General features: G+C 35.2%; 1 protein-coding gene across 1 annotated transcript; it reads left to right on the top strand.

Annotated features, from left to right (window-relative positions):
- The first annotated feature begins 25317 nt into the window (after nucleotides 1-25317).
- LOC149777545 (uncharacterized) lies at nucleotides 25318-58195 on the top strand. Its single transcript, XM_089942147.1, has 18 exons — nucleotides 25318-25426; nucleotides 25948-25998; nucleotides 28973-29055; nucleotides 32178-32249; nucleotides 33146-33275; nucleotides 33780-33874; nucleotides 36144-36212; nucleotides 36832-36970; nucleotides 43631-43790; nucleotides 47811-47983; nucleotides 48704-48940; nucleotides 49512-49680; nucleotides 50437-50564; nucleotides 50857-51019; nucleotides 51433-51542; nucleotides 52742-52867; nucleotides 56500-56567; nucleotides 58011-58195. Exons 1-18 carry the CDS (start codon nucleotides 25393-25395, stop codon nucleotides 58152-58154), a joined length of 2151 nt encoding a protein of 716 aa, XP_089798273.1. The 5' UTR covers nucleotides 25318-25392; the 3' UTR covers nucleotides 58155-58195.
- Nucleotides 58196-68425: the final 10230 nt, after the last annotated feature.

The raw sequence follows: 68425 nt of genomic DNA, 5'->3' as shown, positions 1-68425 counted from the left end.
TGTAGATAGGGCTATCATATCGAACTTTGGCTGGCGAAGATGGCCCTAGTACCTCCATATCTGTATCTTTTTTATCGTAGTGTTCAAGATGTTGTGCTTTGCCTGTTGGGTTATTTCTGTTTCTGATTCAGTATTTGGTGCGGTGGTATCTGAATCATCTCCTATGTTCAGTTTCTGTGAGGTTTAGTGATCGGATAGATGGGAGTCGGGAACTACGCTCACCGCCAGGACCAGGACCAGGTCATCATTGGAATTTGATTCCTCGACTGTAATTAGTTATGTACTTTCCTCTTAACTATTGTAGCTTGGGTGCATCTAGGCCGATAAATCAGCCCATCACCCGTGATTATTTTGATTGGATGACGATATATCGTCCATCATTATCAATGCAGATTTGGGGGATTAATTGATCGGACTAGGGCACATCGCCTCGTTCAGTCTAGGCTGAGGCTTGCGATTCTGCTTTGTCCTTAGTTAGATTCTTCAAGGACATAATACGGTTACTTCTTTTCTCTACTAGTTTAATCTGTTTCTTCATATTCAGTGCCTTCTTCTTTTGATTGCTTTTTCTTTTTTCCTCCCTTCTTGTTTTCCTCACTTGTCTTCTTTAAATCGTAGCTATCCCATTCAAGGGAGTTGTGTAGAGAGACATCAGTCTCGTTTTCCACCACTAACCAATATTGTGAGTCGGCACTGGATCCTTGGGCACATTTTCAGGGTGTGGTTGTACAAAGTTGTCTATCTAGGTTCCCCATCCCCTATTATGTTTTCATTTTAAGGTTTCTAAGGTTCTTAATTGTTATGCGTTTGCTCCTTGTCATCCATGGGTTATGGAATATCCTGGAGCTTCTTATTAATCGCTTCGTCCATTTTATCTATTTTTGGACGCACATATACTTTGCGATTGTGGGTCTATGCAGTCCATCGGTGCGTGACCCCTTGTACCGCATCGGGTACACGGGCGATGTTGGGAACAGCCTCGGTACAAAGACTCACCAGGAAGCCCATGACATGAATGAAAGCTGGGATTTTACTTACAATCTCCTTGTTCACGACCAAACACTGATGGGATAACTAGATGTACGTCGCAGTGTATCTTCAACTTCACCCGATGCCTCGACGGGCAGAAAATATATGCTTGTATCTCGAACTTCGAGTTCTACATGTCAAAGTGCGTTTGGTTTATTTGCATCGTTAGAATAATATTGATAATCTCGCACGGATTCATCTTTGAACACATGTGCTTCTATGTCAAATGATGGATTTGAAGTATATTTGAACATGTCATCGTATTCTTTTACGAGGCAGTTCACTGACAGCTATTATATTTGCGTCTATTGTCTGGGCTTCCAGTGCTGCTTGTATGTTTGTCAACGGGAAAGGAAATGGTTGTTCCCGAGATTTATCATCAACCAATTCTCGTAATCGCTGATTTTCAGATGCATTTATGATTTTGCTACCGCCAGCAGGCATTGCCGCCGTGCTTGCTAATGTTACTGGTGAAGTTGTTTTTAAAAATAGATACTCTTAGATGCTAATCTTGTAAGTCTATCTCGGATTGATAAAAATGCATTTCCGGCAATATCACCAATTGTTCCAAGAGCTCGTACTCTAAAAATTCCGATGGCTTTCATCCCTAACTGCTTCGCGATCGGAATCGCTTTAGGATCAATTCTTTGGAATAAACCTTGAACAACATTACCAAGTTCATTGCCGTTAAAGGCGCGATAAACAGGGAACATCGAATTCATCACTCTAATCTCGGTGCTGGCACGTTGTGCATTATGTATGATCATTCTATTTTTTTCGATTCACAGTCGCACCACTGTATTAAATATCATCAATTAATTCATCGATGAGTGCCTTATAAACATGTCTGTCTATTTTTGTTTTACTTGTTTATAATAGCTGGCAAATTTCCGTACCTTCATTGATGACATTATCGGAATTATTACCAGCTCGTAAACAACCCATAATAATTTCAAGTCGATCGACATCGGCAAGTACCCACTGCCTGTTCGAGTTTCTTCGTATTCCAGAGGTGGTGATGATTGCCTCCTTCGTCGAAAAACTCCTCGTTTTTTTCTGGTGGCAATAATGAATCTTTACCCCGTGCTTTTCTGACTTCACTGATAAAATAGTTTGGTCGTCTCTTGCAATTCTTTTCGATTCTCTAAATACCATTCCTAGCCATATTTTATGGAACATTATGATGTTCTGGTAAAATATATTGTTGTCGTATTTTATATCCTGTTCCAGTAACGACAACTGTATATATCCTTCCTGGTTAAATTACCCTGGTTTTAATTTTGGTTTAAACTGTTTCTCATCGATATCATTAATTTCACGATCAACTGTGTCAAGAGCTTCATTGATCTGCATTGGCAATTGTTGTGCAGTTTTTCTTTAACTTGTGTTACATCTGTTGGAAGTTTTGTGTTTCTTGTGTTGCTGCGGTTTCAGCAGCCATCGCTTTTGTTAGGTTTGATAAGTGGATTAAATACTGCCCGAAACCAAGAGCAAGATCTTCGTTAGCTTGCTGCCTTGCTTGAAATTGTTGTTTGAGCGCCTCTCTAAGAGGTATATACCGCATTAATGTTACCAGCTAATCTCTCCTTACGTAAGGGGCCGTCCATTTAGTACGTACGAATGGAGGGGGGATGGGGTTTAACCCAAATGCATGCGCTTGCGTATGGGGGTTTGGGTTCTACTGATAATGTACGTACGCATAGGAAACGGAGGGGGGGGGGGAGGGGGTTGAAACTCGATAATAATTTGTCTGATACGTAACCTGTTCGACTGGGTTCAGTTGGCGTTTGCATTTTAGCGGACACTAGACAAACTTTAAGCTACGGAGCTTATCTCTTTGATGCAGCCAGACATTCATCTTCGGTGGACAAAATGTTTTATTAAACACGTTAATATTATTAATACTTGAACGTTTTTGCGTGGATTAAATATAGGACGTTCTATAAAACAGGATGGGGGAGAGTCAAACGTACGTACGCAGGTGTGTGTGGGTTTTTGTTTGTAAAAAGTACGCATGTATACGGGGGGGGGGGGCGGGTGTCAAGCTTTGCCAGATTTTTGCATACGTACTAAATGGATGGCCCCTAACTGCTTAGGTACTGTTTTATGCGCCATTACTGATTTATATGCAATTTAATAGTCATAAGCGATAGAACGAAAATCTCAGCAAAATTAAAGCTTACATGTATGGGAGGTGGTCATTTTTGCGTAAACTTAATCTAACTTCGCTTCGTTGCGACGGTTTAAAAATACTGAGCATACCTAACTCTTGAAATAATTTACAAAATGGAAATAGCCTAGTTCGGGATGATGCTTATGAATGGTATTCTTTGAGATGGCATCATTTCAATCAAATCCTCATGCCAAATTGTTTTGTGAAATGTTTTTCATCAGGCGCGAAAACAAATGCACATAAATATGGCCATAATTACAAGAGGTGAGTCTCAAACAAGTGTCCGATGGTTTACATCAGTTACTTCCAGGAATCATTCACAACGTTTGTATTAACAAAACAAACAAACAAACAAACAAAAACGATACGAAGATGTGAAAGAGAATTGAAAAATTACATATTCATTTCTTCACCACTGAACATCCTGAAAGGAAAGCGAGTGTCTTTAATGTTTCCAACGGGGGCAATTTTTTATTTATTCTCTTTTCGCTTGGCCGAAGTGGTGGGGAGGGGGGGAGGAGGGAGATTGGCAAATGACATAAAAGCTGCTATCTGTGGCAAAGCAGGAGCTTCACTAAAGAACAATACAGCCAGGCGCCTCCAACGTTAGCGCCGCCACTGACGCATGACCGCCTAATGCAGCTATTAAGAACTGCATAATTTGGGGAAATTAACAACCTGCATCACTGTGATCTAGCTTCACATGGGCAACTGTTGAATTGTCATGAAGTGTCTTAATTTTTCTCAGGTTTTGCAGTCTTAAATTTGATGGCATTTTTCAACGGCCAGTGACCAAATGATTGGCCAACATGCAGTTGTACGAATCAGTATGGAATAGTACGAATCGATGGAGTAGCAGCAGAGATGGTGAACCCACCTCATTTTATAAGCGTTATTTTGGTAAGCTAAGGCTTATACAAAAACGAAAAAAAATGCGCTGATAACGTGAAACCGAGGCTTCTAACTTTCCGAGAGTCTCTCTGGGGTTTAGCTTTTTTTGTTACTTTTTTCGCGTCGTCGTTTTCGAAAAAACCATATACGTGAGTTTTACTACGTTGAAGCCTTATCGAGGTCGCACCCTCTCTGTTGCTATCCAAAATTTTTATCAAGACCTATACGATAACGCGATCGTGGATCAGGTAAGTTTATTGTTATAAATCCATGCGGGGTTGACTGAGCCTGACTAAATAAATTACTAAACTTAATTATGTCCATATCTCCGCTGCACCAAGTCTGATGAATATTTCGCAGAGTACGTGTATCAACTACGTTAAATACCGCTAAAATATTGCAGTTATCTCTGATCACTTTTGGTATTTGTGTATATCGCTTTGTAACATAAATCACATCTGTGTTTTTAGCTCTTCCTCGCGAGAATATTCTAGCTGGATTTGACTGTTTGTCCAGCATCACATCATCTTATACAACTAAATTATTAATAAACCCATCGAGGGCATATACGGATGGCGCTTCACCGATATCAGTAATAAATTCAATAACATCTTCGTCGTTTTCATCCGACAACTTTGCGTTTTCATTGAAGTTTTTCAGTACATCATAGCATCGCTGGTCATCTACAGACGGAGCTACTAAATACAACTTGTCCCATTTGAGCCATCTCATTATCAAACTAAGCAGCATTTGCTTTTTACCACTTCCAGATGGCCCAATTATAATCATTCGGATAGAATTTAGTAATGCTGGATGACGCTTGACCGGTTTTCGTTTTTTGGTTGCCGAAAAATCAATTACATCCATGATGTAGAAATATAATAAATAATATGGATTTATATTGTGTGAAATATAGGACGCGTATTCCCACAAGTGGACTAACAGATATTACAACAAAAAATAACAGATCAGCAGTTACAGGTAAGTGTGAACAATGTGGTACCAAAGAATTTAACTTTATTTCTAATCCAAACAATACAAAAAAAGAGGAGGCGATGTTACCTCTCAGCAAAACTACCAGGAACACCATGGGCTAAGTATCCAGGAGAAAAACACCTTCCCGGGTATAGCTATTGCGGTCCTGATACTCGACTTGATAACCAATATCAGCCAAAACCAGGTAAATATCCAGTAAATGCTATTGATAAAGCGTGTCACGCTCATGATGTAGCTTATAAAAGTAAAAACCTACAAGATAGACATATTGCAGATGTAAAATTAATTCATGCGTTAAATTTCATAAAAATAAATCTTTTAAGAATCATTAGCTAATTGGTTGGTGAGATCTGCGATGAAAAGTAAGCTTTTATTAGGAGCTGGTAATTAGTCAACCGACTATTATCATAATGGAGTCGATTTATTATAGCCCAAGAGGATACTGGAGGGGTGGAGCAGCGATTAGTAAACTCGCTGAAGCAGCAGGTGTCAAACGTTCTACTGTTGAAAATGACTAGAACAACAGACAATATGGCTAAATTTATCTACCACCGCCTACAACAATTCAGTATGCACATTTTGATGTTAGCGTTCCTAATGAAGCTCATCAGGCTGATATTTTATTTTTACCACATGATACTATTAAAATTGGAAGACGTCGTGTAACATACAAATATGCGTTAACTGTTGTTGATGTTGCAAGTAGATATAAAGAAGCAGAGCCACTACCAACTAAAACAGCTGCTGCAGTAACTTCTGCGTTTGAATGAATTTATCGACGTGGTGGTCTACGATGGCCACAACTGTTACAGGTTGATCCTGGCAAAGAATTTCTGGGCGCAGTATCATTGTTGATGAAGCAACATAACGTCAAAATACGACGAGGACATACTGAAATTCATCGCGATCAGGCAATTGTTGAACGATTTAATCGAACACTTGCTGAGCGGTTATTTTGATATCAATACGCGAAGGAAATAATTCAAGACAAAAGATCTCGCGAGTGGGTTGCAAGATTACCAAGTGTGATAGCTGCATGAAATAATGAAATTAACGACCGCCATGAAACCTATTAATGTAATTAAAAAATCACATACCAGTACAACGACATGATTTTTCAAAACAACCGGTATTAAGTAACGTTACTGTCAGATATTTATATGAACTTGGTGAACTTGAAGGTGGTATAAAAAGAGCGACTGATCATATTTGTAGTATTGCCACACATAAAATTTCCAGCGGGATAAGATCCGCGGGTAGACCTGCAATCTACAGATTAGATTCAACTGCCCATCAACGTGGATTTACACGTGAACAATTGCAAGTAATTCCTGAAGACACATTTACCACCGCGACCACTTAACTAGCCCCCATACGTCGATTACACTCAAGACAGGTCAGCATCACATTTTCGCGTGTATGACCAAGACTGCTATCTTTTCTATCCACGGTAAATTGTCTTGGATCATTAGTTGAATATCGCCACAACAATATACAATTACAGCTCGCACAATGATTATTCTGCTGTTGTTTCAACGCTATGATAAATTCAACATCTAGGTCAAAGTTTTGGGTTTTTTTGTTACATTGTTTATAACCAGCTAAATTTGTTCATACTATATCGCTGTCAATAACATTATTGATGGTTTCTGTAGCGTCTATGACAATTCTCCGCAGCTGAGATATTTTTCTGACTCGGGACACTGAGATAAGCTCAGTTTACCCATTCGACACGATCATCGACATTCCAAACTCGCGTATCAGAGATGGTTAACCCTTGAGATGAATAAATTGTCATTGCCTATCCCAGTGTCCATGGGGATTTATCCGTACTCAGCGCATCTTCAACAACACTGACATAAAAAAACAACATTTAATGCGAAATTCTGTTTCTCAGTCTGTCCTGGTATTTCAACGTCGACATTCTGTCGTCGTGTATCGGCTGGTCTATAACACAATGGTACACGTAGACTTGAAAACTTTTCTTTATGCAACTGAAATAACCGCTGTTGAATTGTGTCACGAACTATCTTTTTACTTGCCACTATTAAATCAAATGGTCTCCACACTTGCAGAAGGTCGTTCATAGAAGTTTCTGAAATCATTGTACGCATTATTTCACAATGAATTTTATTCGGTTGTAGTCTGATTAATTGTTTAAACTCCCTTAATTCTACATCAAGAGATCTATGGTCATCAGTTATCTCCTCGTAATAATCCACAAAATTCTTTAGCCACCCGTGCGAAGATAACCAACAAACGGAGGTGGTTGACCATGATCGCCGCACAATATCACAGCTGTATTTTTTAATAGCAGCCAGTCGAGAAACACGTTTAATATATCTTCAGATACTGTGGATACTTCATCCCAAAAGATGATCATTGTAATATATTTTTCTCCCATTCAATCAGGAGTCCATGCGTCTCCCTTCCATCGAAAAAAGCTATGATAAGTACATGACTGCACTCCTCGTGTGTCTAAATAATTCGATCAATCCAGTTGTCTTACCAGAACTTTCGGCCCGTTTAGATATACCGTCTTGTGTCGGGATACTGGATCATACACAGATGCCACAGACGATAACTCTGATATCTGATTATTTTTGCAATAAATATCTTTGATTTCAACATCTGCTGATTCAGAATAATTATATAACATTTCTTGTTTTATTCCCCATTTACCCCACGATGCATCATGAACTGTAAATTGAGTCAGTAATTCTGTATATTTTTTTTTTCGATTTAGAATGAATCCGTTGCAACTTTGACTACAGTTGTAGGGAATCTATTTATCATCGATAATATATTTATAGAAAGCGAGCATTGAGGATCTTAAATTAGTAAACTGAGGTGCCTCAACATCTGTTTAACCAACAATTATACCTAATCGTTCAATTAGACAAGTAGGCGTTTTCTTGACTTACAAATATATCTCTCTTTGTTGCATCGGCGATTATAAAATCATATTCAGGATCATTTAGAATTAACAGTGAATAATGTCGTTTATGATCAATTGCCCCGCCTTAAGTAAATTTACCGATTATTCTTCTACCGAGATCCTTTGCGGTTGTACCATCATCAGGTGGTGGTAACCAAACTTCTTTCCGAGGACGGTGTGATATAATTGCTTTATATAACTTACAATCAACGATATTAATATTTTGCAATCAAGCATATATCATAATAAAACTATTGGTGCCCAAAATTGTTCTGAAAAGTGCCTGCCAAATCAAACATAACAGATCTGATGAAGACCCTTAGCAAACTCAAATGATACAATACCAGCAAATCCGGTTAGATCAAAATCATGTAGGGGTCCATTTATCGATACTCTAGTCATCTCGTGTGTGGGGTGTCCAAATCTTTTAAAATATCCAGAACACTCTCCGTAACCAAGAAAACCTCCCGGATAACACGCGACCATATCAACCGAGATAACATCTTTGTAGTCATACTTAGTATTCCACAATCCACCGTGTCCGTATTCACAGCAGCTTAGCTGTTCGTCTTCGAGAAATTCAAATCGTGTTGGCTTCCACGAATTTTTCTCTCTTGCAATTTGAGCAGCAACAGATGGAACCGTAAACAATTATTCAACAATTGTTTATTATTCTCTGTTGAACATTTCTGCGCAAGATTTTACATTCCTTCGTGGAGAGATTCTTTACGATATATTTCGCCGTTAGGTCGTACAAATTGATCATATTTTTCATCATCTGAACTTTTAAATAAGCATACTGATACAGGATCATTTTTACTTATTTCGCGAATAAAATTAAACATATCTAATTGGTAAAATCTTACAGTCCGATCTCGTGGAAATATTGTTACTGCGCTAGTTCAGGCGTGAGCATTATGATTGGAGCTCCTCCCTTTTTATAATGTTTCGAATCGTATAAAATCTCCCTTGTTATCGTTACTACTATTATTGGGAATTTTAGTGTTTTTTTCGAACTTAGCGTCATCATTTATTGTAGCTGCGGTATCCTTAACTAATTCAGCCCATTTGTTTATTTTTTCACGTCGTATATCCGTTAACCCATTACCACGCATCGGGTTTGTAAAGTGTTCGATTACTCGTTCGGCTACACAATCCAGCTTTGAAAATCTCATTGACGCAAGATCATTAATGTTAGGATTATCATTTAGCGAACAAATTCCATAAATAACCGCGGTCATAGGATACGCTCGTTCGCAATATGGTTTATCAATACCAGTCAACATTCCTGGCTTGGAACTTTTTACTCAGCACAGCGGTTTTTCCACTATGAAAAACAGGATCACGATTGCCACGGATAATCCACTTAGCGGAATCTGTTTCTGCTAGCGCAATAAACTTTATTCTGAAAAAATATATTTGATAGTTTGAGATAATCATTAATCTTTTTCGCCCGCTCATCGTTCATTGTAGCATCAAGTATAATTTTGAATGTCGACCACGTGTGAGATGCCCCATCATCACGAAATTCTTTTTTATCATTCCGCATATTATTAATCAGATTATTCGATGGATCAACCAATTCTTGCCTCCGCAAGTTAGGGGTTCTTCAGTCAGGATCGAATCTGGATTCAGGAATAAAAGTTTTCCAGGGCTGGATTGAGGATAATCTCTCATACTCCTCCATATTATATTTTAGACCAGTATTTAAATAACAAATATTATATATACAATGACTCAAATAAAGAATCAATGCAGGTGGTTGATGATAGGGTCTTCAACTCCTTGTAACAAATCTTGCGTAAATGAATTTTGCGGACAACATTTGCAAAGAGTGAGAACAAGGAGTCTTGGTCCAAAACCGTGTTTACGGTGTGGTGTTGGAGTTAGAGGGAAAATGCACTTGTGTGCGCAATGTGGTGGTAAAAGATATAGAGAACTAAAACGATATTATGTTAAAAAAATAATAACCCTGACCCTGTCAAGGACTCTACTCTTGATAAAGTTATAAGAAACCCTGAAGATTATATATCTAGACATGCAAAGACAAATTATAATTTAGACAAATATTACTATATATAAATGGAAAAAAATGAATTTGTCCAACATCCTAACATCAAGAATTATGAAGTATCTCGTAATGGTGTAGTCAGACACTGTCAGCGGAAAAAGCCAGTCGGTATTGTTGATAATACTGGTTATCTTAGATTCACTGCTGAGGGGAAGAGGTATCTTTCTCATAAATTTATATTTGAATGTTTCTTTATGGTGATCAAAGACGGTTTTGTGATCAGTCATATTGACAGACAAAACCTAAATAACTCTTTACACAACCTTCAAGCTTTTACAGAGAGAGAATTCTGCACGTGGAAATTCTGGTAGATGTAAAACTTCTGCAAGGAAGGCAGTTAAATCCCTAAATATTGAGACTGGTGAAGAAAAAATATTTCAGTCAATGACGGCGGCTGGCAGGTAGTTCGGTATTTACTCGCAAGGGGTAAAACGTGTTGCAGATAAAATGCAAAAATCAGCGTTTTCAAACAAGTATGAAAAATGAATTTCATTTTTGTTATATTCCATAGTGTTATTCTCGAAATATACAAAAATTGATCAGAACTGTCTAGTGAATACGAAGCAAAAAAGACAATCAATACTCACATAAGACAATTAAGAAAAATTATGTCAGAAACTGCCAGTGGTAATAAAAATGAAAGTTAGACTCACTCGTGGAAATGAAAGTGAAAGTATGTCAAAATATAGTCTTTTTTTCTCACTGATTTTAGTCCATTTGTCAGTAAAAAAAATATCCACAGAGTCAAGGATAAAGTCAAGGAGGAGAATTATTTTTTTTTTACTGTTTTTAATATATATCACGCGTCAGTGACATTTTGAAAGTATGTGCTGTACCCTTGACTCTGTCCCTGATAAGGGGCGACAACACTCTACGATTAAAAATCCTCGAAAATCGTAGATTTTTAAGATTAAAAATCATTACGATTTCACATATAAATTCAGACCCAGAGTGTCTTCACGAAGGTCAAGCACTTTGCCGGACTGATCATTTAGTTTGAAATTTATTCTTGACAATAGCGGATTATGACATCGTAGATAGACCGGGCTAATTGGGTCTTGCACAATCAGATATCCGGGTGAGACTTGCGATGCAAACGTATACAGAATATGTCCTTGCGGTGCCTGATTTGATATGTAGCTGTTTGTCTGATAACTTTCATCAATTGCATCACAGATAAGATTGACCGCGATCGTTGAGGTTATATTTACAATTCCCGTAGAAATATGACGTCATTCACCGTGTTGATTATTGTTGTATCGGAAAATACTTGGTGGCGGCTTTATTTTTCTCCATGAATCGAGTATTTTTGGAAAGTTTTCTTTGATTAGATCGTTAATTGATTTTTTAGTTCGTTGGTAGCAAGTGATGGTACCACAAGTGTTGGCAATTGTTGTTCGGTTATTTTATAATGATCAAGAAATATTTGTTTTTAAATCATGGACGTCCCAATCATCTTTTCTAATTTTTAATATTATATCGCGAATTCGCCAATTAATAGACTTAATATCGTCGATGATGTGATTAGAATGTTGTGTTGTTTCGATGATTTGTTATTTTACTTCATCAGAATAATATTGTGTAATATTAACAAATAAATTATTTAAATTACCAAATACGCGTGTAAGTTCAGGTTTAATTTTTTTCTGACATTTCATTGATATATTCTTCACTTATAATTACGTCAAAGCCGTCTGGGATTTGCATAACTATTGTAACTGCTTCTTCAGGATTTGGGAGATAATTACAAGGATAGTAGAAATCTACTATCTTCGTTTTCCAAAAATCTTTTCTGTACCCTGGCTCCGCTATAAATTTCAATTCATTCGTGGTAAAATCAGACATTTTTTATTGTGGCGGTCCTTGATACTCTAGAGCAACTTCAGGCCATCATAACACAGATCTAATAGCTCATTTCATACCGAATTTAACCGAGTTGCTCCGTAATTATCCGAATAACCTCCTGAGTTACTTTATACTCCAGCCAATCAAACGCTGGTGGGCACATGTACATAACAAAATTGCGTCCATTGTTGTTTAGAAATATTTCAGAAAAAAAATTAATTAAATGAATGAAATTTATATGCAAATTATCCACAGACTTTCAAAAACAAATCTGATAAACTCATATGAAACGCATTTTATTATAATGACGTTTCGGATGCACAGAAATAGTTTGAGCAATTTGCTCTTTGCCTGTCAGGATTAAATTTGTTTACTTCGACACCGTTTCCTTACTTACATGTACATGTCCGGATGTAAACAGCTCAAAGCTACTCTCTCGTATCGGTTTGAAATCCGCTCTGGCTTCCAGAAAATAAGGCAGGATGGTTGCATTATTAAATTTCGTCAATATCTGTGGCAGCATCGCTGTTGAATATGCATTGTTCAACTCGATAAACGATGTTGAAGTAGTTACAGAAGTTGATGCTGATGCTGAAGCGTCCGCCATATTTTGCCCTCCACCTATCGAGAGCCTATTACGGTCAGCTGACCACCCGCCACGTGATCAAAATTCCGAGCAAATTACGAAATTCACCAAAGTCTGCATGAAATGGGCTATTGATGATTGATATATATCAGATCAGTGACGTAATCCGGAGAATTTATCTCTATCGCGGACGATAGCGTTGGTTCGGTTACTGTTATGGTTATCTTGGATTCTTTGCCTGTAATATTTTTTTATCCTAAGTTGAAATTCATCCTTGATTAGTGGCCGAGTGGTCTAAACGCTCTCCATTTCGGATCACTGCCATTTCACCTCTGTCTGCGTGGGTTCGAGTCTCGGATTCAGCCAATGTGGGTATGTGAGAAAGCTTGCCAGTAGCTTATCGTGGGTCGGTTGTTCTTTCCGGGATTTTCCCGAGTTTTTCCTCCACCATTAATACTGGCCGCCATGTATAGCCTATCGTGTGCTGAAAAATTACGTTAAACCCTACAACAACAACAACAACATCATCCTTGATTTGTGTTCGATTTGATAATTACCTGTCGGTATTCCAACAACTACCCAGTCAGGTGACCCATCATCTTTATTTTTATTTCAAAAAGCAGCGGATTATTGGATTGTAGTCCACCAAACGACCTTGGCCTGATATTTGGCCAACTGTAGTATACTACAACTGCGCAAGGGCGATTTCTTTTACTGGAATCGCGTTTGGAAAATTAATACTGAATTCAGGGTTGGTTGAGCTTACTGATATTATTGTGGTTTTCAGCGTACTTGTATTTGCGACTATCTGCTGCAGTAGTTCTGTCATTATTTAAACCCGTATGATTTAAATCATAGTTTTCTAAATCAATTACTTCACTGTATGTCTTAAGCATTATGTCAAATTCAGAATCTGATATCGTTGTATCTTCAAGGCTTGATGATGTCAGCGACGACACTTTAGGGTACGCGTTTGTTGCCGTGTGTAATTTTACAGAGTAATCATGCAATTTTGTGCTCGTGCACGTAAATATCATTTTCGCGATAATATTAAAAACCCAGCAATTGTTGCTGATGATGAAACACATATTGTCACAGCTACTGCTGCTGTCACTGGTGTTAGCGCTGATAATACCACGCCGGTGGACGCAACGAGTGTAGATACAGAATATACAACAACATCAATGAGAACTGCACGTCTTCGATATTTTTCTAATTTCGTTGTATACTTATCAATGATGCTTTATAGCGCTGTTTGCCATTCACGTACTTGATCATATCTAAATTTTTGAACGCTTAACTCTTTTAAGACTGTTATATTTTATACAGTAACTAATTGAGTTGTTTCAGCAACAAATTCCAGACACCACCAGTAAGATGATGTGGTTAATTTTTTATCAGCTGATTCCACTATAAATGTTTCTTCATCTCCGCTATTTAACACAATAGACACAGAGTGACGCCAGGGATATGTAGTGTATATACTAAATTTTGTAGCGCTGAACACAGACCGTCTCTACATACCCGTGACTTCCGCGGTATGTTTGATAGTATTATTTTGCTGTGACCATGTTGAGAATCCCGAATACACTGTGTATGCGTTATTGGCAATCTGTTTGTGGGGGATTTTAATCAGATTAATTATGTTAACGATATCAGGAATTCCACTTATGACATCTTCTAGTGTTATTTTATTTGATATCAGAGAGTTTCACGTCAGCAGTCAACTTGTGCCAAAGAATTCATCTGCGGTTTCATTAATTTTTCTAAAATTTCTACGAAGGTTCGTGAACATATTTACATGAACATGAACGGCATACTTGGCCCGCATCGTGGATAATTTACCATCTACATTATCTACGTACTTTTTCGTCGCGGAATCTTCGTCAGATGTTGGATCTCTTGGCACGGCTATTTTATTTCCTTTCATGCTGAGTTTGCCAGTCATTGTGTCGCCGGTATTCTTCAAACGATTATTAACGCTTCTTGCAATTTCATCTCTGATGGTTGTAAATAATATATTTGAGTGCCTGATAAATGCTGGAATGTTATCCGTGATAGCACCAAGTACTATATCATTCTATTTGATATAGCTCGTTTTTAAAACACCGTATTTATCCTGAAAAATAACAACTTCATCTCGGTCAACTCCAGAGAGGTTCATAATATCAGCGAGTTCATCCTTTGTCGCGCAATTGACAGATCTATGTCGGATTGTTTTTTACTCGCAGTAGTATCACCGCGTAGTAGTATCTTCCGTAAATATCTACCATTAATGTCTTCGTTCTCGATGTAAATCAATGATTTCTCAAACTGTTAACTTGTATAATTGTGCCCAAATTTGTGAGGTGGCAACGATGATATTGATACAGCATCGAGTACAGCAAGTGCTTCACGGCGTCATATTAGTGGATCGGTTAATTTTTGTGTTCGTAGTGTTGAGTACCAAGGTTTTACTTGTAATGGCGTAACATACTTGATAGATTCCAGTGGTGGAGCTAACCCATACGAATCGAAGCAAACAATTCCACGGGGATAAATTGCGTATGCTACCCAATGAGTTCCAGGTCCAGTGCTGTTATCGAGATTAATGACACCGGTTTCAATATTGTTTGGTCGTTGTGGTAATTGATCTCGCATAAAAACACCTCTAAATGTTTTAAATTTTTAGTTGCTTAGCAGCATCAAGTAAATCAAAATTTGACATAGGTGCAAAACCGGTTTTCAAAGCAGTGCTCCTGGAAATCTCAGATCTTTTCCTCGGTGAGTTCCTGGAAGTCTTAAGCCCTGTCCCGTTGCTTTTTGTAATGCCATTCCAGTATAGGTTCGAACAGCACATAACGCGGCGCTTTTGCAACAACTGGTGCTGCAACGTCTATCAATACTGGTATTGCCGCGAGAAGTGGAAATATGCCACCTGTCTTAGCAGTATCTTTGATGGCACCAACGTAAAGTTCAAGTCGTATTCCATTTCGGGATAGTTTGGCTTTATTAAAATGTTTAAATTGACGTTCTGTCAACGATAGTTTATTTTGATCACCTGTGATCTGACTGTGCTTTAGCGTTATTGCCGTTCCTGTTTTTTTTTTACTGATGCAGTTTGTAGTTTCTTAATCTGACCAGGAGTCAGAATGACACTAACATGATGATATGATGACATTTTATGATAATGCTCGTATTTCTAAATCACATGGATTAAGGTAAGACATTAAGACTTTTCACTGGTGCATGAACGACTCGCATTTCTCCGCCACCACCTTTAAGTAACATTGCTTTATCGCTAAGTATGACAGCGACTGCTCTGTAATTAACACCACTACCTGTATTCACGCTGGCTCTGAAGTGTATATCAACGACAGATTCTCTGGATAAGTCAAGATGCTCCAGCGAAAAGTAATAGATCGGATATCGACTTTTAAAATCCAACTGTGAGATTTGTAAACCAGTAACTACGCTTTGATCGCGCCCCATAAACGTCATTAACCGATACTATACACGTACTATACGATTTCGTTCATAGTTTAGTAGTATGTTTTCTGTCGGTTCTTGTTTCCCGTTCATTCGTAAAGAAACCTCAGTAACACCAAGTCTGTCAAATATCATATGACTACGTTCTTGTGAGTTTAACAGATTATAATTCTGTAAAGCAACAACTATATGTCGTGGTGCAGAAAAACCTTTGCTGTGATGCTATATGCCACGTAAATACCCCGTTAATATCAGTTTGTATACTATCCGTGGCTCTTGTCAACCACGACAGTATTGATTTACCACCTATGCCCATAAAATATAATAGTCGCTCTTCTTCTGTGATCGTTGGGGTCATTACCGGCATCCAAAACGAACGTTTTGTCAGTATTACTTTACCAGCTTTACCAGCAGGTCTCCAGATTGTATCGTCGTCGGTAGCCTTTCTCACAAGAGCAACTGTGTGTTTAGCTCCAAAGATAACTTTTCTAACATTTCTACAAAATCCAAAGATATGTGACAGTGGAATTACACACAAAAAACTTCTACGTTCTCCCATTGCTGGGCGTGTTGCAAATCCTAGGTTGTATTCTGAATTAGCACTATGAACCACCCGCTCCACATCTGCGTCATCGGCAGCGGCAGTGTTTTTCTTTTGGTCTTCTTATATTATACTGATCGCTTTCAGGAGGTGTTAGTAGTATCTTTAACAAACATCATTGTGGGACCAGCTGATTTTGTAAATCCATCAGAGTATCTCGCTAAACCTATTATAGTTGTGGAAACGTCAACGTCCTTCTGAATTACCTCGGTGTTTTTCCCATCTATCATGTAACTGGCGCTATCAAAAAATGCCATAATGCCGTTGTTAACAAATCCAATTTTATCGCCCAACCGCATATGCAGTATCATCGTTTTATAAAAATAATTTCACCTTCTACCTCAATAAAATCCTCAGCGGGTAAAAAAGTATCATCTTGTATCATGGACATGTAATTTAATTCTTCCACGTTGATTTGGTAATCGTGCGTAAGAAGAATAAAATTGACAATCACGCACAGACTCATCTTTAAGGACTGGTGCTTCCATATCAAATGCTGTGTCGGATATACGTTTAAACATTTTTATTATAATTATTTTCGTCTACTACGAAGATTACTGCCTTCGGGAAAGTCCGCTTCCTGATATCAAACTTGAAACAATATTCTTCACGGCTTCACTGTCCCACTGATCTATTAGCATAGCCAGTTTCTGATTTGTTGCTTGATTTATTATTTTACTGGCATTTGCAGGTATGACTTAAGTGCTTTGTAATTTAACTGGTTGTGGTTTTCGTCCTATTAATCGTGCTAGTCTTTCTTTGATCGCCGAGAATACTTTACCAGCAGCGTTGACGACAGCACCATGAGTTTTTTCACGAACAACGTCAATAGCTTTCATCGATAATTGTTTTGCAACAGGTGCTCCTTTTGGAGCTAACCTTCTGAACAATCTCTGAACAATATCACCCAGTCTATCTCCGTAAAAATCGCTTGTAGGTTGGTAATCGTGCGTTTATTACTCTGACCATTACAGGTCCTCGCTGACTATTATGTATGATTATCTTATTTTACTTGCCATTTATCTAATTCTTGTGGCAATTAGTCACTCCCCCAAGGTCGTCAACGAGTTTATCGATAAGTTACCGGTAAACGCTAATATCCATGATACCACTTGTGCTTAATCGCCGACAAATATCAGCTGCTTCATTAATTATTTCCGGAGAATTGTTACCAGCTCGTTTTCCTCCTATGAGAACTTCTAGTCGTCCTACGTCGGAGAGAATATTGTTGGGACAAGTAACAAGACCACTTCCCGTTTTTGGAGGTTCTCCCCCAACAGTTTAGCAATACAATCTTCATCTTCCATTTGTTGTTCTATCTGCTGCAGCGGTGGAGGAAGTTATAATTGTGGTTGTGACGAAATCTGCTGCTGTTGAAAAAGTTGTTGTATTTCTCCTTTCCGATCTTGTCGATATTTTCTTTCTTCTTGTAAAAACGCACAATATTCTGGATGATCTGTATCAACCTTTGGTAATTTATTAGCAGCTGAAAATATTAAAGGAACCCAATCTTTTGACTTTATCTCCGGTTTGTCAAATTCGGTTTTTAAGTATTTTTTTTTCTGTTTCTATACCCAAACGCAGCAATGCTAGCTGTAACTTTCGGTTCTTTATTAGCAGATCGTTCAAGAGCATAATCAGTAAACATTTCAACAGGAGGGTTTTGTTGTTGTGGTGGCGGAGGTTGTGGTGGTGGTTTTGCCACGATATATGGTTGAGGTGTGGGTTGTGGTTTGGGTTGTGTTTTCGCTGAACGGGTTGTTGTCGAAATTGAGAACCTAGAAGATATTTTTCTATTTCATCTAAATACGCTAGATACATTACATCACTATTTGAGATTCGATCCTTTTTAAATTTTATGCGAAATATCCATTTAAACCAAATCTCCCTGCTTACGGGTTTATCATATTCGGGTTTTTAATATCTATCTCTATAATTAAAACTCGAAGCTGCAAACATACCTTGTTTGGAAATATCGTACATCTCTATTTGCTTAATAGCATTATTAGTAAATTTATCAAACAGTTTGCTCTGCTTTTCCGGTTCCTCTTCTTCATTTAATTTTACTTTAGGCGCAAGTTTCTCTTTTATTTCACTGATACCCTCAAGCATTTCTTCATTGACAGGTGGAGGTTGTGCGGCAGCTATTTCAGTTGGAAGCTCTCGTAAAATCTTTTTTATTTTCTTAGTTCTTTCTGCTATTTTTGCAGTTTGCTCAGCAGTTTGTTTTGATACTGGAGGAAGATTCTTCTTAATAGCCGTTACGACTTTTTCAGTAACTTCTCTGACAGGCTTAAATAACTGTTCTGTGCCTTCTGCTTATTCAACTTGAGATTCTTGCCGTTCTTGTAGTTTGTTCCTGAAAGAATCTCTCAAGGGGGAGAAATTTTTTAATTGCTTCTAGTCGCTCTCGAGCTAATCTAGCTGTATAAGACTCCAACGCTGGTACCGTTATTTGTTATAACAATTCTTTTAATTGATAGCAGCAGAGAGGCTGCGACCTCGATAAGGCTTCAACGTAATAAAACTCACGTATGTTTTTTTCGAAAACGAATATGCGAAAAAAAGTAACCAGAAAAAGCTAAACCCCAGAGAGACTCTCGGAAAGTTAGAAGCCTCAGTTTCACGTTATCAGCGTATTTTTTTTTTCGTTTTTGTATAAGCCTTAGTTTACCAAAATAACGCTTATAAAATGAGGTGGGTTCACCCTCTCTGCTCCTGGAGTACAAAAGAAATGAGTATTAAGAAATTCTGTAATTAAGAATAATCATAATTTGTTAATTTCCCCTAAGCTATGGAGTCTTAGACTGAATGTTATATTTCAACAGCCATAGTAACCAAATCATCTGTGAACATGCAGTGGTGAGATATAATTTTTGTAGAACTTTAATACGGGGCACATAAGAAAGGAACATTTAATAATTGTTGTATACGCAGGGGGTAGCGCTACCGAGCGGATCAAACAACTGCGCGAGTTCTACTGGAAGTTCCTTGTTTCAGCTATTTTCAAAGACACTTACTCAACAGTCCTTGTCAACTGGAAATTATCATAATGCACCAAAAACTACAAATAATTTTCATCTAGTTAATCAATTACCACACATGTCACAACTTCACAATCGCCTGGTTCCTCCTTGCTGAGACTGCATAGCGTAATATGAGCACCTCACACCGTGAAATGCAAATCACAACTAAAACACTCAGTGCAGGGAACTATTTTTTGCCGACTCTATCATTTGGTCAGCTTAAACACACTTCTGAACCAAATTTCACATATGCCCTTCCACTAAATTGCTTTCACGTCCAGCAATAAAAGGCATCTCCAAATAAAGGATGTGATGTGATGTGATTTGGATTTTTAAAGTAGCTTTAACAATTTTTCAGTCATATCGCTACATTGTCTGCAATGTGGCAGTTTATAGTGATGTCTAGCAATGGGGCACCATGCTGCAGACATGTAGCATGATGTCCCACCCAGTCACATTATCATGACACCAGGCCGACCAGTCCTAACACTAACCTCTTAATGCTGAGTGCCAAGCAAGGCAGCTGTTAGTACCATTTTTGTAAGTTTTTGTTATGACTCCGCCGGGGATCGAACCCACGACCTCCCGCGTCCGAGGCGGACGATCTAACCATTAGGCCACTAGAGCGGTTCCAAATAAAGGAACAACCCTTTCTCAATTAGGCCATGGCACACAATATTAGTCCCTGTCACGAACGCATGTTTCGTCACAGGAAAGTCACTGGTCAACTAACATAACTATGCAATTGTTTCAGTGCTATATACGAACAGAAATTATGCTTGTTAGTGATTAGCTGACTTTCAGGTCGATTTCATATAGAATGTTGCGTAGTTACGAGAATACACATGCAATAATACGCATACGGTTATGGAGAAGATCATTACAGGTTCATTTTTATTTTCAAACTTCGTTTAGTTTGTTGACATAAACAATTTATGTAGCGAGAATGCGGTTGTCTCAACAAAGCCCAACATGCCTCATGCAGGCAATTCGACAAACGATGTACCGCTTCAAGAATGCACGTGTATCTCATGCTCATCGAGAAAAGTAATTATCTCAGTTAGAAGACAAGAATTAGACACGGATAAGTCTCAGAGACCAATCCTGAATGTAGCAGTGAAATATTAAGTAGTTTTATAGGGCTAAAGATATGATAGCATGAAGGGTGAATAGTGCATCTCAGTTTGACTGAATAAACTCTAATGTTAAAGATTAAAATGGAATCTGCAGGAAATAAAGCGTAAACAAGATAAGAATAGGACGTAAACAGTCGGTGTGCTAGGTTAGGACATAAACAGTCTGTGTGCATTTCTGAATAAATAGAGATAACGACAACTATTAACCTACTTCTATTCCAGACTAGTAACGCAATTTCACCATGTTAAACTACTTTAAGTGCGTCAATTTTCGAGGACTTGTGTCATGGTTTAAGGAAATAATAATAATAATAATAATAATAATGTAATATTTAGTACAGCACCTATCTTGAGAAGCTCTAAGAGCTTTACGATATTAAAAATACATAAAACATATACAACAACAAGATTACACACACAAACACCATACAATTAAGAAAGAAAACGATGTTAGGTTTGCTTGGATGTTATGCATTAGTTGGGTTCTATTTATCATGCGAAGGTTTCTAATAGTAGCAAAAAGAGATGGAGGGTTCGGGATTGATACGGTGAGATAGCATATGACGCAGAAGTGATCTGAATCAAGTAGTGGGACATCGATGAAGACTGTAAAATATTATCATCAGGTCAATAAAAAAATGAATCTAAAATGTGACCCTGTTTATCCGTGGGTTGGCCAACTGACTGTTTGACATAAAAATGTGAATCGAATCTAGAAGTTTTGATGTGTAGGTATTTTCAGGACAGTCGAAGTGAAAATTGGAATCTCCAAGAATAACCAGGTTGCCACCAATCGGATTTCCATACTCAAGGAGGTTAGGAAACTGCAACAAAAAGAGAGATTCAGTCAGCCTGTTTTATCGACTAGGAGGAGGGAAGACAAAAATGGACGACTATTTAAATTCGCAAAATGACTCTCGTCTCAATTTTGGTGAAAATAAATAGGTGAATACAATTAGGTTTATGACAGGTATCTGCGATGTTTACTTTCCCCATTACCTCTTAGAAATTTTAAATCTTAATTGAAAACAGGAAATATAAAAATATGGTGTGCTGAAAAGAACTCCGATGCAACTTACACAGCCCTCGAATGTAACTTACACAGCCCTCGGATGCAAAGTCAACGAAAATATTGCGGGTTGGAGAAGAATTTATGTCGTAAAAAGTAGCAGATATCGAAAGTCACATTTAATTTATTCTCCTGCAAAATCTTGATGGACAGCACTTGACCGCAGTGTCGTCGCTGGACAAAACTGCGCCCCAGGCGAGAGTGGCCTTTGAAGCCCTAGACCCTCAGATAATCATCGTAATTTTTTTCTCTCCATAAATGTATTAATTTAAATGCGAATAATGACTAAAGGTAGGCATTTTAATGAAAAATCTGTACGTTTATTTAAGTAAAATAAGGAATAAAAGAACATGATCCGCAAAATGGCACCCGCCCCACCCACTCCGGGCTGGGCTTGGCGCCCCGGATTATCGCCCATATCGCTTAACAAGCAACTCATAAATACTTTTCCTCTATTTTATAATCGGACTAGCGAGTTGGTTAAATTTTAACGGCACTTTCAATACATTATTGGCTATAACATGCCAGGAAATGGAAGTTATATGCCTTTTCTAAGGACAACAGGCTAGCAGCGGACTCGAACAGGCTTGTGCGGGTATAAAATCCGTGTCCCTTGGATTCCGAGTCTGACACTCTGCCACCAGCTCCCAGTATCAGACGAAAACCAACCAACTAAATTAGATAATCTTTAAACTTTTCATTATTTGTATCCCCAATATATGTCCCACTTTTCTTTATTTGTATTCCCAATATATGTCCCACTTTTCTTTATTTGTATCCCCAATATATGTCCCACTTTTCATTATTTGTATCCCCAATATATGTCCCACTTTTCTTTTAACTTATAAATTGTGTTCCTCTATATTCTTATCAGGCAAACACTGGCTTTGTAAAGTTGTTGATGTTGTTGTTGTTGTAGGGTTTAACGCCATTTTTCAGCACACGATAGGCTATACATGGCGGCCAGTATTAATGGTGGAGGAAGAACCCGGGAAAACCCCTGAAAGAACCACAGACCCACGAGAAGCTACCAGCCGCTTTGTAAAGTAGTTAGTCTTTAAAATGTTCGTGTTCAATGGGAAATCGAATTGCACATTTTGCATGACTTCCACATATATATCAGAATATTTTTGCATGCAACATTTTGCTTGCCGAAGTACTATATTTATAAATTAACAAAAATAGACAAATATCATGCTAGATTAACACAGACATAAATAGCATGCTAGATTAACACAGACATAAATAGCATGCTAGATTAACGCAAACATAAATAGCATGCTATATTAACAGGGACATAAATGGCATGCTAGATTAACACATACATAAATAGCATTCTAGATTAAAGCAGATAAATAGCATGCTATATTAACACAGACATAAATAGCATGCTAGATTAACACAGGCAAATAGCATGCTAGATTAACACAGACATAAATAGCATGCTAGATTAACACAGGCATAAATATCATGCTAGATTAACACAGACATAAATAGCATGCTAGATTAACACATACATAAATATCATGCTAGATTAACACAGAAATAAATAGCATGCTAGATAAACATATACATAAAATAGATATAGAAAGCTTGCTAGATTAATGTATACATATATAACATATTATATAGTATAGACATCCACTGATACAGATAGTATGCTATATTAACAGAAAAATAAATAGCATGCTAGTGTTATGTATATTTAATTTATATTATGTGATTGACTTTTATCCAAGACTGAGGGATGCGGATGGATTTTCGCACATCTGACTTTTGTCCATGAATGTCAGCTGTAAACAAGATATTTTCTTGAATCTGAGTTCAAGGGATAACCTTATTTTTGAGTTAGTTGACTTTTCTATTGAAATGACTAGTTTTCCAGATGTTGTTTTAATGCATTTAATATGTTATATAGTGACAAGAAATTGTCTAAATTGTTCACTCCATGCTATCATCTTATGATAGCCTCTAAATAGTGGAGAAGGATAATGGTGGACTTTGAGATTGTTTCCATCAATGAAGTTTGTTCTAGTTCATAGAATCGTGATCTAAAAAGACACGAACTCTTCATTGTGTTTCCAGCAATTATTTTAGACATGTATATTGTTGTTTACTTTTGGCTTTTTTTTCTTTCTCCATTTCCACTGGGAGAAACCCACTAAACTATTTAATATCTAACAACTAGTTTTTTGTGAACTTTTCTTCCTCTTTATTCTTTGAGAATAGTTTATATTCAAATTCATCCATAAACTTTGGAACAGAACATCAACAACCCCAATTTTCAATCTGTCATGATAACGCTATTACTAGTGCAAATTTGTCTTTCGTTTTTCTTTACGAAATTATGTTCTAGTGTCAATAGAGCCATTCAACTCGAAATTATGTTTTTAGAACCTTAAACAATGAAATTATGTTCTCTTATCTATAAAACATTTCCAAGTGAAATTATAATTCACGTGCCTATAGAACCTTACAAAGCGAAATTATGTTAAAAGCGTATCAAAGTATAACAGCCTTAAAACGAAACGATTTAATTTCATTTGTACCTAGGAAAGTTGTCTATGTTAGATACACCAATAGTCTAGTAACTAGCAATCTGACCATCGGTATTCTACATGCGTGTGAATAAAATATTTCAAATATTTTTTTAATTCCAAGCAAATTCATAAGTAGGCATATATGGTCCAAGTCTAATAACTGTTGGCATGCACCTGTCGCGTTCATAAAACGTTAGGTTACTAAGTTTGAATCGTGAGTTTCGGGCCACGCTGCCTGAGAATTGCGCAGTTAGTTTGTTATTGTCTTTTCAACAAACATATCACCGTGAAGAAAGGTGTACATATAGATTTCTTGGAAGTACGTAGACTAAAGAAAAAGCGAGTGCATTCAAAAATCGTTCAGCTTAGCAAAGAAAACCCCACACAAACAATATTATACAAATCATCTCCGTTTATCGTCAAAGCATAGTGGTGGAGCAGATCCAGAAATATCGGTGTGTGTGTGTGTGTGTGTGTGTGTGTGTTTGCCAAAACAAGTAAGCATGTGCGTGGTACCAAAGACACCGTGTTTGTTATGTAATGTAGTATGTATACTGAAAATGTGATATACTTATATGCACGTGGAAAATACTATATGCTTATTTGGGTTGTACTAAGCAGAATTCATATAACCACAAATTGTATCTTTAATTATCCAATATGTATCTATCAAAATGCAAGATATATATATATATATATATATATATATATATATATATATATATATATATATATATATATATATATATATTCGCATTCGCATGGTCTTTCGAGACCGAGTCGCCAATGATGATGATGATGATGATGATATATATATATATATATATATATATATATATATATATATATATATATATATATCGAATACTAATCACCACCAATATTTTTCAGTGTACACCGTTATTTGCTGTGTACTGCTTCTGCAAATGTGGTTTATATAAGAGGCGTTGCAAGCATAGAACATTATTACCGTCGACCAGAGACTGTAAATATTTAATCAAGAAAGCGAGGTATTTTCGAAGCATGAGACCTGTGCATTTTGATTACTTAAAAGCTGGTAGGTATAGAAGTTATTAAAAATAATAATAAATGAATCACATATTTCTTTTCTGGAATGTTTATCTTTTTATCTCAGACTCAGTCTTATTTCATTTGTATTTATGAGAAATGTGTTGCCTTGCGAAAGCTTGACGTGATATCATTTTACACTTATCACTATTTAATATTTTGTGTTTTGGTATTCCTAAAAGATTTTAATGCGGGTATTCAATTTGAATTACATTTCGTCTAAGCTGATAGATTTAAGGGTAAATGCAAATAATTTTTTTTTCTGCAAAAATTAAAAAGTAAATGTTTCCGATTTAAAGAATTCACATTTTAAATTGTCCCCCTCACTTATAGTGAAAACATCATCTGAAAGAAATCAATACTGAAGCAAGCAAATAAATACATATATCAAGGTTTGAGTATTTTTTGTTAGGGCATTATTAAGTTCTGTTTGCTTTGTCATCCGGACAAATCTCTTAAAGAACATAGCAGAACTAACATTGTAGAAGTAACCGTATTTCTTTTACTCAGGACTACTGCTAACCCTAATCCAGACAAAGGCAACATCTACGTTTGCTGCTGGTAAGTTGAAATATGCCCAGAATGCTGCACGATTATTGATGCTGGTAAGTTGAAATATTCCCAGAATGCTGCATGATTATTGCTGCTGGCAAGTTGAAATATGCCCAGAATGCTGCATGATTATTGCTGCTGGAAAGTTGAAGAATACAATTAATAATGCACGATTATTGCGGCTGATAAGTTGAAATATGCCAAGAATGCTGTACGATTAGTTCCGAATTAAAATCAATTTAAATTCAATTTTCAATGATGTTGTTGACAACTACAAATTAGGTTCGACAGAGAATGTTTAATACTACATATTTACACATAAATAAAGATAAATGCAAAGTTCAAACAAAATCTGTTCCTATGATGTGTTGGAGATTTTTAATCATCTGTATTTAGAGTAAATATTCCACGGTTAATCAATTTATCATATCTTTGAGAATATATAAAACATCTTCCTCATTTGTTCATCATTATTTTAGGTGTACATAACCTCATACATATGAGTCATACTTGAAGTTTTCGAATATTTCTAATAAACCGAATGACATAAATGTTTGTACCCATAACGGCTTCAAAGAAATTTGGTCTAAATATAACCATCCCCAAAAATGTAATATTATCTTTTGAATTCATCTAATCTTCTCCTGTTAAATAGTTTTAATTTGAAGATGAAATCAAGCTCATTTACTAAATTTTTTAAGGGATTGGATTTAAAATGCTGGATAAAGTACTCTCTATTCATTAAACATTATCTCGAATACAAGCTTGACCAGGATCTATACTAAAGTAAAATTGATTTCTTCAAATTTGCTGCATTAAATGTTATAGAATCGGATGAACTCGCACGACTCAGTTTGTGTGTTATTAACGCGTGTGTATGTGTTTTAACAATTTTTCAGTCATATTGCTTACGATGTCTGTAGTGTGGCAGTTTATAGTGATTTCTAGCACTGGACATAATGGTTTATACATGAAGCATGATGTCCCACCCAGTCACATTATCCTGACACCAGGCTAACCAGTCTTAACACTAACCTCTTAATGCTGAGTGCGTAACATGAAAATCAGACCCTCATTACAGCATCGGCTAGTTGCACTCTCAACAGTCCCTGAGTGCTTGCTCCTAGGTCATAATTTGTGATCCTTAAAGCACACATACACAAACACACACACACACGTATATATATATATATATATATATATATATATATATATATATATATATATATATACACACACACACACATTTAACTGGTATGAAAAGAGAAATAACTGATAGCAAACAACAGAAAAAGAAAGACACTTGGCTGAACCGAAACAGGGCGGATCCTTTTATAATTTGCATTTGTCTTCTATTGTAAGAAAATCAACTTTTCCACTATGTCGATCCAGAAACTTCCAATTCCATGAATATTTCAGAAAATAAATTTTATTAACTGAAGCAAGTTCAAAAGGTACAGATTCTAATATGTTAATAGAAATTGTTCTATTTACGTCATATTCTAATGTATGAATTTTTTCTATGTTATACTAATATGCGAATATAAAATGTTTTATGTATGTTATATATTAATGTGTGAATAGAAATTATATGTGTACCATATACTAATATTCTCATCCTGTACAATTAGCAAAACCAGTCGAAGAATGATCAAAGACCGATTGTTTAACAAACAGGAAGGAATGTCTTATTTTCAGAATTGCATCAAACAGTATTATCCTTCACGAAATCATATTCTGTGCCCGATACATCGGTACCTACAATTATCCATCACCTCTAAGAAATGGACAAATTCTTATGAAGGACAACATTTATAAATAAGATCCATAAATCTACCTATTTCTCTTTTATATAAAAGACACAATCTTACCCTTAATGAACACATGCGCATGAAGGACATCGCTTAAAAATCCATATCTGTAACTGTGCATATACATTTCACCTCAGTAAAGGATATCTGTTTTAGAGACACTCGCTCATTCTCTAATAACACACTCCCTTAAGAATACATACATTTTACACATTTATGTAAATGACACTGTCCATAAGGAGCACATTCTTTTGAATTACATCTTTAATAAACCCATTTCGTTTAGTATACAGACATATTGTACCTCTATAAAAATGAAGTATGTCTGAAAGGACAGCATTTATCTCATTTGAAGGACATCATTTATAAACCCATTTCCTGAGGTATTTATTAACATTTCACTTTTTATTAAAGACACATGTACATCAAGAATTTTTCCTCAAGAAAATCATTTTGTTCAAATCATTTCTTGACGTCTACCGACCTATTTTACCTTAATATAAAGGATAATTGCACATAACGGACACGTACCTTTGAGGGACAGAATTTATAAGCCAACTTCCTTTGCTCTACGTATATATTCGACCTTTGTGTAAATATACCTTTCCATAAAAGACATATTTACTTGAAGGGCAGTATTATAAACCCATTTACACAAGACTACCTACCTATTTCGCCATTATATAACGGAAACACGTGAATAAAGGGCAAGTCTTAACTAGGGATTAATAAATTAATTTCCTCAAGTCAACCTGTTTCAAATCTATATGAAGGAAACATATCCATAAAGACACATGTCCAAGTAGGCTATCTGCTCATGAATCCATTTCTTTAAGTATATCTGTCTATTTTAGGTCTATATTAATAAATAAGTCATAAACGACGCATGACCATGAAGGATACCTGCTCATAAAAGACATGTATTCAGAAAAGACACTTGTCCATTAAGGATATATGATCAGTAAGGAACATGTATTCTTTACGGACGTGAACATTTTGTTACGTTGGGTGACCTTTATAGACAGAGTTTAATTTATTTTGAAAAGAAAAAAAAACTTCTGCAAGATTTCATTGTATTAGCTTTCTTGTTGTAGTTTCCTCCTTTTGCCCAGATATGTTTTGCTTCATGCTTCTTCTGGCCATTGTAATTGTTGATATAATTTTCTTTTTAGCTACCGGACATTATTGCCTAGCTTGTACTGACGTTGTCCAACCCAGGCACTGTTCCGATTTCATAAGATGTGAAAGTGGTCAGGTACACTTTAATCTTGCCCGTGAAATTTTGTGAAATTTACAAGCATCCATCATTTCAGGCAAAAATGACAATCATGCAAATAATTTGGTATCGCATTACGAAGAATCTCTGCTTTGCATCGTCATATTAATATATTTGAGCGAAGAAAAATTGCCATGCGTAAATGACCTGATTATGGCTTCTATAAATAATAATAATAATAATAATAGTGTTTATTTGTAATACAGGCCACTGGACCATGATTCATATCCATACATAATGCGGTACAATAAGATGTTTTAGTACGTAAAAAAGAACATCGTATCTATTGGAAGTGATATACATGAAAGTGATCAATATTGTATTTTTCGAACTGGATGAGATGCAAGTATATATTACACAGTAATCAAATAAACAAATTTAAGGGGAACCCTAGAACCTGCATGGAGCAATTTTTTTTATATTGATCTAGAATTTTATGAGGCAAGAGTAATTGATAAAACGGTTTCTTTAATCTTTAAGGCTTCTTTAGCTAATATTGCTAAATTAGTCATCAGAATTGTATTCGTATCATTTTGTTATAAAAGACCTTAATTTCTATAAAGCTGGATTTTTATATTCAAAGGTGGGTAAATATTTTCTTAGTATTTCTCAATATAGCGGACAAAGTTAAGGTTACAAATTTGACATAATCTTTCCTCATAGCAAACACTTTCATATATTTCAGTGTTACCTCTCATTGGCAAAGTTCTCCACTCTAAGCATAGTGATTATTTAACAAAAATCGCTATCTCCCAACAATTTTAGGCATCTTTGACAAGTGACTTCTACTTCCAATGACCTATAGAAAGGCAGTCTTTCCATTGACTTTAATCTCATCATGCAAGTTTTGCCTACAAATATCTTCACATCTCCGACTGAACAATCTAAGAAATGTATTTTTATCATTTACGCCCTGAGTACACCAAATACTGCCAAATCCAAGTATAAAAAGAAGCTTTGTAACATTGTTAGCCCAGCAATCATAATCGCCCGCCATCTTAACTGTAAATTGTAGCATTGTTTAGGATGTCTGTCTTTTAGTATTCTCAGCCAATATTTCAAAATACTTTTATATCTTATACACTGCATACCAATTCTTCCTAATTCATTATGTACGAATGCATTTGGAGTAGACTTAGAAGTACTAAGGCTATATTTACAAAGTGACAAATGAGCTTTTTCATTATCATTGGCATCTTAAACCACCAAACTTCAGCCCCATAGTTAAGGATGGGAGCTATCTTCGCGTCAAACAGACGAAGCAATCCAGTTACGGGTAATATACCAAATTTTGAAAGATTTTGATTCAAAATATGCACAGCCTTCAGAGCCTGCTAGGACAGAGGTTTCTGACATATATACGAAGAGTTTTTGAAGAAAACATGCATCCTGAACATTTATAATATGTTTTAATCTTAACCTATGTATGACCATTTGCCCCGTTTTGTAACTTCTGAGATAACCACCTCTGCGAAATACAACGACTCTTGTTTTTCTTTCTATATTCATTTTTAATTTCCACTTTAGACAACATGTATGCAGCCTATTGAGCATATTTTGCAACTGTTTAGCAGTGTCAGCAAAGACAAATCGTCTGGTTATAACAGTCAAAATAGTTCTAAGGTTTCTACCAACACTCCCCTGTTTCCTTCAGTTAAAGAGGGTTTTAAATCGTTCAAAATAAAGAAAAGAGTAAAGGCGATAAAAAAACAACCTTGGTGTACGTCCAAAGGACAATTAAACACATCGGTAATAAGATTATTGGACTTAAATTACACGCTATTATATCATTTCAAATTGCCCTAATGATTATTAACATTTTTCCATTAATATTTTCATTAACTATCTTTTGGTACAGTGAATGTCTCTTTATCCTATCAAAAGCTTTTTCATAGTCAATAAATACTGCATAGAATCTACCCCTACATTTTCTTAAATATTTACAAATTAATGGATGTAATATAAATATAATTTATGTTGTAGAATAACCGTTACAAATCCTGCTTGCTCTTTGCCCAGTAATTCGTTTTCCTCCACCCATTAATTTACCCTTTTGTTTAAAATCGACGTAAACAATTTGCTCAATACAGGCAGTAGACTAATGCTTCTATAATTGGAGGGTCCATTTGCATCCCCTTTCTTCAAAATTGGCATGAAGACAATCTTTGACCAATATTATGGAAAATACATAAAATTGAATAGTTTATTTAATATTATTGTTAATATTGGCGATATTATGTTACCCGTACATATAAAGAAATCGCTGGATAAAGCACATATTCCCCTAGCGTTGAAATGTTTCAATTTACTCAATGCTAGGCGTACCTCCTCTTCCGTAACTGTTCTGTCTAAAGTCTCGTGAATTAGTTGAATGTGTTCATTTTCCTGTATCTGGTCAACATAACTGGAAAAAGTAAATGATTCTGAAAAATATTCATACCAAGTTCCAGACGTGATATTGCTTTGCATACCAGTACTTAGGTTTTTTACAAGGCGACAGAAAAGTTGTATATTTTAGAGTATAACGCAGATAAAAGGCTATTTTTTTAAATTATATTTTATTCATATTGCTTTTGGCTGCTTCTTGAAAGAGATTTCTAAATATTTCTATAAAATTTATAATCTTCAAGTGATTCACGTGTGCTTTTAACCTGAACTGCATAAGATATCTCTAGGCTTTGCTTTTAGCGGTTGTGCAATCTGTGTCAAACCAAGGCTGACATTTAACAATTCTTCTTTGAGATGTCACAGCTAGGTTTTACTATCTATTGATTGTCTTCGTGGTGCTTGCTGCATCATGGTAAATATCAATAATTGCTCCCACGCATTATTTAAATTTGTTATTGTATATATTATTAAAATATTATCCATATTTTAAGATAATAGATCTTCGCAATTTTGGGTAATACTAATAATAATAATAATAATAATAATAATGCATGCTGCAGGGTCTTTTTTAAGTAACAAAGAAAACCTTTGATGTGTAGGAACTTCGGCCCTTCGAGTTCCAATACAAATTTGAACCAATAACAAGAAATCCTATCCGTACATGTAATTGGCACCTAAGTCCATTTGAAACTGACTAATTTCATTTGTTTCAGTATTGCTATGTGGAGAAGTTCACAGCCAGTAATGGAGATCAACGCTTCAATCTTGGATGTAGATCACAGCAGGTAAGATCTTGAGAAGCCCTATATTTCATTTACGGAAATGATTAATATTATAAATTTCATTTTATACTAAAAATTAAATTTATTTTGTATGTTCCATCAAAAGTATCACTAATTAAAATATTCTTTTTTTGTAATTGTTTCTAAATTACAAAAGTTAAACAAAATGATAGTTTGACTAATTCGATTCAATCTGCTAAAATCTGTAGAAAGAGCAAAAGTACACATGTGCACCTCTATGTATGTATGTATGTATGTATGTATGTATGTACTGTTTTAGAAATGGAATGAATTGTGACACGAAAATGTTTCTTATTGGACAGTCTATATAGTTTTATTTATATTTAATTCCTCAATAGTCCTTTATAGACCTTTTAGTTTGGATCGTTATACATTATCGCCAGGGAAGATATTGCGCTTCATCAAATCATCAGTGATATCAAGCCACCTCTACTACATTAATAATAATAATAATAATAATAATAATAACAATAATAATAATAATAGTAATAGTAATAATAATTTATCCAAGGTGACATAATTAGTTCATAGCTAGTTTACCTCACGGCCCTGTAATTAAAACACATATGCAACATGTATATATCTAATTAGTAAATGTCTACAATGTTAATATCTACTGCATATAACCAAAATAAACAGAACACAAATTATACGAGCATAACATACACAAAGACGTATAACGATTACCATTGAAAAATGTTATGTGGTCATAAAACCAGGATTGCTAACAGATATTTCTACAGGAGACACATTCAAAAAGCTGAAGAGTTTGGTGCTTGTTTCGTATCCTGCTGCATACTATCTAATCTTTCAAATATAACTAGTTCATTATTTATATTTATATGCCAAACAAAGTTAATGAATATTTCTCATCTTAGGCCTGTAGTACTTATATGAGAACACGAGCACTGGGACATAACGTCACTGTAAATATGGAAGACACTTCAGTCTCTTGTACTGAGTGTTGCACCTCTGATCTATGTAACTCTTTTGGATGTGGAGAACCAGGTAATAATCTCATTGTCATTTTATCTCTGTGAACAAAATTAAGAGGTATATTATCTCTATTAATAAAGGTGAGAAGTATATCTTTGTTATTAAACAATGACATTTCCACTTAATCACAGTGATATTGTTTTATATTGCAAGGAGTCTGTGTCAAGTTTACAAACCTTTATTGTACCGCACGAAAAAAGTGATTTCATAAGATTTCATCTTGGAATGTTTAGTGGCGAACGTTGTCCGATATATGAAAACAAAATTCTGAAGCTGATGTGATAGTTTCAGAGGTCCATCCGTTCACAAATTACAGCTAATTAGACATAACCTTCATCTTGCTTAACGCAAGGACATTTCTAAGTCTGGACAATGTGAATGCATGCAAAATGAAAAACAAGGAATACATTATATTTGCGAAGATAATTCCCACCAGGCATTTGTATATAAAGCCAAAATTGCTAGAATCAAAAAATGTAATTTGTAACAATTTATATTCGCCTTCTACAATTTTAGGATATCCGTTGACAACGGGTCCAGTGTGTGCTTCCTGTACAGGTGTAAGGAACCCGTCTCTGTGTAATCACCTCCGGGTATGCGAATCATCACAGGTAAGAACCGATTAAAATAAATGTCTGCAATGTTTCCTGTGTATTATTGAACCAGCTTAGCTGCATTTTCCTTGATTATATAAATAATTATTTTGTTGGGACTAATTATTTCAGTTCCTATTTGAAAGCAATCCATCTAAATTAAATGCATTCGCAGATTTAAAGTTAGTGTTGAAATATCAACACTTATTGAGTTACCATCATTAAATGATGAATAGCATAGTCTGCTATTGCCTAATAATAGTCTGCTATTGCCTAGTAATGGTCTGCTATTGCCTAATAATAGTCTGCTATTGCCTGATAATAGTGTGCTATTGCCTAATAATAGCCTGCAGTATGAACTATTAACCACTATCTTAACTAATGTCGGAAACGTGCACGCATACGGCAGATAATAAATAGACATATAGTCCACATTGCTGCTGTAATGTTAATACAACCGATTCATAGGTTAAAGAAATCACATCTTAGCAAACAAATATATCAAACAAAAGTCACTTCTTAGTGTCACTACGTTATTATTATCAAAGAAAAATGATGCATGGACTTAAGACAGTGCATCTTGTGCTTTCGAGATTCGCTCACTTTCCACTCGAGCAGAGCCATCTCGTTACCCCTTGGTTATGTGTCTCTCAAAGACTTCCGACTACACGTCCCGTGGACAACATTTGCGACATTTATAAAACACGTGACGTTGGGAAAACCTTCCATAGACGATTAACTCCAATCAGAATTCAGCTTTATCTAAACGCCATTATTAAGAATAATAAACATATCTCTGCAAAGTTTCAACTTAAAACAAATATTTGAACATGTAAAACGCTGGTTCTGCAGCATTCCAACTTTTGAAAAAACCAGAGCTGTACCCTTTGACCAGTTTCTGCTGACACAGTTATCAAACGGAGCCTCATTAAGAATCAACCATGTCCCTACCAGACACATTTAATACAGACATGTCATGGATTTCAACTCCATGCAAAATCACTTACATGATTTTAAAATTGCTATGAACTAAATGATATTTGCAAATTCATTCCATTATATACTGCAATGACATCTTCAAAATTCATACTGTTACATACTTTTCAGATAAAGTAATCATTAGAAAAAAGAGAATTGCTGATTAGTTAATTTAAAGTATTATGGTTGAAGATTTTGTCTTCGATGTGTTTACAGACAAAACGTACGTACCCTCATTGACATTTCATATAGATCCAGGGGTAAGCACTCGATTTGTAGAAATATCTACTGCTCAATTTTGTTACTTTATTTTGTTCTATTAACTGTGTTTAAGGCCAACTCCGTGTATGGTACGACCCTGCGTCCATTATTACCCGAATAGCAAGCGTCGTTTATTCAACGGTCGTTTGCCATGCGTTGTACGCCATCATTTTCTATATTCTTTTTTGCTAATCATACTTATGTACTGTTAATAACAACCATCATAATATTTAAAAAAAATCAAAACTTAAGAGAGGACACCTTGCATTACAGTTTCTCGAGGTTGGAAAAAGCGTTGGTAACCTACCATCCAATAGTGTCGTTGATATTGAAACAGGAAGACCTTTAAACTCTTTGCGTCTTTATAGAAATAATATACACACAGTTTTACAGAAATGGGAAGACACATTTTTTCAGGTTGTACCGATTAAAGACGATCTTTGCTGAAAGAATGAGGAATTTTCTTAAATATATTCTCCAAACAAATAAGACGGCGATAGCCCTGGTATTGCTGTTTCCGTTTACTAACATTCTTTTACTTACCATTAGTCTTGATAATTTCACGTAGTGTTATGTTTGCTTTCTGCCCAAATAGGTATATTTACTTTTTATATTTCTTAATTTTGAAGATTTATGTACTAAGTGATTTTAATATTGTTTTTTTATTTGTTCAATATCTTTTGATTTAGGTGTAGTTGTCTTGTTTACCTTACTGGGTTTTGAATTTAAGAGAAATCGGACTTTATTTATCTGACAAAAAACTGATATAACACGACGCTCGGGTACAGACTCTTTAGTCAAGAAAATGCAATAGTTTAATGATTATACTGGACAATTTTTGTGATAACGGTTTTAGAGAAATATATTTTGTATGTTGGTGTGTCTTTGTTTTCTAATCTACATTTCGGAAAAAACAGCAAATTATGGAAAATTTATCAGCAACAAAAACGTCCAGATTTACTGTGTCTTTTTGAACAATTTTTGCCTTTCTGCTAAGATGAAGACAGCTTTCTGATCGTTTCATCTATTTCTTATTTTACTATCAAAGGTCTGCAACGTTCACCAGTTCGTGGAATTTTCCGACACACTTTACACCAGTCAGTGCATGTCTCAATATGTAAGTAAATATATTTGGTGTATATTTATTTATTTATTTATTTATACCTATATATGTTTGAGTGTGACAGACATCCTGTGTGCTATGGCTTATTAGCATACAGAAAGAGGGATTATGTTCCTTGGAATTTCATCTATTATAGGATTAAATTAATTTTCTTCAGTTTTAGAACATTTCTCGTGTGGTCTATAGCCGGTGTAATTTTGCTGAACCCTACATGCAACCATAAGCGAGCTATTTTTAGTATATGATGACTCGAATTTAATATTCACCTCAGCTATTAAAATACGCGAATTTTTACTTTATAAAATGTTATTGTTAACCATTGTAAATTTTTATTGTTTTTTCCAAATTTACTTTGCAGTAATTCATAGTTTTCAACTTCACAGTTTCTGTTACACGATATTAAGAGATCCTACCAGTTATCATATTCCACTGAAGTCCAAAATATATTACAAGTTGCTGTTCAATACAAAGTAACTAAAATATCATCATAAATATACAGTATCATCAAGTTTCCCAAATAATAATCTTATAGTGCAAGTTATAATGCCTGTAAACAGAGATAATCAGTCATTGAGACATGTGTCACCAGAATACTTCTCACCGTAATACACAGGAATGTAGTCGTCAACTTGATCCCGGGTCATCAATAATTGGGAAAAGAGACGACAGTAATTTGAGTATGCGGCGAGTATCGCGGGCATCAGTGTGTAATAAATGTTGCCATGATAACCTCTGCAACCTTGACTGCACTGGTGAGTATTTCACTATCTCCAGTCGAAAGTAGTTTTAGCAATTATTTTTAAATATGAACGGGTGTTTCAGCAACATACTGTACGACTTTGCTGAGTCCACTATTTAGCAGAAAGAATATGAAGTCATATTTTCCCATACATACGCAGTAACCTTTCTGTTATCCTCATTTTGTTTAACTACCTAAGGCTTAACAATAGAAACAATTGCAAGGTAAAATTGCAATTGAATCTGAATGTATGTTTTATTCCCAAATAAATTTACAACCGTAGATTCATCAATACACAATAATTCATGCGCACATAGCTAGACCCAGCGACCATTTAACTTAGTCGCGCGCTCTACATCAGTTTAAGAAAGAAATGTCGTTTTTGTCTACTTAAAATTGAAATTCAGAGTCATGTTTTGAATGAATGCGCATGGATTTTGTTTCTATGTTGATCCGACCCAATTCTACTTTTCTGATTATGAGGGGCTGGGTTATTGGGTCAATTCAGTGAAATAAGGTGAATGGATTTTAACTGGAAATGTAGGATGCTCGAAATTCCAGCACAGCTGCTGTGTGTATCAAGTTTTGCAAGATATGTCCGTCGCATTTGAAGAATTAAGAATGTACGATTTGAGGCAAATCAAGATGTATACATGTAAGTATATTTATTACCATTCTTATTACCAGCTAGAGAAAACATGCTTATGCCCTGTCACTTACATCGCGCTGTTGGAAGGACGCCAGCTATAACCTGTCGAGAACGTGCGTGGGATGTAATGATTTTCAGTATTGTAAAATACTGCATGATTCTGAGATTGTAAAGTTAACGGAGACAAAAATTAACATTTAGTAAATTGAGAATATACGTACAGTGTGTACGCTGTATCAATGATATAGCATGAGAGGTATAAATTTTTCATTAAAAGGAAACGAGGTACCCTTTTGATGAAAAAATTATACAATGAGTGATATATCATCGATACAGGGTACATACTATACATATATTTTATTTATATCACATACAAATACAAATATTTGTCCTTTGAAGGGAGTTAAGATTGACTACAGGCAACTGTGTATTGACCGAGTGAATGAATGAACTCACATGGCTGCCGAGTGTGTCTGCTACAAATATAGATTTTATGTTTTGTGGCTATTCGCAATCATCTTTGCATATTGAAAAGTTGATTGTTTTCTTTTTTTGAGTTTCTATTTTAATTCACATTGATTAAATCAATATAAGAAACACTTATGATTTAAACATGAAAGATTATGTTAATGAAGAAAGTAGAGCAAAGCAAACACTGAACGCTCAGCCATTCACGTGTCGATTCATGGAAATAATAATTTTAATATTTATAATATATACTCCTTTTTTCTCTGTAAACTTTACATTGTCAATCGTTCAGTATCTTACGATACTGAACAACTTGATATTGAACGCACGTGCACGACACGTGTGAATAAATATAGTATAGTATTAGGAACTACTTTGTAAACAAACTATGTATACTCATGTAGTTTCAGTTTAAAAGACTTGTTTGTGGATGAAACAGATCATTAAACAGTTATTTAGGACAAACGGTGATAACGTTTCATTAATGGAATGGTTCAGACTATGGCCAGTGCTCTCTTGGGTATAGACAAATATCATCGAAAATAATACTGCGGGCAAGTGCAATGGCATAAATATCAGATACGTACCATTTTATAAATGAATGTAATACATTCGTGGGAAAAATGCAAATGAAGGATTTTGTAGAAAAGTAATGGCCACAGGTCCAATAAGGGAAGGTGACGAATAAAATTTATTTCCGACGGCTGAATGGATTGTCATACACCAGTTGCATTGCAATTTTGCGCACTAACTTTGTTGATATAATGTTTCAGATTTAGGCTAACAATAGACGCCATACATGATGCAGGTCATAACATTAACTGAGGATCATACAAGACCAGGCATAAACATGTCTTCTTTAGCTGGTAAAAAGAACGACAAAAATATACTTACATTTTTGCATCTTGAATTTCCTCAAAATGTTCTTTCGTAGTTCTGCAAATACGAATTACATGAGCTATGTCATGGGTTCTAAAATTTGATTACACAGTTCGAAATTGTACCGTAATTTCGACTAAATTCCAAGTGTAATAACATCCTCCTTATTGCTCTCAAAATGAAATGAACATTATATTCCATAGCGTCATTTTGCTAATTACATAAGAAAGAGTAAATATTTTCCCCACATTATGATTCCAAACATTCAATGACAGAACAGAAACATATAAGCAAATAAGTCAAGACGCATCCCTCGCTGCTTAATGAGATGTATTGCATGTAGAATTGACACAGATAAATCCAGTCCATAATCACAAATTTTAGTAGAATCAACAACAATCCCAAAATTTATTCATTCCAGACCAAACAAAAAGTTGTTGCCGTGCGCATTCATTCACAATATGACTCTAAATTTCAATTTTAAGAGACCTAAACGACAATTCCTTTGAAAGTGATGTCGAGCACGTGACTAAGTTTAACTTTCGCTGGACGGAGTTATTTGCGCAATAAAAATTGTTGTTGTTTATCAACGAATCTGTTGGTGTGTATTTATTTATTTACAGCATAAATTCAATTACTTTGTTCATTGTAGTGTATTTTTATATAATTAAGCATTCGGTAGAATAAGAAAATGAGTATATGATACAAATGTTACTGCATTTGTATGGGACAATATGAACTAGTTTTATCGGATGGATACCTCACTCCACAAGGTCGTACAAAAGCAGTAATATATATATATATATATATATATATATATATATATATATATATATATATATATATATATATATATATATGTTGACTGATATTTTAGTACTTATGAGTTCTGATCAACATTAAGTATGATACCACCAAATTAGAAACATTTTGCAGTTATAATTATTAATTTTTTTTTATCAGAACACAGGGATCGTACTTGACTCTTTTGTGACTCAAATAACACTATACTAATTGAATCCCATATGGGATTAGTATTGAAATTTGAAATTAAATGGCACGTAGCGATTTAAGGTATTATTTATCATATGTCCAATATGTACATATCCACTTTTCGTTGTATTTCGTATGGCAAACATAGACAGATCCGTCTTTTATTGTATTTCATGTGGCAAACATAGACAGATCCGTCTTTTATTGTATTTCATGTGGCAAACATGGACAGATCCGCCTTTCGTTGTACGTTAAATGGCACGCATGGGCGAGTCCGCGTTTCATTGTATCTGATTTAACCATGGGGTAGCTCATTCATACTCATGGATCAATGGCTGATCCAATGATACTGATCAATTTACACCTGGTTAAATATTACGACATTTATTAGAAAATATTCTGCTCCACATAGCAATTATTAGCCCCAACCAGGGCAACCTTTGGAACAGGGTAACCTTTGGAACATATAGCATTTCCTTCTTTCCTGCAAATTTTTTATTTTCAGAACACATTTAAAAAAAGTTACCTTTTTCATTAACGTTCCATTTAATGCAAATGTTGAATAATGTGCATGATCAAATTAAGCTGTAGAAAAACCATTTGGTTAATATTAATATCTTTAATTCACCATGCCTTTAATATCTCTCCTTAAAACATATGTTCAGCATGTTCTTAATATTCTTTGACTGGAGTAAGGATGAAATACAATTAATTTGAATATTTACCAATAATGACTAAAGTAAACTTAAGAACGTTACCTCAGATTCATAGGAATGAATTATATATATATATCTAATTTTCTTTAGTCACCATCAAGAAATATAAACCAGCATGTACAGTATTTCTATCTACAAGAGCCATACCTGGCATAAAATAATTCTGATAGATTTTTTCATAGTATTTCAAATATTTTATACTATTCAATTTTTAATGTATATTAAGAGTGGCTATTTTTTAATTATTCTTTTTCGTTTTTTTAGTGGGTTCATTAATGATCCAAAATACATGTATTCGTTGGTCTGTAAAATATGTAATTTGTTTGATAGATGAAAGATTTCTTCCCACACAAAAAAAAAATTAAAAGAAATTGCTGGAAATGTTTTTTAACCGAATCACATAAAGATAATTTAAGAGAAAGCGTTAAAACCTTTCTGTTATGTTACCAGCAATTTTTAGAAAAACTAAACCACACATTTTTTCCAGTGTAGAAAAGATATGATGGTGTGCATTCTACTGTTAGGACCTTTTTGATATATAGGCCGCTACACCGTCAAGTACAGTGTTACTTCAATAAATGCAAAAAGCCACAGATTTATTGACGAAACCCGCAAGACAAACTTTGACTCCAGCCAGATTTAATTGAGAACACTCAGAGATTTCTTTTGAAAACGCAATCGAGTCGATTTGAATCAAAACTGGTAGACAGAAGCACAACATCTAGACCTGTCATTTGAAGCAACCATTGCGAGAAATAAAACTTTTAAACCATCGTATCCATACAGCGCTTATTTATCCAGGTTTTAGGATTATATAAGCCAGGTTCGACTTTCATATGCACATACTAAACTCTGCCTGAAGCTATTCAAATAATAAATCTCTTTATTTATTGAATTGATGTACTGGGGTTTCGTTTTTTGTGTACAACGATACCCGAGGATGATTTATGCATATTGTACAATATTTTGAAACAGTGAGTTCGGTTCATCCTATGCCGCACGTGCGAAGTGCTTTCGATGGGAAAACCGATCTTCATCAAGTGCACAGACGATGTAGGGCTACATCGTCTATGTATAAATACCTCACCATATGACGAAATCTTTATATTACGGAACGTCTTGTCAGTGAGCAGTCTACTTAAGGATCAGCAAATCTTCAGCTTTAGAGGTGTGTGAATTATGTATGAATTTTTTTTATATGTATGTTATAGGTTATGACTATTGTACAACCACGTTTATTTTTGTATATTTTCTATGTAACTTCGGCTTGCTTAGTATAATGCAAAAAATTTCTATTCTTTTATGTGACTTAACAAGAGATATATATTAGCAATAAAACTGCATTTTATTAAGAAACGTTTAGTAGCATAGAATTCTTATCGGACATGGGTAGGTTCACTTCTGAACCTGTTTATTGCTTTGTAATGTTGTGCCGATAATGTAATTTGTATAGCTTACAGTATATAACGTCATTACGTGTTATCGTATATGTCCGTGTCATTCTTAGCACACGGTGTTAGATTTATTTTCAGCTGATCAAAGCTGACCATGGTGATCAGAGCTGACCGTGGCAGCTATCTAGCTGATCCACGGTGATCAGAGCTGACCATGGCAGATGTGAAGCTGATCTATAGTTATCAGAGCTGACCGTGGCAGCTGTGGAGCTGAACATGGTGGTCGTGGTTGACGGGTTACCAGCTGTAGAGCTGACCAAAGAAGTTGACCATGACGGCTGTTGTGCTGGCCATAGCGACTGTGGAGCTGACGATGGAGCTGATTGAACAGTGTTTTGCTGGTTGAGTGGCAGGTGATCGGGCGTTGCTGACTGATTGGTGGGTGCTAACTGCTTGATTGGCCAAGGAATTGAATGGTGGTCGGTGACTGCCTTTAATGCTGACTGCTTTGATCAGTGTGACTGGTAGCCAAGTATGCTAGTGACGAGTGTTTTGTACTATCTTTAGCCATGGGCTAATTTTGGGGTTTGTTAAATCCAGTGTTTTTGGACTGTAAAGAGATTTTGTACGATATCTGTCCCATCGTTTCATCATTTTACTATGTGAGTAAAGTACCTAATTTTTTCACTATTTTAGTGAATATATCATTTCACTATATGAGTAAAGTACATAATTGTTATTACTATTTGAGTAAAATATACTTTTCGTCGTGTGAAATTAGTGTGAATCATTAACCTTTGTCCTTGTACTGCCTAAGGTCATTTACTTGCATTCATACTTATGCTACATTATTAGGTTTGTGCGGGTTGTGTTAATTTGTCCGATATTTGGATCTTAAACACGCACGTATTAATCGTAATTATTTTTCCATTCAAGTCACTCATCAATGAACATTGTATATTTGTCACCATCAAAAGTGTTCTATCATAAATTCCAATCCGACCCGGTTATTTTGTTACAGCAGGAAAGTGTTTACATACATTTTCTTTTTGTTACGATTAAATCTGATCAAAGTGTCATTATAAATACATTTTATGCAAAATAGTTGAACCGAATCTGTGCAAACGAAGTATGCTAACGAAAATGTTTTGGATAAAAATTAAATCTGGATTAGAAGACCTAAACAAAGTTCTACTATACTTAAAGTTGAGGCTATTTATGAAAACAAAGCCAGTTGATTTTATGCAATATTCCTACTCTTATAAAGTGGTATAATATAGAGGATGGCGCCCGCGGCCACCATTACCGACCCATAAAATTAGTGCGAAACATGCTCAGCTTTTTTATAGTGTAAGTCTTCTTTATAGTTAGATGGTTAAAATTATTCAATGGAAACTCTTGAAATGCAAGAAGGTTTCTGGGTTCTCTCCCACCCCCACCCCGACACCAGAGCCCAAGCAGGGAGTTCCATCCCACAGACCCATCGCCTACTTGTTTAGCATCCCCAAACCAATATTCCTGGATCAATCACTAAATAGCGTTCATGCACTGGCACTGTGATATGATTATTGCAGATACGTCAACATCGGCAGTTTTTGTGCGGCTTGTTGGTGGTCACAATGCATACGAGGGACGCGTTGAAGTCTATGCCTTTGGAGAATGGGGTACAATATGCGATGATTCATGGTCCTCAGTTGACGCGGGGGTCATATGCAGCATGCTGGGATATTCCAGGTCAGTGAACAATATCTTAACTCCATATCTTAAATGCTCGTAGATATGTTACATATCAAACTCGTCTAATTTATCTAGTATGCGTAATAGTAAAGGAAGTAGGGAGTGTTTCACTTTGCGGTTAGTCCAGATTTATAGCTAATTAACTTGTTTGACGCAAAGTCCTCTGTTTTTCGGAAACGTTTTTGTCATGTAGTGTACCTGATATAAATAAACCATAACGTTATGTTGTTGTTTTTAATGAGTTTCTTTTATACGGTTAGGTGGGTGGGTAAATGTTCATTTATCAATATTGCATTAAAAGATTACTTTCTATTTTTAGTATTTGTTTTTACAAAACAGGTTTCTAAATACATAAGAAAAGATTTTGTCATGTCAGCATTTTAATACAGACACGTCAACATGAGTCAGTCTGTCCGGCATTCGGTATATCCTTGTCTGTCCACCAGTCTGTCCGTCATTAACTACATCCTGCAGTCTGTCCACCAGTCTGTGAATGAAAAATCTACTGTTTTAACACTAACAATGCTTTAAGTTAATCAGATGGTCTAAACTCGGATTGTTATAAATGCAAGGTTTACATGTCACCGTTTTTCTTATTAATTAAGTACACAGACACATGCACACACGCATATTGGGGGACAGGATTACTAACAAAATGTCAATAGTGTATAATCCAAGAACTAACATTATAGAATGAATCTTGTCATCACTTATTCTTATAACTGACCACCAGAATGACGAGGCTACGAAAGTAGTTTGTGTGGATGTGAAATAAATTTAAGCTTTCTAAAAATCCGATTTATAATATTTATTTCTTGGTTGGTGGGTGGAGAGAGGATGCATTTTTTTGTTATGGGGAGGGGGGAAGCAGTTGGACTTTGAGAAACACAATTTTAGGTCTGAAGTTATTTTCGTCTGCTTGACTATTGGAGTGATTTTACTGAACCAGTATAACCTATACATTTGCGAAATGATTTGTATATGGATACATTTTTAGATACACTTCCAAAATTAGGATTATCTTGAGAAATATAATTTTAATAATAAACTTGCCATTTTCTTATCTGAGTATTTATCGGTGTCAAGAAGAATTTTCAGCTCCAATAAAACTTAACAATTTTACTGTGGAGCAAGAATGTTATAATGAAATTCCAAATCCCTCCAAATTCCCTCTCATTACTCAAGGCAGTAGTCTTAAACATAAATGTAATGCTTCGATAAATTAAGTTAATATAAGTTAATGTTAATAATACTTTAAAGAGGTGGGATGAATAGAAATACTATTTTAGTTTACGTTTTCACAAAATATCTACATTCAAGAACTGTTATTCGTACGTTTTCATAACGTATCTACATTCAAGAACTGTTATTCATACGTTTTCACAATGTATCAACACGCAAGAACTGTTTCCAAATAAGTTAAATTTTTGTGAGGTTAGCATTGTGTTGCTTTTATTTTAACTGAAACACACACACACACACACACACACACACACACACACACACATATATATATATTTTGGGTTCCAATATATATAACAAAAGGTATGTGGAAGAGAATTTAAAAATGCACTGCGTAAAATTCTTTTATGACTTGGGTAGTTATAGAAGGATAAAATTTAACTACAATCTTATTTTATTCTGCTTTTAAGTCACTCATATTTAATTTACGTGTGAGTTTATAGCTCCCAAGCTTCCCACGGGATTTTTTTTATATACCTAAAGCCGCCAATAAGCGATTAATAATACAGTTATGAGAAGTAGATTTTTAAATTGTGACTTTTTCGTGTAACGTATGAATTGTAACGCACGGAATTTTTAAAAAAAAACAAACTGATTTTAACATGAGGGATATCTACATTTTCTCCTTAGTTGGTAGAAAGTCGGACTTGAAATCCAAGGCTCCTGAGTAACATCAGGCCAAACCATGCCAACCCAGGTCGACTGCCTCAATGCGTCTTTGGGAAAAGTAATTAGCTCCTATGTCCTCGGCGTGTTATAATCACTAATGTGTTAAAAGCGCCGATAGAAATCAGTCAACCGACCAATCGCCAATCTCAAGGACATTAGTGAGAAATTATTAAATACAGATAATTTCATTGTAATTCAGAATTAAATATGATCCGGTGATAGGTAAAGTAGAAGTTCGTCTTATTTTATCAACGAAAACTTGCTCTGTTATGAGTGCTCTTAATAAATCATTTGAGTACTATTAATTTTCAAACGCTTTTGAATGTAAGCATTACGAGCAGCAACCGAGTAGCCAAGGCAAGCTTCAGAGACGGAATAATGGAACTGTTACAGTTTGGTAAGGCAATAATCAAGAAGTTAATTTGCTCACACACTAAAATGATATAATACATTCACTGACAGAATGAAATTTTACGACCCCCCCCCACAATATTATTTACATTCATATACATACTTAAATATAATTCCGACGTCAATGTTTATTTCCCACTGAAAGCCTATATTTTCAATGAATTTGCTGGTGAGCTTTAATTCTGAGAAGTTCATATCGCGAAGATCTTAATGTTAGGATCCTATTTTTGAAAGACGTTAACAATATTCATTACAAATATTACCGGTAAAATTTGTTTTAGCAAATGGATAGAAAAGAATAATACAATAAATTGTGTTCCCTCATTAAATGAAAAACTCGAATGAGATTGACCTATCAGAGTCAGAGGTGTTCTAGTTTTGAATTTATTGGACCTATGGAGGGTCCCCGGTGGCCTAGTGATCTACAGATCACTGACATCTCACGTCGGCGTGGGTTCGAATCTCAAATTCGGACATTGCAAGTATGCGAGAAAGTTTGAAAGTAGCTTTCCCAAGGTCAGTGGTCCTTCCAGGGGTTTTCGCGCGTTCTTTTTGGACTAAATATACTGGCTCCAATGCGTAACCTATCACATTATGAAGAATGTTGTTAAACAAATAGCTTCCAACTAGCTTTGATTGTGGGTCCACTGGGCTTTGATACATCAAATTAGAAGATTTAACTACCTCCAACGTTCTTATATTTATGTGCAATACTTGTTAATGTATCTGCAAAATCAGGATTCTGGACGGCTATAAGTGAAACTATGTACACTTTCGCCGGTAGCTTAAATATCCTCGCATTCAAAACGGATATTGTTAAAGTGTTCAAGAAATATATGACAGATTGATGTAAATGAATTTTTATTTTCATACTGGTGGTATCATTTAGCAGATGTGCATGGTTTGCTTGCTGATGCTAGCTGATACTTGTATTACTAGAGATCTGCATATGTCGAGGTAGGTTTGCTCTTTCCTATGTTGAAAACAGTGCCCTTTTAAGTTCATTTCGCTTTTGGTTTGCTCACGATTTGTTAAACAGGGAATATTCTAGTTTCTGGTTGTTTCTAGCAATATTGACTGCATTTTCTACCTGAAATCCTGTGCCACAAGACTCTGGACGCGTGACTACATTTTCTGGCCGAAATCCGTTGCCATAAGACTCTGGACGCAAACCTAGACAGTTTTGTCTTCTTCATTAAGATCAAAAAAAGGAGGTTTGTGTATCTTGCAATAAGGCAATAGCAGTGTGATGTAATAGATCATCATCATCTAGTTGACCACCATAATCTGGGAGGCCATCAGTATCTAGTTCACCATCAGCATCAGTGACATTCTTGATTATGCTCAAACATCATGCGCTCTGTTTGTAGTTTCTGGCACAGGTGGCAGTCCCTGCCTTTTCCGTACTGGTATTTCAAACTTGGATCTTACAAATCTACTCTTGTTGTATTACACTGACCCAAATTGAAAGCATACTATTACAATCATTTGTGGCTGAAGTACTTATAATAGAAACCAATCTGTAATCAGTAAAATAGTTATGGTCCTACATGAATAATGATGTCTTTCACATGTTTCGAACTATATTAATCGTCATAATGCCAATATGTGCGGAAATGAGAATACATAGCTTTGACAGACCTGAACGAACAATGGACTTAGATCTTAACCATCGGCTATGCTGTTCTTACCCAGATCTGGAGCTGTTGCGGTGAGTCAAGGGGCTTACGGTACTGGAACGGGTCGCATCTGGTTAGATGACGTCAACTGCCAGGGGTCGGAGACCACTATAGCCAGCTGCACATCCAATGGATGGGGCACCCATAACTGTGGTCATGGCGAAGACGCCGGGATTGTCTGCTCCTTCAGTAAGTAACGTGCTTTTCTTCCTCCTTACTGTTTCGTATATTCAGTAAAGGGTCGCTAATATATAGATCAATATAAAAGACCTAAGGTAGTTTGTTTTCTCTATTATTCTGTGTATTTACTACATATTTGGCTTGACAGTATTTGATATTGGCTTGAAATTAAATTTTAAATCTTAAAAAAGAAGAAACAAATAACCTGTAATGAAACTCTTTCACCAGTAATTGAAGAACAAAAAAAAAAAAAAAAAAAAAACAATCCTGAACGCATATAATAGAACAATAGCAGTTAGCTGATGTATGAATTAATATTATCATTCTACGAACATTAAGTTAGCTGTATTCACCTCGATTCACCATTTGCGGTCCACATTTACGCTTCTTATTTGTTGGGGTTTTTTTGGTGTCTTTTCCGCCGCATGTCAGGTTGTATTAATTTATACTACTTTATTTTTATGGAGAAGAGCTTAACCAATGTTGTGGAAACTTGTAGAAAGAACCAGTTGGATAATTTAGCAAATAACTTTTTGTTTAAACATGAACAATCTAAATTAGTCGGCAGATAATATTTTACGGTATAAAATCTTTGTTCGCATCCGTCATATGCTATACAACCAGAAACCGTTTCACATGACTGACTGTGGTTGTACAAGCTTTCGATCAAGTTTAAGTATTAACGGCTTCAGTAGCTTTATTTAATTGAGTTTTATTTTTCATCCACAGACAACTTGCCGGACAATTTTCTTCTGCTTATGGATGCCAGTCTCAAGGGCATTTATCGTATGGACATGACGACGTATAGCTATGTAAACATTCCACTCGTAAACATCCTTAATCCAGTTGCTATCGACTACGACCCAGTAGGGGGTACTATATTTTGGACGGATGTTGTTCTTAAAACTATTAATTCAGCATCGATCGATGGAAGTAACCAAAAGATAATACGCTCACTTAATAGCGGTAAGTTTTCACTTAAGTCAGATTCTAATTTTATTTTTCTGCTCCCAGCAAGTCCAAAAAATAAAGTGATTGTATATCTTTTCGTCATAGTATAATTCAAACTGAGTTGTGAAGTGCAGTTCATTTTACTTTTCCTCCAGAAATTCATCACCTACAGAAATTAGGTACTAATTGGTGTGGAAAAGTTATTAAGTAAACATTTTATTGATGCTGTCTTGAAAACAGCTTATACCCCTCACGACCATGCATCTGGATGCACGTGGAACACAGTCAATTAACACAGGAACGAACACAAATGTTCTAGTGCCTACATTACTTTGTCACAAAATTAAGTTCCTTTTCTGTCCTTAAAATATGTCTATATATTATATTTTATAACCGACCCTTTGTAAAAAAAAATATATTAATATGATTTGGTACGCTGTATGCGGAGAAAAAGAATTGTGGAACAAATATTCTGATTGTGAACATGTCGTGTTATTTTATTTGAATGGAAGCCTTCATCAATTTAAATGATGGATTTTTAGAAAGCAAAAACAAACTATTACCCAGTGTCATTTTTATATTTTAGTTGCCGTACCTGACGGAATTGCAGTAGATTCTTTATCAAGACTCCTGTTTTACACCGACACAGGAAATGATATAATTGCTGTCCTAAGTTTGGACGGTTTTATATGGAAGACTATTATCAACAATAGTTTGGACGAACCTCGAGCAATTGTAGCAGATCCAATAAATGGGTACTGATTGATTCTGTCTTTTTATGATTAAACATGGAAACTATCCATGTATATGTTGTAGTTAAGCAGAAAAGCCTTTTCACATTGAAACCACTCTAACGGTCGTATTTCTGATCCAATTTCGATCAAATTTCGATAAATAGGCTTATATAAAAACGTCAGTGAGTTTTATTATGAGAGAGATATATTTGATTTTGATAAAATTGTTTAATGAGGCATATTTCATCAATATGTTCGATTTCATAGCAATGACATTTTACTTTCGAAGGAAAGTTTATCAGACTATAGTAACGCAGGTAGGATTGACATGCTGTAAAGACTGTTGTTTCTTTTCCATGCAATATGTGAGGATTAATTTATTTTCAAGAAATACGTTAACATTTTTCCAGGTAGTATGTTCCCCGTACAAACCTGAAGCTAAACATAGGATTACTATATTATACGTAACATGGTTAATGGCCAGCTCCACTCCACTTCTCACCTGTACAAAGGACCTTGGTAAAGGGAGAAGCAGGGTGAATTTGGTCAGGAAACCAATCATAACATACATTGACGACTGTTCAGTGTACTCGATATTTTATTTTTCAGTATCAAATTTTGGTCCAAACAAATTTTTCTAAGAACTGCAAATTAGCACTCGCAATCCTACATTGTACTTGCACCAGTACTGTATTTTATGTTCATATTCGTTATTAATACATTGATTAATTAACTAACTGACTGAACTATACTTTCCATCAATTTTTTTTTTAAAAGTGTAATCTACTGGACAGATTGGGGGAGCAATGCTAAAATTGAAAAGTCCAGCTACGATGGCACAAACCGACGCGTGCTTATCAATACTGACGTTGTGTGGCCCAATGGTCTGGCTGTGGACATTCAAGGTTTGAAATTTGTTTTACCTTTATACATATCACATACATTAAAGTAGAACCTTCTTATTTCTGTTGGTTCTCGGGACTGAGTGGTTGTAATTTCTTCAAATATTTGACGAGTAGCCTGATGTATTTCGGATTCTCGTGACGTACAGTGGTTCAGTTGTTAATATAATTCTAAAAAATGTATGGTATTATCGATGTAAAGTAAATAAAGTTTAAAGAAAATAAAAGCGGTGGTACAAATATATACAAATTCGGAGTTCAGAATGAATACACTATAGTTGAAACCGTGTTGCAGCTGGAGTTATGTATTGGTGTGACGGAAGCACTGGCGTTGGAAAGATTGAACGAGCTAACGTGGATGGATCGAATCGTCTGGTTCTTGAATCAAGACTTGGAGGACATTTTTTCGGGATAGACGTGTACCAATCTTATCTGTTCGTCACAGACTGGTCTCAGAGGTATGCTCAAACAGTTTCATTTTGGCGTTGCGTGGTACATCAGTCCCGTTTCTTATTATCAGTGGATACTAAACTAATCAAGCATATCGGTTTACATTTTACCAATATATCAAAAGATGCCCAACTCTTCTCTCACAGGATTGTGGGTCTTAAATCCGCATGGACAAAAGTTTTGCAAATGTTGGATAATTTTGTGGATCACACATCACTTTAAATCATAGTATATTCACATCCATTTTATCTTAAAATTTATAATTATTGGACACCAAAATGGAGAATTATTACTGAAATCATCAGTTTACATTTACTTTTACGTTTTAAAACTGAATCAAATGTTGAATATTAATAGAAAGAGGATCACCTCATTATTAGCCACAGTCATTAATGTACATTCAATTTTGTTTATTCTTTAGGTCTGTGAGTAGGATTGGTACAGACGGGAACGGCCTTACCTCTGTTGGTCCAGCAACATTTGTACACTTAAATGATATACACGTACACAAAAACGGATATGGCCAACAAGGTATACATTGATCAACTACAGTATACAGAATAATGATATATCAATAAACACAATCACTTTGAAACTGAAGCAGTCTTTTGCTCATAAAATTTCCTTTTTCAATTAAATTGCCTCAGCAATTTAAAAACCTCTTAGAATGCAAATCTTACTTTTGTCGTGAGGATTGTGAGAAGTTCAATGAAAATATATAACCAACAGTGGGAACCAGACCATCACTAGATCTCTAGCATTTCCTCGCGCGGAAATACAAACCAACAAAGGAAAATAACGGTACATTTATTGTTCCTAGTCCATCTTGTGTTTTTGCATTAACTAATGTGAACAAAGCCATGACACTCAATATGCATCTATTAAACAGTCATATGCTTAAAAATAATTCCAGTGTGGCCATGTATTACATTCGTTCCAGGTTTTAATGTGTGTGCTGGAGAATAAAATCTGAAATTTTATGATTATTGAATTTTCTTGTAAACAAATTCTGACAAATTATAATATTTTCTGATCTTATTAGTTCCTGATTTAAGAGAAACAAAATGAAATTATTTCATTTTAATTTTCACTTAACACAAATAATTCTGCCTACTCCCATGGGTTTCCTTTCATTAATGAGTTCTTTTTCTATATCAAATGTCCATTATCAATCAACGATAAACAATTAAACTATCGCCACAATATTTGATATTTTGTAATACACATCCTGCTCTATTCTATTTCTTTTCTATCATACCGGATTGAAAGTAGATATAATGAAATGTACAATATGTGCTTTTTTAAAATGAATTTTTAATCAATACATGCATTTTAATTTTTTTTATTTCTATTTATACAATTGTTTCCTACAGTGATGTTTTTATTGGAAAGGAAACATCACCTTATGCTCCAAATGTTTATACATGTTGATTACTTGTAGTTGATTATGCCAAGCAAGGTGTGAATTAATTTTTGTTATGAACATATTTGTGCCATTATTCTGTATCTGCAAGCAAATGTTTGTTTAAAAATGTATTCGCAACATTTTGTGACTATACATGTGTTTAATTACCGCTGTTAAACCTTGTAAAATAAATTAGGAAAAATCCTTCTTTTCAATAAAGAAGTATCAACTTTGTAAACTTTGAAAATACTAATACAAAATACAAGTGGATCCCCTGAATGATACTTCTAAATAACTTATGTGATGACGTTGCTCAATATTTCAGGCACCAACGGATGTTCTAATTCACGTGGTGGTTGCAGCCACCTTTGCTTTCCACGACCTGGTGGTTCTAGGATATGCGTCTGTCCTGATGGTATGAGTCTCCAATCTGATGGCACAACCTGCGGCGGTGAGTTATCTGTCCACGTTGTATAGTTGCCTAACTTAGATTTATGAATCATTACAAAATTCTGAGGTAATTTGTAATTCATAGCAGGCTTGGTGCAGATTATAGTTCATGTATTTTGCAAGACACTTTTAGCAATATACTGAGTAATCAGTTACTTTAAATCCTAGAAAAATAAATTAATCTCTCGCATGTAATAACTATGAATTCTTTTTCCTTTTTCAAAATTAATAGTAACCAATAAAAATGCGTTGCTTTTAGCATTTGATTAAGATTTTTGGTCTTGGTCTGTTTGAAAAGTCTGATTTACAAACTGATACTTCTTTCGGTTTATATAATGTTTCAGTTACGAAATGTTTTTTAATTGAATCAGATATAAAAGCAAGATATTGTAAGAATTATTAATTTAAAATGTACAAAGAGGAAAATTTCAGCTTGTGGATCTTCAAATATACTGTATGTATTGGGTCACGCTTTCAGTGTCATTTTTCCCATCCAGGTTATATGCAGACTGTTTTGCCTATTTTCATGAAAAAATGGACTGACAAAGAACTTCCAAATTGCAAACGTTTGCTAAATTTTAGAATAAGGAGCAGTTTCATCAGTCACACCTGTTTAAACTGAAATTTATTATTCCTATATGAATATGATTACTGACTTCCTGTTATTGTACCTTGTTTTCCCGTGTGACATAGTCGTTGTTATATCCGTCTGTCCACCTGTCTTTGCTTTTGCTCTATCTTGCTTCTGTTACTCTCTTTTCCACGTTATAACGTTGGTGCCAATGTAGACAAATTGTTAATATACTAATGTATGTAAAATTATTTAAATACCATATGAAAACTAAAATTATGCAACTTTCACATATTTTCATTTATGAAACCCCTCAACCTGAGTGCGTTCTCAAGATTTTCGCCCCACTGTACAGTTTCTTTTGAGTAAAATGTAACATATTAGGTCAGCAACTCAATATAAGTCCCAAAATAACCAGTTTGTTATAAATATAGATTATTTACAATTATAATATAGTAATTAACAAATAATCAAGATACAAAAAAGAGCTAAGATTTTACTCATGATCGTGTTACGTCTTAAATTTTGTAACAAGAAAAGGTAAATCCCAACAAACATTCACTTTTCAAAAATATAAATTTATTTCCCTAAAATATAAAATCAAACAAAGTGAAAGAATTAAAATTAATTCACAGTTTGGTATGAATTTCTAAAATATTTCCTAAATAAATATGAATTTTCACAGTAATCCTGAAAGGATCTAAAAGTATTCCGACTGAAGGTTCTGAATTGCTTATGCACAAGCACCACAGAGAAGAACTGTTCTAATATCCAAAAGTTTTATTTTAAGGTAAATCCAATGAAAGTACAATATCACCAATTCATTGGAGGTTTTTTTTTTTTAATAATCCAGCAATGCATTGCCTGTAAGTAAAAACTGGTTTTCCGGCCTGCAATTTCAACGTTTAATAAAAAATAGACTGAATGCTCTCGGAACTCTTACAAAAACTGAAATATAACCGAAGAATGAAACATTGCATATTTAATTCCTTTTTATAGCTACTATATATGCATCAAATCAACAATTCTGAATCATTAGAAAAGATTCCATTTAAATTGTTCTGTACCACGAAATATCTTTATCAATCATTATCCGACTTTTTATAATTGGGCCTAGTTGGCATGACATCTCTAGAATACAGATATTCTTGTAGGATCACGTGATTCTGACATGACCTGCATTCAACATTTCTTAGCATAGTTTAACATAATTAATTGTTGACACGAACTTGGCTGATTAATAAATGGAGAAAATACATATAGATATCCGTAACTACTGAACTCTTTCATAACAGTAGGGCCCAGGTGACCACATATGAAGAAGACAATTTTTGGAAATTGCTCATTTTTCACCAAGTGTACAGATTTGAGGCTGATATAGAAATTGTGCGGATTTTGCTAGTCATTTTTTTTTAAATTTGTAAAATATTCTAACACATTTTATAAGTTATTTTTCCTGATAAAGAAGAAAATTTAATTCTTGGTTGTTATATACGAGTTGCATATTATTTGCAATTTAAAGTAAATGTTTTGTGAAAATATGCTTTGCGTTCATGTTCTTAAATAAGTGAATTTTCTTTCACTGCTAAGGTTTCGTGTTATTAGATTGTGGATTCTTATGGACCGTTTACTTAATGGTGTGAAACTAATCATAAAGAATTATTTTCGGCAAAATAATTGAAAATGAGAACTTAATTATAAAATAATGTATTATTCTTTAAAGAAAGGTCTTTAATATATTTAAATACGATATCAAAGCATGACACATTTCTTTAGATTTAACCAGTACAGTGTGAACAAGTATTTTAACTTGCTATATTATGTAGGAATATATAGGCCTCTGGAATTTTGTTTACGAATATCGCTTCATAATAAGCTATTTTTGTTCATGTTTAGTGTGTGTGTGTTTTGGATTTTTAACGTAGTTTTTTAAAAACATTTCAGTCATGTCGCTACTGTGTCTGCAATGTGGCAGTTTATAGTGACGTTTAGCACTGAGGCATCATGAATCAGGCATGTAGCATGATGTCTCACCCAGTCACATTATCCTGACAACAGGCCAACCAGCCTTAACACTAACTTCTTAATGCTGAGCGCCAAGCGAGGCAGCTGTTAGTACCATTTCTGTAAGTCTTTGTTATGACTCGGCCGGGGATCGAACCCACGACCTCTCGCATCCGAGGCGGACGCTCTAACCACTAGGCCACCGGGGCGGTCTGTTCATGTTTAGTATAAATACATTGACTTATTTATTTATTCATTGATGCAGTGTACATAAGAGACTTTAGGATCTGCGTTTTGCACTTCCAATTCCAAAGCAAAGCAAATACATTGTAAGAATAGTAGTATGCAGATTATCCATAGATGACTGAGTAGATGAAACAGATGAAAGAAAACATTAGAAAGTTAATTGGAAGATATACAATATTGTCTGAATTAGAAATAAATCAATCTGGGCAGCATGCAAGTACATACGTATGAATAACTAATACAATCATTATTTTAAGAACTAGACTTGCACGTAACTAAGATTAGCTTATGGTCCAGAAAACTGGTATTGAATGTTTAACAGAATATGTTAGAATTTATCAATTATATGATCCAAAATATTAAAATCGAATATGGTTGTTATGTACATTGTTTGAAAAAAAAGAAGTTTGTGTTTTGAACCAGACAAAAAAGAAAAGCTTCTGTCATAAGAATTTGCTGGATAACTGTACATGCTTATTCAGCTTCCTCAATAATCTTGAAATCTCGATTCATCACTATGATCGGACTGTCCCACGTGGAGGATAGGGCCTGAAATTGTCAGTGATTTCCGTAGGGAGGGGTGTTTTGAGGAATGGGCTGCGACTCGGATCTGTGCATTACAATTAATGTTAATAATGTAAAGACATACTCATGGATTCTCTAAGTAAGTGTTGGTTGTTCATTTTGTGATACACAGTTAAAAAATATAGCTGTTATAAGAAGTGCAAGAAGAAACAACCATAGTACGCTTTGATGTCTGTTTTGCTTGTTTTTGTTTTTGTTTTCATTTTCTCTTTTTTCTCTATGATCAGGATGCGGGGCCAATATTGCCGTTGGGAGCAGAGTTACTCGAGGCCCTGATTGGATGTGGGGTAATCAGGTACGTTTATGTTACGTTGATAAACTATGTTGCATCACTTATCCCAAACATCATCACCACTCTGCTTTTCTGCATGTGATATGATAATCACTCTAGTATGTCTCTAGATGGTTTTTATTTAGTATTTTTGATATAAAATGTTACTCTTCCATGTGCTGCACTAGCAAATTCTCTACAAATACAAGTGATTAGAGCTCACGCAATAACGACTTACCGGTACTTTCATGATTACTACAACCAATTAGACACGTCAAATCAAGTCTGTCTGTGTGTGTGTGTGTGTGTGTGTGTGTGTATGCGTGTGTGATTTGGATTTTTAACGTAGCTTTAACATTTTTTCAGTCATATCGCTAGGATATCTGCAGTGTGACAGTTTATATTGGTGTTTAGCACTGGGGCATCATGCCGCAGACATGTAGCATGATGTCCCACCCAGTCACATTATCCTGACACCAGGCAGACCAGTCTTAACACTAACCTCTTAATGCCGAGCGTCAAGCGAGGCAGCTGTTAGTACCATTTTTGTAAGTCTTTGGTATGACTCAGGCGGGTATCGAACCCACGACCTCTCGCATCCGAGGCGGACGCTCTAACTACTAGGCCACCGGAGCGGTCTTCAAATCATATGTAAACTTAACATATTTGTATTTTGTCCATGGAAGAATTTACTCCTCTATAGGATTGTGGGGATAAATCCACTCTTGTATGTACAGAACAAAATGTGTTAACCTTGCGTGGTGCTGTCATGACACTCTATCTTAATTTACACCAGATTAATTGCTTTTGTTTGCCATTTTGATCTAAACTCTAAACTCTAGATTGACATATCAACTGAGTCTCATAGACTGAATGTTGACCACCTTTCTTACCCCATTCTGGTTTTTTTTTTTTTGTGTAGCGAGTATTGGAGTGAAGCATAAAGCCGAGTATCAGTTTAACTGCTATACTGGTTGTCCATTATGGATGTTTCACTCACGAGGAACTCTTTTGAATCTGGGAACCAAACGGTAGTAGTAGTAGTAGTATATTTGCGCGTGTTTGTGTGTTTGTGTTTGTTAGGTATGTTAGACATTTTCCCCTGACCATTGAGAACGTCTCGGGCATCAAGGGTACTGTTTGCTGAAGTTGAAGTCTTGAAATGAGCATGTTAAAATAAACAGGACATTGCAAGATCATTGGAAATTAAATCAAAATCAGGGTAGTAGTTTACAAGCTATAAACTAATTTCTTGAGTTTTCAGATAATGTGACTTAATGCAAACTTGTTACCTTATCCTGATTTTGATGATGTCAAAAATAAGGAGATATAATTTGAAATGATTTAAATATTTAAATCATTCAACTTCTAATTTGCTCATACCTTAAGAAGTGACATGATGTGCTTGATTAGTGCAATCAGAACGTTTGCAAGCTATTTCAGTATAACATAGATGATACTTTACAGGATGGTGGAGCAGGTAATCAGGGCACTGTGAATGCGGCAGAGAGAACAGCAAGTGATTATACATGGTGGCGAATCAATTGGGACAATGGAAACTCAAATACATACAGGATGGGGGAAAGAATTCACGATCTTTGTGTTGTGTAATCATTCTTGTAAAGATTCTATAATAAACGTGCTTCCAGAAACTGCTGTTTTATATTTCATTTTGCCTTTACCGACATAATTAAAAATTCAGTGTTTAATTAGGACTTCACATCAGGTGCTACTAGTAATTATCTTAGAGCAACTCAACATCAGGTGCTACTAGTAATTATCTTAGAGCAACTCAACATCAGGTGCTACCAGTAATTATCTTAGAGCAATTTGTTTGGGATTCAGCAACCTATTATGTAGATTTAAATAAATAAATTAATTCTACTTAATATTTAGCTTTGTATAAGTGTATCTTTTGAGTTGTGTTGTAAATAATAGCCCTATGCTAACACGCTGCAATCGATATTTGAGCATTTGCCTTGGTACAAAATAAATTGAAACCCCAATGTGCTTAGTACGTAGTGTTTCTTTTTTAAATTACGTATGAATACATAGATCGGGCAGGATTATCAAGGTTTGAATTTATAAAACTTTAGTTACTGAGATTGAGAATCTGTTCAAAACTTTTATATAAAATATCTGTGAAATAATTGACGATGCTTCCATGAATGTTCATCTCTCGATATTTTCCTCTTTTCTTTTCTCCTACAACTATATTTTATGATTGGGACAATAAGAGATGTGGACTAGAAGTTGTGGAACAAATGTGCACTTTTGATCAAAATTCAAATAACACACACACACACACACACACACACGCACACACACACGAGAACTAATTCAAGTTTGAGACACCCATACCATATGTTCTTCACACTACACTTTAAGTACTACTACGTAAAACGTTGATTACGGTGTGGATGAAACCGACTTTCAGAAACAAGCCTCTAGAGTGTGAAAAAAGAAAAGTTGAATTATGGCTATGCAAAATACAAATAAGAGAATGAGACAATTCAAGCAGTAATAGTGCAGAAGTCCAAATGCCATTTTACAGAAACTATATATCGTGATGAACAGATAATGTTTGCAGCGAAAACAAATTTTTCGCTTTGTACCATTTGTAACAGAAGTATAATTCCTTTAAAAGGGAATATCAATTTGACTTAATACGTAAATTTTATTGTTCCACATCGGATAATTAAACTGTGTAAGGTTACATTTGTTATAAAATGGCAATATTTTCATAACACAAAAGCTGAAAACCAAATAATTCTGGCCATCGACACATTCGGCGATGCTTTAAATTGTTAGAATACAAGATACTATGACAATTAAAAGTTGCCAATACTGATCTTGGCCAATTTTTGGAAGAGAATCTGATCTGAATTGTATGTTAAAAAATACAGCAGACGACACATGAAAATGGACTATCTTACTCTGCATTTGAAATATTGCGTGAGTGCAATTTTATGTAATCACTATTATTATGGTCCTTTGAGAAGTTGTTGAAGTCCGTTATAGGGCTTTGCTGACGTCTCAAAATATCTTAATAATTAACACATTATCTATACATACGTCCGCTGACAGTTAGGTTTCTAATCTCTCATGGAATAGTGGATTTCAATATAATTTGAGATACAGGCCTCATTACGAAATACAGGCCTCATTACGCATTAGAGTTTCAATGTTTCATGTCTTGAGTTAGAGGAGTTATATTCCCTGAGAGCTCGTCTACCTAAATTTGATATCAACTGCATACGAGCAACGTTTCAAAGTATTCTTGGACTTTAAACTTAGATGACAGCCATCTACAAAAAACTTAATTGACTTATTTCTTGAATGATCTAGTTTAAAAATCCCTTATTTTATATAAAACATTCCCATTTTGTTTTGTGGACGGCATACAGGAAAATCGGTGGATGAATATTAGAGTTTTACCAGATTAACTCATTTTACTACATGCTGACTGACAATTTGGTCATCATGGCTGTTGAGACATGACGTCAAATTTAACGCTGTAGAACGTGTGCAAAGGTAGGAAACCACAAGACTATTACTAAAGAAAGAAAACGGTAAAATTCTTAAATCTTTAGATCTGAAGTACTCCGTACGAATCTTAATGATCATTTCTGATGTACTCCATACCGAACTTAGCAGCAATTATCAACACTTTGAATGAATGTTTATTGATCATATAGTCCCGATGGCTTGTTAAGATATGATATTGAATTTAGGACCAATGAATCACTAGCTGATGTGCATTTAAATCTCGACCTGTGTACACCTTTTATAATGAGAAGGACTAACTCGTCTTGGACATTACGTGTTAGAACATGAGTTGTATTTGCAGTAGGATTTGCAGTAGGAGTTTGAATATGAAACATAATTAGGTTACACAAAAATCTTTAATATTTAACGTAGCATCACGGAAAAGAAAAAAATTCACCTTGATCAACTTCTCTGCACGAGCAAAGCCTCTGTCACCCCAAAACGGTGATACGTTTACAAATTCAGTTTGTGCACTGATCATTGGCCTGACAGGATCCAGAAAAAACCATCTGTTGAATTTGATCGAAGACGGTTAACGTGAGTTCACATGTACTTGATTGCACCATCCGCAACAAAACCGTCTTATTATATACTTTGGGATTTCACAGAAGCATTTGTTTCTTCAAAAACATATTTGTCTTTCACATATAAGTTTTTTTTTACCACAATCAATGAAGCCTTCACTATTGACGACCTTGGCCTGAGCACGAATAATCTTGTCATGTACGATGATCTGATGTTTGACTGGCAAGACAACCACGTGAGAATATTTTTCTATGTGACACAACCATCCGCACAAGTGCCTAAAATGATCAGGAACAGTTGCATAATGTTGATGTTATTTCGTGGGATTGACGCGTATGGTCTTGAAAACATTCGTTGCACATGGTAGGATGGGTTTCGCAGGAGATCACATGGGATCCTATAGTGTCCTCGCGATTGACTTGGCTATTGGACCGCTGCGTAGCCTCGCAAGTGGGGAGGGGATATCGAAACGTTTTAGACAAAGCAATATAACAACCATGGCAAATATACACAATGACGAAATCCGCCAGCGAAGCAATAGCAGAATCTGCTGTCCGATGCCGCAAAGATGGCCGCAAACACCTGGAATTTCTCTATAGTTATATAACTGTTCGTGAATGTGTCATCGATATCTTAAGTCTCGACAGACGGCACGGGGAGATCTCACATCAGCACGGGGAGATCTCACATCAGCATCTAACAAACATTTGCAGCTCTAATTAAACCCATGTCAACACCGAGAAATAAGTGAAAAAGTCGCCGAATGTACATCTGAGATAATGTGAGCAGAAGAGAAACTGGGTCAAATTGTCAGGACAGCCTTCCTAGCCAAAGATATAAAGAAAGCCTCGAAAGAAAATACTGAGGCTATCACGTGTGTGACAGTACAAGTTTTAAAAAGTCAAAATGGCTTAGAGGAAATGCAAGAGGATGTCTGAGAGACAACCACCTGAGTGCAACCAAAGTTGCTAATATCAATTCAAAATTGTAAGGAACTGGCATAACAGATGATGTATACAATTTCTTAAAGTTTTGCCGTTGAAGTACCTGATAGCAAAGATTTATAAGATTTTATGTTGGACCAAGAACTGCCCACGGATACATGTCCAGGTTACTTCAAAGTTGAATGGCCCCAAGGCGTCTTTCGGGAGTTGATGGGACTTATAGTATTCTACAGAAATAATGATACGGCGAATGATTTTCAGAGCATTGTTCGCACGTATAAAGTCACGGGTGATGAAAGTAACCAGTCACCCTAGCATAATTTTGTCCGCACATGACAAATATCCGTGCAAAAATATACAGGACTCCGTTCCTTGAGATGATTCTGCTTTCAAACGATAATGTGCCCCTCATGGAAGACCCACTGGCGCAGATACGTGGAAAAGGTCTTGGTCGGGGAAGTAGGCATAATCAGGCATGATTCAAACCTGCGGTATAAGTGCGTGTCTGTGGACCAGCAACAGACAAAGGAATTAGTGAGTCATCTGGAAACATTCCTGGGATCAGTTCGTACCGGTAACAATGTGTCAAAAGTCAGCAATCAGGCTGCGTCCATTTGTCAACAGTTACTCACCGATGATACCATGGACCCAAGTACATTTCGCTCATTGACGATATTGATGCAGCATGATGAACGCGCACTCACCGAGTGTGATTTATGTATCGTTTCCTATTCTTCCTGAAACCAATGTCGCGAGGCAGCGTTTTGTTGTAAATAAAACTCCGAACGTCACGTTGATGATCACGATCTCGTCTGCGAAACCAGAATATTTCATGTTTTCCTGCACAATAATCACCGCGGGACAATCTCCCAGACTCATAGTCACACTAGCTCTGTGCACATGTATTACAGATGTTCTGATGTACGATCGCAGCTGTTCTGGGGCCTTGACGGAAATAACTTTCTCGTGTTCTTGTCTGAGGGCAGTCGAGAAGGTTCGTGGAATGTTATTAAACTTTTAATAGGCGTGTATGACATTGACTTTATCAATTAAGAGATCCGATGGAGAATTTTATTGGTGACTGGTGACTGGCAAACGATAGTCCAAGCTAGCGCTGCCATTACTCTCTCTCTCTCTCTCTCTCTCTCTATTATATATATATATATATATATATATATATATATATATATATATATATGCATACATATATGCCTACATATACATATACATATGCGTATACACATATATGCATACAGAATTCATATACATATACTCACTCACACACACACACATACACATATTCATTTGATTCAAGGGAATTCATATTGTTCCTAAAATCACTCACCAGAACATGTACATATATATATATATATATATATATATATATATATATATATATATATATATATATATATATATATATATATATAATGATTTTGAAAATAATTAGTTATTGGAGGATTCTGCAGGAATTCGCCTTGCGTTTTAATAAGTACGGTGTTCTCATACGAGAATCCCAAAAACGAAGCTGCGTTTCAAAGCAATCCTTCTTACGTACACTATGTTAGCTGTATAATTAATACATTGTTTTTGTCTTTTTTTTTTTGTAACACTTACATCTGGAAATACAGGTTAATGATGAGGTGTCACTTATACCTTAACAATGTGAATATACTTACTGACGTGTCTCACAATAATTGTTATCTCAATCCATTCTACTTTATATGGGTGACATGATACGAACATTATGCACGTGTTATTAATTCGTCCAACTTTTACAAATAAATGAAGTTTGAATACATACATGTTTGTATGTATGTAGATGTGTATTTTGTAGGTAGATAAATAGACTTCATTGGTCAATATATAGAAAATACATTAGACACAAAGACAGACAGAGAGATAGCAAGATAGATTCGATAAGCGCTTCTTATTTCAGTACTAACTAATAATTGATTCAGAATAGGCTCGAACACTTAGTTACCATTGATTCCTAATTATTACGAAGGTTGATGTTGATGCTGTCAACGGAAGGATTTATTCATTATTCATTTGTATTCCATAGGCAAATGTAACAACATTTTTTGTTGTTTTCCGTTCTAAACTAAAGTCAGTATAATTATATTGCAGAGACACCGTATGGGCAATACATATCGTTAGGTCATTTTTTTACGCTAGTAAAAAATGACGCTTTTAATTAATGGTTTACCACTGCGTTATGTTATATTGTTGAAAGTCCCCATACATCATGTATTATTTAAAAGTCTTTACTTTATGGCTACTGGGATCACCAAATATATTGAAAATAATCCCTTGGTAATTCAAAAAGTACAGAACCGTATTGAATAGCGTACCCGCTAGGATTATGTATATCACACATTAATCTTTCTCACTTTACAACTGTTTGTTACCTTAATGATCCCTTACGCTTCACAGTGGAATACCTTCCTTGGTTTGAATTAAGCCACTGCAACAATGAGGTAAATTTGTTGGTAAATTGCCAACCGTACGATTTGAAAAGTGCACCGCACACCGTTTAGGCTGTATTTGCTGGGTTCCTTTATTTTCAGTAGTTTTGCGCAGAATAGGAATTTGTATAGTAGAAGAAAGAAAACAATAGTTTTTACTTGATACTACAAGGTTTCGCACGCGTATGTCACGATATACCTTTGATATCACAAGTAAGACCCTCTAAGCGTTAAAAAGCAGTCGAGATCTCTTTTGGTGGTTTTTCTTTGGATTTCAAGCTGTGATATCATTTCAAGCTGTGATATTATATACAAGATAGTATCCAGTGAATGTGCCTGCGTAAAAAATTGATGTACTAATGTTCAGATTATTCTGAGGGTTAAAATCACATTGTAGAGATATATTCTGAAAGAGTACCAGTTGCGAGGAGCGTATAATGACCTTTCTACTCTCGTTTTCGGCAGTCTCATGAAACGTTCTGGTTTCATATGATAATTAGTGTTATCAATTTTAATGTGTTACTAAGTGATAAATGGGTAGGATGTCGTTCGAATTTATTAGTAGAAAGTGCGATTCTACCATAGTCTATATAGATATGTCATATGACTACTGTGTTAGTTATGTAAATGTATGCATATTCTAATTCGTATACATGTAACACGTGTAAACATACCATAAGTTATACCATCACATGATGCAAAAAAAAGACGGAAGGACTGAGGGATTCCGACTGAATTTTGAGGTCATCTCGCTACACCATTTTGCAGTTTGGTCCAATAAAATCAATATTTTTTAACATGAGATCAATATAATCTTGCATCTTAAATTCATGAAAATTGTCAAATTTCAGTCTTTTAGTCTCCAAAGACTGAATTTATTCAATCTGTTTCATACATTTAATATAAAATGAGCCCTCGCGTGACATCCTTTGTGCAAATTTCGTTTCTTTGGGTCATGAACTAAAGAGCGATACAGATCAAAAGGAAACCTATGACAACTGTACACAAGTTTATTTAAATTAATTTTCATTTGGTCTACCTTTACAGCCTCAGTTTATTTCAAGCAAAAATTCATTTTACAATATATTTGCTAACCTCAAATAAAATTTGAGCGTTTTGCAGAACATTGAAATAAATAAATAAATAAATAACATCGTTCATAGGATGGGAAACAAATATTCATAATGGGAAGTGATGGCTACATTGGAATGAGGTGACAAGAGGGTATGGATATTTTGCAACAGGATGGAGTCGGGCTGGGATTGGATGGGGTCGGACTGGGATTGGATGGAGTCGGGCTGTGATTGGATTTAGTCGGATTGGGATTGGATTTAGCAATTTCGTGAATGAGATATATATTATTTACTTGAACTATGAATGACTCTAACCATTCTTCGTATAAAGTCCTAAAACACGGATTTAACGGAATAATGCACACCGAATTCATTTGATACAAGGGAATTCATATCGTTCCTAAAACCACTCACCAGGACATGTAACTTCAACGTAATGAGAAAAAAATGAGCTTATGGAACAAATTATTAATATATTGATATATATAACCCAGGATCAATGTATATAATTTGTACACAGATATAAACAATATACGATTATTTCACCAAAGGAAATCAATGTATAAAATTTATGCACAGATATGAACAATATACGATTATGTTACCAAAGGAAATCAATGTATAGAATTTATGCACAGCTATGAATAATATACGATTATGTCACCAAAGGTGCTCAATGTATAGAATTTGTACAAAAATATAAATGTACGTTTCATCCCTCAAGTAGGATGTATCTCTTTTACAGCTATATTTAATTCGTGATTTCATTCATAGTGTTATTGAATAATATTGTTTCCAGAATTGAAGAGTGCGCTTCTTGTTGTGTTGAGTTGACGATCATAAGGTAGTTTCTCGTTAAACAGCTCATCGAATGGTTAAGAAGTCACCACGTATGTTCTGCCCATCTCAGTCTACCGAAGGATCTTTCGAGAGCCACTTTATTCCATGCAGACTCATTGGTCCTGAAAATTTGGTCTTTCACTGAATCCTAAACATCCAATGTTTCGTTACGACTTCATAGTCTTAAATAAAGTAACTGAAATAAGTGAAACCAACAAGCTTAGAGAAAAGTAAAAAGCAATTTATTTCTCTAAGTTACAAAGTGATTTAATAGAGTATTGTGAATCAAATCCCAAATAATCCTAAAGGTTCTATCACTAGTCCAAACGTTTAGAATGTTTCGAGAGAATTCCATTATTGAATGTGCCAATGTGCCATAGTCTTGATGGCCCAAAGATATATCCCAGAATGTCTTGGAATCAATTTACAATCATGTCAAAGCAGTGTTTAAGACCAAAAGTTCATTCAATGAGCGCTTTGTAATTCCAGTGAATAAATTAAGTCATTCCTCTCAGATTATATCTGAACGTAACAGTAAATGATTCCGTAGTCTGAATATAAAACAAAAATGAATAATTGTTTACCTCATCTTATATACACTAATTTCAATTGACCAAATACACAATGGATTGCCCAGGATGTGGGTAATTTTACATGGAAAATTCCATCAACAAGTTCTAAGTTTGGAAATAAGGTTAAGCCCTGAACTCAAATGGAAGCAAACATCTTTAACAAAAAAAAAAAAAAAAAAAAAAAATTCAGGTAGTCAAAAAGCTCTACCTTTAAGCACGGACAAAGGTTAAGCACTCAATATCAATAAGAATACAACATAATTGTATTACATAAAACTGATAGCGCGAAATTATACAATTTCATATTTCACATACCTTTATAGCTGACAATTTCTTCCGTAAAATGCTATTTGAGAATGTATTTCTCAACGTACAATCAATTCCTGGTGTGGTTGGGGAGATCACACTGTAAGGTATTTTGCTTTACAGACTTTTTTGGTAAGGAAACCATCAACAAATAGACAGTTTCCTCACAAATAATTCGCTTTATTGTGATAAAACAATGAGAATTTACTCTATAAGCACCCTTTGAAATTCACAGCCATATAACTTAGGTAATCGGATTTTTCATTGCAGGCACTTTGCTAGTGTAGCAACGGTTACACCGAACTCAGTATTTTTGAATAACCACAGTTATAAATAACCACCCTCAGGAAATGCTTCACGCGGCAACGAAACCCGAGCACATTTTTTTCCATATAAACTGCACTAAAATATTACTGTACGCGATTCAGTGACATACAAATAATAGGAATACGTCTAACACCAATGAAACCGGAAACATCATCATTATCATCATGGTCGTCGTCGTCGTCGTCATCATCATCATCATCATCACAAATTGCTTCTCTGATTACGACTACTACCTTGTTCCAAGCTTAGAATATCATATTTCATGCAAAAAGATTTGTATGCATCTTTGCACTACTTTATTACAAGATCCCCGTGAAACTCAAAACCGCAATCATCAAGATGAGTAGTTCATATTATAGTATGTACTTTATACAGCAACGCTCTCACGCATATTGATGTAAACATTTAAGATACTCACACACCAATCACAACTCATGGATGAAAGACTTTTCTCTAGACAAGGATGCTCTGACATTGGTATTTTTGCTTTGCATCTTTTGTTTGTCACTTCTTTTTACATATATACCTCACTGTGTTACGTGTTATTATGAAGCGGAATCATACGGATATGTGATGACACAGGTACTACCCCACAAAGTATATTTGTGTAGTGTGGGTTTGGTGATACTCATCGTCAATTTGGTAACTCGCTTGTTTCTTAAACGACTTATGGCAATTACTTAAAAACTTGCAGAAGCAAGACTGTTGTCACCATAAGATTTCATCATCCTTATACCAAATTTACAATACTACTCCAGGTTTTGATTATGTTCATGATGCAAAGATGCGATGATAATACTGCATCTATTTATTTTGAGGTGCGTTAAGTCCTCCCTGATTTCATATAGGATCAAACTGATGGGCAACTATAGTAATGCTCTATCAGACAATTCTGATTTAACAATATCAATTTCACATTCATTCTTGTGAGCTTTCTATTTACTAAAGTTTGTACCACCTGCTTGCCGAACGTGCTCATTATAGCCGGTGACATTCATCCAAGTCATGTACCAGAATCTACAACCTCCTTTAGTAGTACCTCCTACGAAACATCTAGGTCATTAGTTGTTTTCGCAACATACCGTACGTTTCACACAAACTTTACATTAATGTTCAAAGCGTTTGTCCAGATTAGATTCATTTTATGCAGAATTTCAGGATTGTGCTATTTTTTACCTTCACTGAAACTTGGCTAGACTCCTCCATTTCTTCCTATGACCTTACAAACCAGTTTTACCATTCACATTGACGTTATAATATAGCTAAAGAAACGCCTCA

Source organism: Sinohyriopsis cumingii, chromosome 18, assembly GCF_028554795.1.
Source record: "Sinohyriopsis cumingii isolate HCF-2022 chromosome 18, ASM2855479v2, whole genome shotgun sequence".
NCBI classification, from domain to species: Eukaryota; Metazoa; Mollusca; class Bivalvia; order Unionida; family Unionidae; genus Sinohyriopsis; species Sinohyriopsis cumingii.
Note: the sequence above shows the minus strand (reverse complement) of the source record. Positions and strands in the feature narration are given on the sequence as shown.

What these genes read in the sequence shown, in the direction of transcription:
- LOC149777545 (XM_089942147.1), top strand. Translation starts at nt 25,393, where the DNA reads ATGAGACCTGTGCATTTTGATTACTTAAAAGCTG. An exon ending in GGGTATGCGAATCATCACAG is followed by an intron (nt 33,875 to 36,143) that starts GTAAGAACCGAT and finishes TTACTATCAAAG; the next exon opens with GTCTGCAACGTTCACCAGTT. An exon ending in GTAGCAGATCCAATAAATGG is followed by an intron (nt 49,681 to 50,436) that starts GTACTGATTGAT and finishes TTTTTTTAAAAG; the next exon opens with TGTAATCTACTGGACAGATT.